This window comes from Quercus suber, unplaced genomic scaffold (assembly GCF_002906115.3).
Source record: "Quercus suber isolate HL8 unplaced genomic scaffold, Cork oak 2.0 scaffold_497, whole genome shotgun sequence".
Classification (NCBI taxonomy): domain Eukaryota; kingdom Viridiplantae; phylum Streptophyta; class Magnoliopsida; order Fagales; family Fagaceae; genus Quercus; species Quercus suber.
Window position 1 is genome coordinate 509,273 of NW_027069946.1, and position 71,915 is coordinate 581,187.

Sequence of the window (71,915 nt, forward strand, 5' to 3'; positions counted from 1 at the left end):
CCTAATTATAAAAGCGGCTTTTATATCCTACTTACAGGGTTATAATGGGCTAGGCCAAAAATAAACTAGGCTCCACAAAGCCCAACATTATTAATCATGCACGCTTACAACTTATTGGTCCAAGTCAACCAATCCTGACTCCCCATCATCATAGGATTGGTTCATGCAAGCTGCATAATTGAGCCATTAAGGATCAAGAGGGTTTAGAATTTGTAGTCTTCGATCATTTTGGAAAACTAGTCCTTTGTGGCAGGAAAATTCCTTAACGAAGACAACCAAGTTAAGGGGTTGCCAATAGAATTCAAACATGACGATGCTTCTAAAGATGCCTTAATTTTAAGCCTAAGAACCATTTTTGGGACTGGTTAGCATAATTCTAATATTGTTTCAAAAGACATTATTGTTGAGTACATATACATATGTGAGTGAAGTCCTACATTAATTAATAATGATAAAAATGAGTGGTTAAAATAATATAATTAGATCCAAACTCTTAACTTTAAGCTTTTAGGTTAAGTAGCGTCTCCATATATTACATTAACCACTCAACAAAGTAGTCTTCCCAAGATGTTCTCTCTCTACCAAGTGGTGTTAGAGCTGAGGGTAGTACGCAGCAAGGTGACAAGGTTAGCAGGGCGACAAGGTTAGCAGGGCCCCTTTCATAGTTGGGGACAAGGTGTGTATACTTGGAATACACACAAGTTAGCATCACATATGTGTGGCGTAAGGTTTCAATGCAAATAGACGTGTGGCCCAGTTCCATGGATAAGCATTTGGGGTTGACATGTGGTCAATTTCCATGAATAATGTGCTAGTGAAAGAAAATCTCATAAAGAAGAGGAGCTGGTAGGACTTATTCGTGACCCATCCATAAGGAGACAATGATTAAAATAACATAATTGGGCCCAAATTCATAAGTTTTAGCTTTGAGGTTAAGTGAAATCTTTATATATTATATTAATCTCTCAACAAAAGAGTTGTCTCAAGATGTTCTCTCCCCAACATTCATCATTATCTTAATTTTTAAATAGCTCAAAGATAGAGTGTTGTGGTAGTAGAAGTTTTGATATTAGTTTGTTGTGCAAAAGGACATCTAGAAGTTCTCCCACATAAGATAATGATTATAGATCTATGAAGGAAATAATAATGATAAAAATGAGTGGTTAAAATAATATAGTTGAATCCAAACTCTTAAATTTAAGCTTTTAAGTTAAGTGATGTTCCTATATATATCATAAACCTCTCAACAAAGAAGTCTCCCCATGATGTTCTCTCTCTAGCAAGTGGTGTAAGAGCTGAGGGCAGTGCACAGCAAGGTGACAAGGTTAACAAGGGCCCCTTTTATAGTTGAAGACAAGGTGCGTAGAAGCTTACATAAAAAACTAAGATTCATAACACAGAAGCCAATTTTTTTTGCATGCGCACCTCAGTATTAATAATATGCATGTTGTGCTTTATTTATTTTCCTTTGCCTTCTGTTAGTTTTAACTCTTAATACATTTCTCATGTTCAATGTTGGATATATGTGGGTTTTGGCCAATAGTTTTTGGTGTTGTACGTGACATTGTTTTGGTAAAAGGCTTCCAACTTGCACATGAGTCAATGATCATCAATAAATGAATAAATAAATAAAATTGTTAGTCAAATTTACACAAGAAATGGTGTCATATATGTACTTAATGGAGGCAGTAGTTAACAGAAGGATTGTACTGATCACATTTGTAAACATGGGGAACAAATTGATAATATTGAAATTTTAAATAACAAATTAAATTAGCCACTAGGGAAAATTTTGAAGGACAAAATAGTATTTTAACAAAAAAAGAATGTGGGACATTAATTAATTACTTCATCTGACTTAGAAATAGATTGAGACCTGTGGAATTTTCATTCACAACCAAAAAAAAATGATGTGATGTCTTGATGTTAGCGTATCATCAGGGTTGGAATGATGGAATGGTTAAGATTCTCCATGGAAATGACTCTATAATGCTTCACATGGGCGTGATAGTGAACCTAGAGGAAGAAGCCAGAGCACTTATTGCTTGACCAAGAAGACCTGTCCTTGTTACACCAAGTCTTTCTTTGTCGGCCACTGATTTACAAGAAATGTCTTGATTGCATGACACACCACATCAGTGACTTTCACGAGCTCTAGCTTTCTAGGAGCTATTAATCATGCACACTTACAACTTACTGGTCCAAGTCAACCAATCCTGACTCCCCATCATCGTAGGATTGGTTCGTGCAAGCTGCATAATTGAGCCATTAAGGGTCAAGATGATTTAGAATTTCTAGTCTTCGATCATTTTGGAAAACCAGTACATCCTTTGTGGCAGGAAAATTCCTTAATGAAGACAACCAAGTTAAGGGGTTGCCAATAGAATTCAAACATGACGATGCTTCTGGAGGTGCCTTAATTTTATGCCTAAGAACCCTTTTTGGGACTGGTTAGCATTTTTCTAATATTGTTTCAAAAGACATTATTGTTGAGTAGACATATGTGAGTAAAGTCCTACATTAATTAATAATAATAAAAATGAGTGGTTAAAATAATATAATTAGATCCAAGCTCTTAACTTTAAGCCTTTAAGTTAAGTAGCGTCTTCATATATAAATTAACGTACCTCTCAACAAAGTAGTCTCCCCAAGATGCTCTCTCTGTAGCAAGTGGTGTTAGAGCTGAGGGTAGTGCGCAGCAAAGTGACAAGATTAACAGGGGCCCCTTTCATAGTTGGGGACAAGGTGCGTATACTTGGAACACACACAAGTGAGCATCACACAAGCGTGGCGTAAGGTTTCAATGGTAATAAACGTGTGGGCTAGTTCTATGGATGAGCCTTTGGGGTTGACATGTGATTAATTTCCATGGATACTAAGCTAGTGGAAGAAAATCTCATAAAGAAGAGGAGCTAGTAAGACTTGTTCATAGCCCCATAAGGGACAATGGTTAAAATAACATAATTAAGCCCAAATTCATAAGTTTTAGCTCTGACGTTGAGTAGAATCTTTATATATTATATTAATTTCTCAACAAAAGATTTTTCTCAAAATGTTCTCTCCCCAACATGCATCATTATCTTAATTTTTAAATAGCACAAAGATAGAGTGTTGTGGTAGTAGAAGTTTTTATATTAGGTTGTTGTGCAAAAGGACATCTAGAAGTTCTCCCACATAAAATAATTATTATAGATCTGAGAAGGAAATAATAATGATAAGAATGAGTGGTTAAAATAATATAGTTGAATCCAAACTCTTAAATTTAAGCTTTTAAGCTAAGTGATGTTCCTATATATCATTTATCTCTCAACAAAGAAGTCTCCCCATGATGTTCTCTCTCTAGCAAGTGGTGTTAGAGCTGAGGGCAGTGCACAGCAAGGTGACACGGTTAACAATGGCCCCTTTTATAGTTGAGGACAAGGTGCGTATAAGCTTACATAAAAAACTAAGATTCATAACACAAAAGCCAATTTTTTTGCATGTACACCTCAGTATTAATAATATGCATGTTGTGCTCTATTTATTTTCCTTTGCCTTCTGTTAGTTTTAACTTGACAGGCCAAAACGGGTGGGTGGGGTCGGGTCAGGTTAAGTCGTTTTTTTTACATGAATTTATATATATATTCATAAGTTGTTCATAAGAAAATCAAGTCCAAAATCTCATATATTCATAAGAAAATCTCATAAAGAAGAAGAGCTAGTAGGACTTGTTCGTGACCCATACATAAGAAAACAATGGTTAAAATAACATAATCAAGTCCAAAATCATAAGTTTTAGCTCTGGAGTTAAATGGAATTTTTATATATTATATTAATCTCTCAACAAAAGAGTCTTTCCAAGGCGTTCTCTCCCCAACATGCATCATTATCTTAATTTTTGAATAGCACAAAGATAGAGTGTTGTGGTAGCAGAAGTTTTGATATTAGTTCGTTGTGCAAAAGGACATCTAGAAGTTCTTCTCCCACCTAAGATTGATTTTGAAAATTATTATAGATCTAAGAAGGAACTCACAAACAAATAATAGGAACGAGTAAAAGTTAACAAATAATAGAAATGAATATGGAATGAATAAAAGTTGAACATAAAAGAGACACAATAACTCATAGGAGAATTAAGAACTTACATGGTTCGACAACAGACTACATCCACAGGCAAGTGAACTTAATATATCAAAGTAAAATTACGAATTTTTTTATACATTTAAAAAACACTCATAGATTATATATATATATATAGAGAGAGAGAGAGGGCCCAACCAAAAAACAAAATGCATATTATCTCAAGCTACCTCCAAATATACCAAGAATCTACAAATACACTTGAAGAAGTTGCTAACTCATATTAGCTCATCCAGACGATCAAAGTGTATATTGTGCAAAGTTACCTCCAAAAGCGCCAATAGGCACCAAATGCACCTGAACTCTCAAGTAGTGTTGGCCTTCATAATTAATCATCGGTCTTGTGCACCTATGGGCTATGGAGAGGAAAGATAAATTTTTAATTGGAATAATAAGCTTCAAAATTCATTTTTAACTATGCAATGAGTGAGGTTATTTCTACTGTAACAAGAATTTAAAAGACGTTCTTTGACTCATTAATTATCTATAATTTAGTTATTTAAGAATTTGTTTAGATAACGCTTATTTTATTGAAACCGAAAATTTATTAATAAAAGTACTATAAATAAAAATAAAAACTAATTGAAATAATACAATAAACCCTATAAATAATATCAAAAAATTCAATATAATAATATAGAAAGAGCTAATACAGTGGGCCCATGTAGTTAAAGCCTAAAACATCATAGGCCATGGTGGCTTGGTGGTAGTACCAATTGTGGGCCGTGGTTTTGTCTCTCCGACCACTGTGATGTCAAAATCACTAGACATGGACGTGTCACTCAAGTCACATTCAGCAATTCCATCATGTTCAGTATGCCAACTAATATAGACAATATTATATAATTGCATTCATGATCTGGAAGATTCTTTATCTTTGATTTTTTTTTTTTTTTTTCAAAATGGATAGGTTTTAAATTGATTGATTAATCAATCTTAGCTAACACACCGACCGGTCCATTGAAACTGAAGGTCCAAAAAAAAAAAAAACTATTCTGATCCTTGAATTGCAATTTAAAATTAAATCTCTAAAGTCAATGTCGGCCTTGCTCTGGAGCTTTTTTTTTTTTTGTCAAAAGTGGATCCACCTCGGCAGAGCATAATGATCCCATTTGTCAAATAGTAAAGAATAATGTGATAATCAAGTAAAGTAAAATTGAATGGGTCCGGTTAATGTGTGCTCTTAGGACACACATTAAACTTTTTATTTTTAAAAATATTTTTTCGAAAATTGAAAAAACTGTCATTACTTTTTTAATTATTGAGAAAAATTTTTTCAAAAATAGAAATTAATGTGTACCTTAAAGACACACATTAGTAAAATCCAAATTGAATTTTGTGACAATCAAGTAAAGTAAAATCCAATAGGAAACAACTTGTTCATCAAAAAAAAAAAAAAATAGGAAACAACTTTAGCCTGTTCACATACATACTTACAAACAATTTCATCAAAAATATAAATAATAATAAATAAATAAAATATTAGGGCACCAAGCAAATATTATGATTTATGAGTCTCATACTCTCATTAAGTTATCTCCTTTACATACTACCCCAGGGGAAAAAAATGGTATGTTTATAAGATTTAAAGTGTATAGAACGAGTCCAAATCTTCTGTCTCACTTTTCTTACTCCACTCTATACTCCACCAATAAATATTTCTCACATGTTAACCTAATTAATTAAATATTACTATTAATTAATAATAGTAGTATTAATAAGTCAATAATGATAATATTTAATTAATTAGATGAACACATTGCAAGTATTTATTGGTGGAGTATAGAGTGGAGTAGAAAAAGTGGGACAGAAGATTTGGACTTGTATAGAACACCCATAAATTATTATTAACGGTGTAATTAAAATCCAAACATATTATAACATAGCTTCAATAATTAGTTTGTTATGAAATTATATATATATATATATAAACACTAAACACTATTGGAAGTACTTGCCAAATTCGTTGGAGATAAAACACTAAACACTATAGGAAACAATAAACACTATAGGAAACAATTTTAGCCTGTTCACATACATACTTACAAACAATTTCATCAAAAATATAAATAATAATAAATAAATAAAAAGATTAGGGCACCAAGCAAATATTATGATTTATGAGTCTCATACTCTCATTAAGTTATCTCCTTTACATACTACACCAGGAAAAAAAAAATGGTATGTTTATAAGATTTAACGTGTATAGAACACCCATAAATTATTATTAACGGTGTAATTAAAATCCGAACATATTATAACATAGCTTCAATAATTAGTTTGTTATGAAATTATAATATATATCTATATATATATAAACACTAAACACTATTGGAAGTAGTTGCCAAATTCGTTGGAGATGCCGATTAAAAGAAGCATCACACATCGCATATACTTTTAAATCTTTCACACCAAAAATATAATCACCAGATTGTTCTTAACCTAAATCCTGAATATGTAGTAACCAATTTTGCCTTAGTAATTACAGGGTTTCGATGAGAAAACTACCACCATTAATAGTTGAATGCAACAAGAAATCGTAAGTGGTGCTCTTTGCCAAGCAAGACTAGACTATATACGTTGTTTCCTTCAACTACTAAGCTAGAACAAAGTTTTGAGAAGAGAAGATGGGCTGCATAGGAAAGATGAAAATATGAGGACCCTCACCAAACTTCGGTTGTGTGAGAATGGATTATTGAAAGAGAAACATTGATAAGTAAAGAAAAGAATCTGTTTTCTAGTGAGAGAAAGGGTGACATTAAAGAGGCCGAAGTAGATATAGAAGAAAAAATGGGTTAACCCGTGTGACCTGCATGTAAACTTGATCCACAGTTTCAGTGGGTAGTACAAGTTAACTCGTCTTTTCATAGGTTCAAAAAACTCTATCCCCGTCCAATCAAAAAAAAAAAAACTCTATCCCCTTCACATTTATATCCTCTGAGTTAGGCAAGATATTGGGTTCGAGCCCAATTTTTCCAGGTCTAGGATAAAGCTTGTGTTTAACAATAACAAAATATTAGGTTATAACACTCTTAAATCCAATTTTAATTAAATTCAAACAACTTTATAATTATGATTCAAAATAAAACTTGAAAATAGCCTAACATAATAATGATCTTCAAAATCCAAAGGGCACATTTTCTTACCAAAATGCAAAAATATCCAATATATATAGTCCATCATAATCGTGACCGGTAACATTTGAATCTCCCACCCCCCACTTAAGGTGTATCAAAGCATATAAAATAATAAAATTATATCCAACGTCAATATGAATCAAAGGCATGGGAAAGAGACAGAACCTCTCTAATATCTACTTAATAGTGGCAGTAGTTAACAAAAGGATCAAATATACACGTGTGAGTAAAGTCTCACATTGAATAAAGATGAGTAAAATGAGTTGTTAATATAAAATAATTGATCATATACCCATTGAGTTTAGGCTTTTTGGATTAAAGTGAGTCTCTATATATTATATTAATCATTCAAGAAATCTCCCTAAAGTGTTTATCTCCCCCAACATATCACATTTGTAAACATGAAAGAATAAATTAAATTACCAAATTGAAAGCTCCAAAATGTGTCGAAAACACACGAGCAGTTTAGACCCCCAAATTAAAGTTACGGCTTAGTTAATTTTACACTAACTTAATACAAGTGCGAAATAGTGTAAACACAAGCGTATAAGCAAGACAACTACTCTAATCCATATTTAAAGCAACACAGCAGTAAAAATGAAATGAACAAGAGTAGGAAAGAGAGATGCAAACACAAATAACACCGAGACGTGTTATCGAAGAGGAAACCAAAGAACTCGGCGAAAAACCTCTTCGCCGCCCTCCAAGTGGAAATCGATCCACTAGACAATCTGTTGGGATATATGGGTTAGCAAAAGACCCTCCAAGCCTAATCTACCCAATGTACCTAAGCCCTCTAAACTCCTACCCCAACAAGGCTTCTCGGAACCATGTCTTGTCTTAGTTCTCCGGATCCCGCAACAAGCTCCATGTTACATCTGCCATCATCGGCTTCTTCCAATGCTTCCCAGTAGCACCAAAACGTCACTTCACACTCTGAAAGGGTATGGTAAGTGTTTGGGCTATCAACCTCTCAATGGTATGAAAATGGAGAGGTAGGAAATGAGGAAATTCCCAAAACAAATGTGTAAAGGATTGTGGGTATAGCAATCTCTAACTTTCAAGGTGTTTGGCTAGGGTTTTCTCTCAGAGGCTTTCATCTCAATTTGTGGGTAATATGGGTATAAATAGTGTGGGTACAGAAAGTGTGACTCAAACTGGACAGGCTGGCAAAACAGAATGCCTCGCAGGTGTCTCGCGGGAAGGCCTTACCCGCGAGATACTTGCGAGACACAGCTGTCTCCACCTGGCCTGACTCTTCGCATTCCAGCATGTGCAGAGCACATGTATCACTTCACGGGAAGCTAAGTCGCAAGATACCCGCGAGAAATCTTCAGTCTTCAAATGCTTGAGTCTTCACACTCTCTCTCTCTCTAACACACAACCCTTACAAAGAAATCCCACAACAAATACAGGGTACAACAGATTAAATATAATTACAATCAAATTTGGCACGGAATATAAACCAACAAAACATATAGTTGTAAATAATAACTTTACACAAATTAACCACTCAGGAAAATTTTACCCGTGGAATTTTCATTCACAACCAAAATATATGTGGTGTCTTGATGTTAGAGTATTATCAGGGTTGGAATTATGGAATGGTCAAGATTCCCTGTGGAAATATGAGTCCAGAGGACTTATTGCGTATGACCAAGAAGACCTGTCCTTGTTACACAAAAGTCTATAAATTTAGAGGAAAAAGCCGGTGGACTTATGTATGCATAACAGACCATGTTTAATGCCCAACCAAAATATATGTAGTGTCTTGATGTTAGAGTATTATCAGGGTTGGAATCATGGAATGGTTAAGATTTCCCATGGAAATATGAGTCCATAGGACTTATTGCGTATGACCAAGAAGACCTGTCCTTGTTACACCAAAGTCTTTAAATTTATAGGAAAAAGCAAGTGGACTTATGTATGCATGAGAGACCATGCTTAATGCCCAAATTATACAGCGAAAATGGCGTACTACTACTATTTAGCATAAAAATTAGCAATTTATTACTGTTTTAGAAATATGTAGGAATTTACTACTTTTTGGGCACTCGAGTTTGGGAAAATCAAGTTTTTCATAGTACTCGAGTTCAATTTTAAAAAATTTTTGTAGTACTCGAATTTCACGGTAAACTCAATTTTCACAAACTCGAGTTTCTAAAAAGTGATAGATCTCTCTATATATTTCCAAAACAATGGTAAATTGCTTTTTTTTTTTTTTTTTTTTAACTAAAGAGTGGTAGTAAGCCACTTTCGCCCAAATTATACACTTACAACTTCCTGGTCCGAGTCAACCAATCCTGACTCCCATGCAACATAATTAGATTAGTTCATGCCAGCTACATGTAGGGCCAATAGGAAAAAAGAGAGAGGACCACCAAGACCAAGTTTACACGGAAAACTTCAACCATTTCTGATTCATTTAGATGAACTTTTAAGAATAATTAGTTGTGTTGAGAATAAGCCCAAAGAGGGAGCAAGAGATTTGTGATAAACTGTATATATACAACTTATAATTTTACTGTACAACTTAATGCATGTTAAAGCATTCTCATCAGCAATTTTATAAAAATGTCATTTTGACACACCAAAAGCCTATTTTATTATTTTACCACAGCATTTTACAATATTCCCTTCATCACATGTTTTATTCTTCAATTCTATGAATTAAAATAATATTTACAACATATTAAGATAATATATTAACTCCTCCTCATCATCAACAACAACAACAACGGCACAACCACCACTGCCGCAACAATGGCCACCAACAACAACCACTACCGCAACAACAACACCAACAGCCACCACCGGCACAAACCCACATCCAACCACCTTTAAAAAAAAAAAAAAAAAAAAAAATTCCACAACAACCCAAAAAACAACCACCATAACCACCCAATAATCACCACCACAACCACAATACCACTGCCACAACTAACCCACAACCCACCACATTCACAAACCTCAAAACCCATCCTAAATCAAACAAACCCAACCTCCAATCCCTCTAGATAAACGTGAACCTCACAACCTATTGGCAACAACAAAAAAAAGCTAGCACCACAACCCATGAAAATCAACCAATAGCCACAACAATAAAACCCACAAAAAAAAAAAAAAAAAAACCCTCCACCACCACCATTGGAAAACAAAAGAAAAGAAATGTCTCACACGATGAGAGATCGGCAATGTGGGGGGTGGATGGCACAGCAAGCTCGGCAGCATGGTGGATGGCATGGCAAGCTTAGCGGCGTGGTGTGGCGTGGCGTGGTGGATGGTAGGCAAGCTTGGCGGCGCAGCGTGGCACAACGTGGTGGATGGCAGGAAGCTCGGCAGCACGGCGTGGTGGTCACTATGGTGAGATCGGCAGGGCTGTGAAAGAGCAACAAAGAGGGCTAGACAGAGATAAGAGTTGAGAGAGAAAACCAGACGAAGAGAGAGATATGTGTTGGGCGGAGAGAGAAAAAGTAAATAAAATAAGAATAAAAATTTTGGCATTTTTGTCCGTACCATCTCATATTTAAGAGTATACTGTAGCTACATGCCAAAAACTTTGAGATTTGAAATATCTGATGAAGGTTGGTTTTTTGTGTTTAGTGTGTCAAATGCCAAATATTTGGCATTTGACACACCTGATGGTAATGCTCTTAGAACCTCAATATTTAAGTCTAAATATTTCACCTAAGGGGGACAAGGTGTCCAGGGAGGGAGGGAGACTTGAACAAGGGGGGCAATGGCCCCCTAAATTTTTTTTTTTTTTAAAATATTAATATGTACGTAGGTATCAATTTTAGCAATTTTGTTTTATAAAATTACATTTTGTCCCTCTTAACAATATCATTGATTCTTTTAAGACTACTACTATAACCACAAACTTTTCTATAGCATTTTTACAAACTGTCGAGGTAGTAAATTTTTATTGGTTTGCATATGGATCCATCACTTACATTATATTTTTACTTACTAATAACCACTCATCACATTAACAATTTGTAAAAAAAATTGTAACTTTAGCATTTACCTCATTTTAAAATCTAAAACAAAATAAACAAGCCCAAAAAAATTACCCAACAACAAAAATTACCAATAGTAAGGCTAAAACAATTAAGCCCAATTAACCAATTTTACCCAAACAAACAACCTAGCCTTTTAAAAAAATTTAAACAAAATAATTTTATTCATACCTAAATGCAAACAAAAAAAACACTAATAAATAAATAAATAAATACTAACCATTAGCTGTTAAACAACAAAGCCATAGGCTAGATTTACGGCACACAACCAACGGCAAAATTACCCCTAACTTCAAGTTCTGGCTCCATCCGTTAAGGTGTCCTTGATTTTTGTTTCAATCAAGGGTTTGTTTGTTTAGGCATCTGTGCAACCTAAACCCACGTTTTAAAATCAATTTATATTTTTAAAGACGTTTAAAATGTCATTTCAAACACACAGGAGAGTTAACCTTTTTTTACAAATGCCCATTTTGAAGGTTTTCGCAACAGCTTAAACAAACAGCCTCATGATAAGGCTAGAATCAATCTCTAGAACCATGATCTAAAATCTGCTATTTCCAAGAGAATGGTGGTTGTGCCGTGTCAGGATCTCCATAGAACCCAGTTAGGTCCCACAAAATGACTTTAGTGTTAACCAAAATTGTGGCATCAATGTGAACGTTAGCAACTCTTGAATTTTACCCCCAGATAATTCTGGCAATTTTGGAGTGGGTCCGAACATCACATTGCTCTGATTTTCTCCTTTCTCTGCTATAAATTTGCTTTCTGAAGTGCTAAATAGCCATATTAGCCCTCTTCCTCTCTGGACAACACACAGATGTACCGTTTCAACACATAGCCAATTACCAACATTTTAGCTAAACAAAGTTCCTTGAACCATATTCCATGGGACTTTCCCCTCCCTCATCTTTTTACATGCATGCTTTTATTCTTCTTTGGTGCTTTTGCCTGTTTCTCACCTCTGTAACTAGCGGGAATAATGTGACAGACCAGTTGGCATTGCTTGAGTTCAAAGCCAAGATAACTCATGACCCTTTTGGGATTATGAGCTCTTGGAATGATAGCATTCACTTTTGTCAATGGCAAGGGGTTACTTGTGGTCACCGTCATCAAAGAGTCACCGTACTGAACCTGCAATCACAAAAACTGGTAGGCCCTATATCACCATTTGTTGGAAATTTAAGTTTTCTGAGGAATCTAACCCTTCAAAATAACAGTTTTCATAGCGTAATCCCTCCAGAAATTGGCCGTTTGCGAAAACTGCAAGTCTTGCGATTGGACAACAACACCATCAGTGGCATAATTCATAGCAATCTATCTAGTTGCACCAACCTCATCGAGTTCAATGTTGGTTTTAACTATTTGGTAGGTGAAATACCTGCAGAGTTTGCTACCTTGTCTAAGCTCCAAATATTTGCTATTCCCAAGAATAATCTTACAGGAAGTATTCCACCCTCTTTTGGAAACCTATCATTTCTGAAAGAGTTTTCTGCAACTTATAATCACTTGGGTGGGATTATTCCTTATTCTTTTGGCCAATTAACCAAACTCACACTTTTTGGTGTAGGCTCAAATAGGTTGTTTGGTACAATTCCTCCCTCAATCTACAATCTCTCTTCATTAACAAAGTTTGATATAGGAGACAACCAAATCCAAGGACGTCTTCCATCAAACATAGGCATCACTCTACCAAAAATTGAATTTTTTTCCATTAGCCGAAACCAATTTACAGGATTTATCCCTGTTTCAATATCCAATGCCTCAAATCTAAATACAATTTATTTGGGTATAAATAAACTAACCGGAAAAGTTCCTTCTTTGGAGAAGCTAATTAAAATGAGGCGTTTCCTCATTACCCTCAATTTTCTTGGAAATGAGGAAGCAAATGACTTGAGCTTTCTCTGTTCCTTGACAAATGCAACCAATCTATGGAGGTTGGCTATAAATGGCAACAATTTCGGGGGCAAGTTGCCTGAATGCATTAGCAACTTCTCAACTGATCTTACTGAATTATACCTAGATAATAACCAAATATTTGGATACATTCCTGTTGGGATAGGAAATTTGATCAATTTGGAGAGACTCGAAATGTGGAACAATAAATTATCTGGCAATATCCCTTTTGAAATTGGAAATCCTCATAAGCTACAATTTTTGGATTTATCTCAAAACAATTTCTCTGGGAACATTCCATCCTCCCTTGGAAATTTCACAAATTTGTTAGAATTATATTTACAAGAGAATAATCTTCAGGGAAATATCCCTTCAAGTCTTGGTCAATGTCGAAATCTGATTTATTTGTCTCTAGATCATAACAATCTCAGTGGTTCCATATCTCCACAAGTCATTGGTCTCTCGTTCTCACCAGTCAGTTTAGACATTTCTGCCAACCAATTTACCGGTGCTCTTCCAATGGAAGTAGGAAATTTCAAAAATCTAGGATATTTGGATATTTCTGAAAACATGATGTCCGGTAAAATTCCAATGAGTCTGGGAAGCTGTGTAAAGCTAGAATTTCTAGCCATGAGAAGAAACTTCTTCCAAGGGACCATCCCTTCATCTTTTGAATTGTTAAGAGGTCTTAAACAACTTGATCTTTCCAACAATAATTTTTCAGGTGAGATTCCAAAATTCTTGGAGCTTTTTGACTTGCAATTACTAAATCTATCTAACAACCATTTTGAGGGTGTGGTACCAACAAAGGGAATTTTCAAGAATACGAGTGCAACTTCACTTAACGGAAATGGTGAGCTCTGCGGCGGCATACCGAAGTTTCAGCTTCCTAAGTGCAAATACAACAAATCAAAAAAGAAGAAGTTGACTCTTACTGTGAAATTAATAATCTCTATACTTTCTGGGCTTTTTGGAGTAACTTTGATTCTATCGCTTCTACTTCTTTGCTCTTTAAGAAAAAAAAGGAAGAAAAATACCTCAACTGATTCAATAAATTTCCTTTTGAATGTATCTTACCAAAGTCTCCTAAATGCTACCAATGGATTCTCTTCTGCTAATTTAATTGGTAAGGGTAGCTTTGGGTCCGTGTATAAAGGAATTCTTGATCAAGGCAGACATATGGTTGCTGTTAAGGTGCTTAACCTCTCACATCGAGGAGCTTCCAAAAGTTTCATGGCCGAGTGTGAGGCTCTAAGAAACATCAGACATCGAAATCTTGTAAAGGTACTCACAGCATGTTCAGGTATTGACTATCAAGGTCATGATTTTAAAGCTTTGGTATATGAGTTCTTGAGAAACGGTAATCTAGATGAGTGGTTGCATCCAACTCCAAGAACAAATGAGGCTATTGAGGAGCCAAGGAAGTTAAGTATTCTTCAAAGATTGAATATCGCCATTGATGTTGCTAGTGCATTGGATTATCTTCATCATCGTTGTGAAACACCAATTGTTCATTGTGACCTTAAGCCAAGTAATGTTCTTCTCGATGATGACCTGATTGGACATGTAGGCGACTTCGGCTTAGCAAGATTCCTTCATGATGTTTCCCAAGATTGTTCTGCTAATCAATCAAGCTCCATTGGGGTTAGAGGAACAGTTGGTTATACTCCTCCAGGTAAATATATTTTACATTTCTTAAATTTAATTTTCTTTCTTTTTCCCATTGTTTCCTACTATTAATTCAAGCATGAAATGATAGATTCAATATGGATGTATTGTATCTAGAGATAAAATTAGGGCCAACGAAATACAATTTGATGCCTAAGGCAATAATTTTAAGTGAGATTTTTAAAATAGTTAAATATCGATCAAATAATATCTATTTAACTTTTTTTTTTTAGATCAAAGTTTTTGGTTTTTTGAGATGCAAATTACTAATTCAGCTACGTCTCTTGTACAACTAATATTAATTAATTAACTTAATCAACACTCTCATATAAATTTTATTTTTGCAAAACTGTTAAGGGTTTCAATTGAATTGGATTTCTATTACCTCTATTTTAGCGGTCTTCTTGGAGGTGTGAGAAAAAAAAAATACAAAACCCACCTTTTTCCTCTTTTTTAATATAACCTTTTGGAGCTTTTTTTTTTTATGTGGTCCTTGGGACTCTTTTATGAAATTTTATGCATACAGAACCTTAGGCCTAGGCTTAAAGCTGACCCTAGATAAAATGTGTCTTAACAAATTTTCACTTCTCTTTATTTTTTTTTTTTCTTATTACATGCCATTGAAAATAAACCTTTATTACTTGTGAGATTTTTTTTTTTTCTTTTCCTTCTTTTTTTAGTACAAATATTTGCCTATCTTACAACATATGTTACATGCAATTGCAGAGTATGGTATGGGAAATGAAGTGTCACTATATGGTGACACCTATAGTTACGGCATACTATTGTTAGAGATGTTCACAGGAAAGAGACCTACTGATAGCATTTTCCAAGATAATTCAAACCTTCATGACTTTGTCAAAGCAGCTTTGTCAGAACGAAAAATTGACATTATAGATCCTAATCTTCTTTGGGAAAGGCAAGAGGAAGAGACGAGGAGGATAAACAACACTCAAAATGAGGATCAAAATGGAAGTTCCAAAATTCAAGAATGCTTGATTTTGATACTTGGAATTGGAGTTGCTTGTTCCACAGAATTTCCAAGAGAAAGGATGAACATCAGTACTGTTGTAGTTGAGCTTCATAAAATTCGAGAAAGCATTCTTAAAACTAGTATACAAAGACAAGGAGTTCGCGCTACAGGTAAATTTTGTTTTTTCATTGATATATATATTTATATATAGAATTTGGTAATGTACCCACCCACACCACTTGATCTAACTAACTTAATAAAGCCATCCCAAATGTTTAAGGGAATCATATGGCAATTAGAAAGCCACTGTCCATCTTGCAAAACTAAAAAGATTGGAGCCACTTGAAATTTTATTAGTTCATTCTACTATACATAGGATTGGGAATGAATCCAGTTACTCTTCCTCTTCTTCTTTTTTGTGAGTGTGTGTGAGAGAGATATTTGGGTGATTTCCATTATTAAAGGGACATCACAAAAAATTGGCTTACGTCCCCTATTAATCTAGACAGAGATCCCTATAAAAGACATAAGCTTAAATTATCGGCACATGCAGGTACTAAATTGCTGTGATAGACAAGTAAATGCTACAAATTTTAACTAATTAATTTATTGGAGAAATCTTGCTTGTTTAAAATTCCAAATTAGTATGTAATCTCTCATATATATATATATATGATATTTTAAAATAAACATAATTAGATGCATATAACATTCTTAACTAAGTCTAAAAAACTTTCTCAAATAAACATATAGTTTATGGGGTAAAGTGTGCATTCACACAGTTTAAGGAGGTAAATGTTTATCCTCATAGTTTAGAGGTGAAAGTGTAAAAGAAGATATAATTTAGTGGGTAAAGTGTAATTTCTCCAAAATGTCTTGCAAGGATGTTACTTGGTAAGAGTATGCAAATAGTTAATTCTTGGTTGATTCATTAAATTAATTTTTGTTATTGTGATGCAATAAATTTATTTCACATTTACATTTTTCGATTAAAGATATTAAAAAAAAATTTAAGAACATGGTAAAAAAAATTTCATTGAAATTTACATTTGACCTAATATTTAGTTTTTGTAAGAAAAACTAGATTGTATTTGTATATAGAACTATATATTTTAGTATTAGATATTTATTACCACCGCGCACCCTTGGTACAATGGTCACTCCACAAGTATAAATGCTTGTGAGGTGTGAAGGGGCAAGGGCTGGAGTTCAAGCCTCCAGGAAGGAGCTTCACACACATATACACTTAAATTAGGTTAGAGTAAAAATTCTATTTTGTATAATAAAAAAAGTATTAGGTATTTATTATGATAGATATGTATGATATCTTCTAAGTAAATGGATTGCTAATTCAATAAGTATTAAAGGGTAAATTACACTACCATCCATTGACATTTATCGTAACAACACTCCTCACTTGAGATTTATATAAATGCAACAACTAAGTCCATGCCTCCCAAACTATGATTTCACTAATAGAATATTTCATTTTAAAAATATATTCTTATTCAAACTTGGAAAAAATGACACTCCCCTCCCTTGAGATATGTATTAGCTATTACATTTATATAAACCTCAAGGAATGAGTGTCATACTGTCATTTCATAAAACTTAAGAAGGGGAGTGTCATTTCATAAAATTTAAGGTAGCTAGGGGGCTGTAATTTAGTAAATATAAATGAGTTTGGATTTCATAATTCTACAAATTAAATTTCTTGCATTTTAAATTTTCTTAAAGGTGTAAAACAAAAAAACAAAACAAAAATTTGATACTTAATTTACCATTGTAGCCTTGTTGGTAATAGTTTAATGATTATCTTTTAAATTGTAGGGTAACAGCTCAGTCACAAGTCACTACAACGTCATTTTTAGAAATTCAAAGCTTTCTATTATTCTAATTCATTGAAATTTATCTTCCTTTACCACAGGTGCACAAGGTTGATGACTTATTATGAAGGTAGCTAGCATAGTTTGTCAAGTTTATGATATATTATATTGGAGCAAATAATTTGTGTAATTCAGCTAGCAATCATGTCTTTTAATGTACTATTTTCGTTAATTCAGCAATCATATTTCTGGCTTGGCTCAAAAATCTGATGTATTTTCTCTCTGTGGTTTCAATAAAAATGCTTAGTCTTTAGACGCCTAAGAAATTTAAATCTGCCTCTATTTGAAGATTTTCATTTTATGAATTAATTGGCTTTATCGAAAATATGTTCCACCACAATTTGTTTTTATACTTCAGACTGATTTAGTCAGTTTTTCCTAATCTATTGGTCTATGTTTTCCCCCTCAGAAAAAAAAAAAAATATATATATATATATATTACTGTTATTTGTCAATAATTATAAATAAAAATTTAATTAAAAATAATCAATTAAAGATCTTTGTCGCAAAAAACTCTACAAAGTAAGCGTGTGTGTGTTTAATTTTTTTTATTTGAATATAGTCTGGGCTTCAGAAATTGGTTTTCCTTTTCCATTATTTCACTTTGTCCATCTAGAAAGGCCCATTCTTTCCATGTGAAGGATTGTGAATTAGCGTGAAGTGTGAACCCATTTCGTCCTAAGCCTTTTATCAGCCCAAATGGACTTCGTATCCTCCGTATAGGGCTTGCGGTTTTAAGCCCATTTCCAGTTGGCCCCAAAAAAAAAGACTCTTTTAATAATAATTAATACCAGTAAAATTTCTAAGGCATTCATATATTTTGAAAAGAATTTGGTATTTTTATATAACCAAAATAATTGTTATAATAACCATTTTCCCTCTCCCTTATGCGTGTGTTTGTTTCTCAAAAAAAAAAAAAAAGAATTGTTATAATAAGTATTTCAACTTTATTATGATTATTTTTATTATTATCATTTTTGGTGTATTATATGATTATTTTTTATCTACTTTTATTAATCCCTTGTTCATTTGTGAGATTTTCATTAGAATGTGTTATTATAATTTGATCCAGGGGCGGAAAAGGATAATTGCTATTTGCTAGTTGAGAGATTTTAAGGATAAAATAAGAGAAAAGTGTTTTTGGCTAGTTAAGTGAATAAATTTAATAAGAGATCTTATTTGAGATCCAATTAATCATCTCTCTCTAATAATATGATAAGATTAAAATAAATTTAAAGTTCCAGAGATATAGAATTTAATTTACCAAACGCACTATCGCAACTTCAATCAACAATAGAATTATCCAACAACCTCAAGTACTAGTCCACCCTTTGAATCATTTGCTCACTGATGGTTGAATGCAAGAGTCCTCATCTATGTACTGTGATTAATGATTTTTTTTCAGGGATTCTCATGTTTAATGTTTCATGTGGGTTTCCGCCAATAGCTTTTGGTGTTTTGACATGGTTTGGTAAAAGGCATCACTACAAAAAAAAAAAATGTCCTGTAGCCGCATTTATAGCTCGTAAAAACGTGGTTATAGGACAATTCGGCCTATAGCTGCGTTTTTTTAAGCCGTCTTTTCAGTCGTGGCCTAAAACCCGTAACTATAGGCCAGGACCAATGGCCACAGTTTTCAAACAGAGCTATAGGGACAGCTATAGCCGTATTTTTAAAACGCAGCTATAATTCGGGTTAGAAACTATATATCTTATATAACTTCTAAACAATCAAACTAACATTAAAAAAAAAAAAAAAATCAATTGACAATCGGTAACAATTCTCTAAATTGGATTAAATTTAAGGAAATGAACTTAAACAAATACACAAAATATGTTCAATTTGATGGGAAAAAAAGAAGAGTAAACAAATACATAATTGTAAGGTTGTAGGTAGAAAAAGAGAATAATAGATCTTGTAGGTAAAAAAAGAGAAGTATAACGCAAAAGAACCGTATGATGAGTATCAATTATGAATTATTTGATATATATATATATACACACACACATACTCCATGTTGCAACCTTAGACAAAATAAACTAAAGAAGAGAACAAATAAAACACAACATTGCTGTATTTTTATCCATTTAGAAATACTTATATATCCACATTGAAGAATTTTATATGAACAAAAAGTCTAAAGCTAATATTAATTGAATAGAATTTTTTAAACAAAAATTCTAAACACTACATTGCAACCTTAGACAAAATAAACTAAAGTAAAGAACAAATTAAACACTACGTTGTTGTATTTTTATCCACTTAGAAATACAACAAGTGTAATTCAACTTTAATCAAATTAAGATTTTTATTCACTTAGAAATTATAGTTGAAGAAAATTTATATATATTTTTTCTTAAAATCTAAAAATCTAAGAAAATTTCTACAATTTAGTACCGCCATTTNGCCTATAGGTCCTCCTTTAAATAAATATATATATATATATATATATATTTGGCTAGACCTATAGCCATATTTATGAACATGGCTATAGACTTAACCTATAATTGTGTTTTTGCAAACGCGGCTATAAGCCCGCATGTTTTGTAGTGCATCTAACTTGCACATAACCAATTACAGTTGGGTTCCAATTAGCTTAATTACTAAAAAAAATTGTTCTCAAACAAGATATCTAGGATTTGATTCTCACTTACACAAAAAACTAATTTGTGTCTTAGTTTAATGATAATGCGTGCTCATTAAAAGTGGACGACATAGGTTGAAATTATGGATGAAGCTAGATATGGACTTGGGGGGCAATGGTGCCCCCCTAAATATTTTTTTATAAAAATGTTAGTATATTAATAGATACTAGTTTTAGCAACTTTGTTCAATAAAATTACACTTTGACCCCTTAAAGTGTCATCGATTTTTTTAAGAGTAATGTTATAGCCGTAAACTTTTTTACAACATTTTTACAAACTATTAAGGTAGCAAATTCTTATTGGTTCACACACTTACATCAATTTTTATTTACCAATAATCACTCACCACATTACTAATTTGTAAAAAATTTGTAGTTTTACCATTTTTCACCTTTAAAAGGCCATAAAAAATTAATAAATTAAATTTAAAATAAAATATGTAAGTCCTAAAAAACTAGCTCAGCAAGAAAAATGACCAATAGTAAAGTTTTTAAAATAAAATAAAATAAAAACTTTTAAGCCCAATCAACTAATTCTACCCAAAACAAACAACCTGGCCCTCTAAAAAGTTGTAAACAAAATTATTTTTTCCTTATCCAGCTGCACGCATGCAACAAAGACACCAAAAAAAAAAAAAATCTCAATGGTTAAGCTATAGAGTAAGAGGCCAAAGCCGCCGCACCAACAAGCCACAAAGTCGCTCCCCTAACTCCAAATTCTAGCTTCATCCCTAGTTGAAACTATCTCTAAAAAAGACTTGGACATGACTATCAATAAAAATAAATAAATAAAATTGTTAGTAAATTTTACACAAAAATGGTGGCATTATATGTACTTAAGGGCCGCACTAGGTAAGAGCATTCTTATCAAGGATTGCAAAAAATTTAGCATTTACTATCTCAAATCCCAATTTTATAACATATAACACCCCACTTTACAACATCTCTTCTATCAAAACTTCTATTTTTTTTAACATTTCAATTAAATATTCTTTCTTTATCATTTTTTTATTTTTCCTTCTCTCTCCTTTGTCTCTCTCTTTCTCAATTGAATAAAAAAAGTGGGCCCCAATTGAATAAAAAAATAATATACATTTTACCATTTGGTGAACAGTGTGGTTTCAAATATGAAACCGAACTGTTCATCAATGCCAAAATTTTTGGCATTTGAAACTCTTAATGGAGCAAATTTTTGGGTCAAAAATGCTAAAAAATACATCTTTTAGCATTTAAAACCCTTAATAAGAATGCTCTAACATAATGATTGTATTATTTTTGTGTGTTTTATGTAGTAAATTTTACACAAAAATGGTGGCATTATGTGTTTTTTTTTTTTTTTCCCTACCACTCTCACTAATTAATGGATCAAATAAGCCCATAGGCCCCATTTTGCAAACCTACTCTTATCTGGCCTGGCCCAAAATCCAATTAGAAATTCAGCACACAAAAAAATAAAAAATAAAAAACCAATCCTAGAACCAACTCCGAATCCGAATGGATAAAGAAGACCAAGCCGAATCCAAAACCCATCAAAAGTATAAATACAAAAGCCGAAGCCAAAATCCGCAACAGCATAATTCTCTCTCTCAAGACCTGCGACTATCCACTGCTCAATTCTCGATATTGCTGAGGTAATATTGGATTCTTAACTTTGATTTCTTTTCTGGTACTAGACTCAGTACTTATGCTCATGACATACCTGGCCGTGACGTATCCATTATGTTATGTTATAATTTTTCAGAAATTACTTATGATATTTGTGTCATCCTTGTACCTATAAGGTGTCCGTGTCCGTGCTTCCTAGATCTCAATTGATTTTTTGTCTTTTTGCCTTAGTTGCACGATATACATTGATGATGATATGGTTAATCTGTAAAGTTTTTGTTTTTGCTTTGAAAATTGTAGTGAGAAGTTTGCAATTTTATTGGCCAAAAAAGGAAGGAATAATGTTTCTTCTCATTTTTTTATAGGCTCAGGCTTTATGAACATGTCAATACCATATCATTTGGGCTCTCTTCTCTTGGAGCTATGTTTTTCGTCTAATGAATGCATTTGATTCTATTCCTGCTACACTATCTATAATAGTCTTGCTCGAGCATTCTGTGTCATGAAGTATGCATTTTTTTTTTTTTGTTTTGAACACAGTTTACCACATTATATCCTGCCGTTCTGATTCTGTGGCAATTTGTTTTTCAACCTTTCCATCTTAACCTTTACATTGTACACACATGACCAAGATAGTTTCTGTTGGGTATCAATTGGTAATCAATCTTACCAACTCCTTCATTTATATTCTTAGTTCTTCATAATTACAATCAGGAATTCCAATCTAGTTTTATATTCTACAATGTAGCACAATACTCAACACTATTTTTTATTTATTTAAATAGCCTCATTAGTGCATGTGACTTTTTTTTACTTCAAACTTTATTTGTGTGAAAAATGGTATCCCTTTGAACAACTTTTTCTTTTTTTGGTGTGTATATTGAGTTGTAAATTTGAACAGGTTTTGTCAATTTAATGCCTACAAGGGCCATTCTTGAGTGACTCATTCCTCTGAATCCTATTGACAGGTCTTTCTCATCAAACTAAACTGTAGAACCAAATTTGGAATGATCTAAGTTTTAGTGGTTAAAGAATTGCTAGCAATGGAAGAAGTAAACATCCCTTTCTTTCATGTTGATATTGCATCTGAAGTTTTGTCACGATTGTCTGTGAAGGATCTTTCTTCAAGTAAGTGTGTCTCTAAAGGATGGAATTCGTTTATTAGTAGTCCTTCATTCTTGCGTATACTTTCTAAACGGGTAGAACGAGAAGGACCTTCTGGGCTTTTCTTTCAAATGTTCAAGGATAATGTCGATTGTGTTTCTAGACCTATCACATACATTCCTATTCACAAGAACAGATCGTTCATCCAAAATAACATATTGAATTTTCTTCCAGAGGAAGTTGTTATCATGTCTTCGTGTAATGGGCTTCTCTGTTGCCGGAGTTGCATCCATCCTATTGATGATTATTATAGAAGAGTGCGAAATAGGGAGGCAAAGGAACTAGTGATATACATTTGCAACCCAATGACTAAAGAATGGATTGCATTGAAGCCAGAAGGGTGTGTTGTTGGTGATAGCATTGGATTAGCTTTCTATCCATTCGGTTATTCATTAAACACTCGCCCTATTTTCAAGTTGGTAAGCATTCAACAATCAAAAGTGGATCCACATTTGTATTCATTTGCAATGTACTCCTCACAGACAGGTAGTTGGACAACTTCTAAAGAGGTTTGCCATTGCAGATATCAAATTTACAAAAACAATAAAGTTTTCGTTGGCAAGATGTTCAATTGGCTAACTCAGAACCACCATATTTTGAGTTTTGATGTCGAAAGAGAGCTTTCTAAGGTGATTAAATTACCTGGTGAAGCTTCAAGTTCACTCATTCTTGGATGTTCAGAAGGATATCTTCATTATGTGTGTGTGCATGGTGAAGATTTTAGTGTGTGGATGTTGAAAGATTATTCCTCATCTGAGTGGGTGCTCAAGTATCAGGTGACATTGGTTGATATATGTCAAGAAAGTTATACAGATTTGACTCACTGTAATGTAAAAAGGCGCTTGCTTTTGGCTTTCCATGAAGATTTGTTGTTTATGCCAATGGATAGGTGTTTGTTCTCGTACAATTTTAGAAGTAGGAAACTGCAGCAGCTTTGCTATATATCTATGCTACAAGATTTAATTTTGTCGAATCCAACTGTGATCCCATATTCCATTAGCTTGACAGCTGCAGGGGTTTTCAAGGAAGATCAAAGTGATGAGAACAAGTCAAGTGAAGATCCAAGGGATGTTTCATCCTTGAAAATTTCAAAAAGAAAAAGGACATGTTAGAATCCAACTTTGCTCCCATATTCTGTTAGCTCAGCAGCTGCAGATGCTTTCAAAGAAGATTGAAGTGATGGGGTACCCAAGTGATGTTTCATTCCAAGGAAGACCAAAAAGAAAAGAAAAACAACACCATAGAAGATTCCTCATTGTTAACTAGGATTTTGTTCCCTCTATTTTCAGGTAGTGGTGTTGGACACCGATTGAAGAGTGTGAAAAGGAATTTTAATCTTTTTGAAAGGGCATTAGATTAGATAGTTAATTTTCCAATTTCTTAGAAAATATTATATTTGAATATAATGACCATATTTAATTTCATAAAAACATTAGAATAAAATTTTCAAAAAATTTAAATTTTCAATTTTTTAGCATAATTATTTTTAAAATATATATTTTTTAAATTGTGTGAATATTATTTGATGAAATTAGGCTAAATCATTTAGTGTGATTTTTTTATGCAAATAGTGCTTAATGATTCTAAATAAAAATTGCAGGAACAATAATTTTAGGAATTTTGGAGATTTACTCCTAGATGTATTAAGAGTGAAGAGATTCATTACATTTAATGAAGAAGATAATTATATTTCAAAATATGAACGGAAAAATTAATTAAAACTAGAAAGAAAATATATGTGTATATATATATATATATATTAATATTATAAAGTCTGTTGTTCTTGACCTCTTTCGAAGTCTGTCATTTTGATTGAAATTTGCAAGTTGAAAGTTTTGATATTGATTTTTATTCAAAAGAAATATGTGATTTTTCGTGGTCTTTTAGTCAACTTCTATGCAAAATTTGATAGTAGTGCCAGAATTATCATCGTTATGAGTGTACTATATTGAGGCCTTTGTTAACATGACATAGAAATTGATGTAGGGCATGAAATTTTCCATGTGATAGAGTAAAAAAAAATTTAGATTCATAGTTTGAAATCTTAAAATTTGAGTCATTACCTAAGGGGTTTAACTATTCACAAATATGTGCAAGTAACATTGTTGAAACTCTTAGTTTTGGGATTGTTGTGATACATATAAGTGGTTATCTTTTTGTGGTGAATTGTGGGATTGAATGAGAGGCCTCTAGCTTTGGCGTGCTCTTTTGGCAAAGGAATGAAACAATTAGAGTGATCATTTTGTATTGTATGCTAATCATATTTCTTGTATTTACTATTTCGTACCAGGTTTAGGCTAATGCTTGGGATAGGGTATATGATATAATGAACATATGTAACACCCCTTCATATAGAATGGGTTACACATTAAGGGAGTCAATACCGTACTGGTGGCTATACCGGTTTGGCTAGCGGTACAATATATTTCGGATATCGGTCAATACCGGTGTACCGTTTCGGGTTTACTGCTATTTTTTATATTTATAAATAAATAAATATATATATATATATGTGTGTGTGTGTGTGTGTGTATGTGTGTGTGTATTATAATAAATATAAAAGTTTACCATCAAATATTTCCTCAATTCAGAACTAATTATTCATAGTTTTAAACTTTAGTATCAAAAAAAAAAAAAAAAACACAATATGAAAAAAAGAAAGCTTAAAAGTTACCATTGCATACTAAGAAAACAAATAATACTAATGAGTTAATGCAAATAAGATACTATTCTTTCCTAACAAAAATTCAAAAATTACAAAACTTTAAAAAAAAAAAAAAAAAAAAACTTTTTTTTGTACCGGCCGGTATTGCCCAAAATTGGCCAGTATGGCCGGTACATGGCCGATATTTAAACCGGTATGAAACATTGATATTTCGATACTGATATGCAACCAGTACGATATTGACTACCTTGTTACACACTTGTGGGGTTTGGAAGAGAAGGATGGGTGGTAGATTTGAGGGGCAAAGTTAATGAAATCATTGGGTCCAAAGAGGGGCAACCACCCAACCATACAGACTCTAAACCCTCTTTCTAAAACCGTTAAAGAGTGTGAGGAAGAAGGAGAAGCAAAGCCCTCACACTTGTGGGGTTCACCCCATATAAGAGAGACTTACTAACTTCTTTTTTTGGAAGTGTTATGTAACCTAGACACTTAATTCTTGTTTAATCTAATTCCCTCTTTCAACCAAAAGGAAAATTGTCTTCTAATAAATGCTTAAGCATTCCATAATTATATTATGGTAGAGATAATTCACGCTACACAAAACTATAATTGAACAGTTTAAACAGCGCAATGCTGAACTCGGCCAAAATTTTTTCCAAATTATAAAAGCAACTAATTTACATCCTTTGCAACATTATAATACTGGGATGAAACGCACAAAGATATAATGCAAATTGTAGAAGCCTTTTGGAAGACTAAGCAAATTGAAGAAAACAATAAAATGATTACTACAACAAAACAAAACTCCGCAAAACTAATCCACAGGCTGCCAGGACAGACAATGCCAGTGGGATGATCTTAGCTTTTGATCCCTTTTTTTCTTTTTTTTGATGAAAGCTTTTGATCCATTGCATATGGCCTAATGTAGATTAAAAATTTGTACAGGCCACTTGCATTTCCTACCATCAGAACCAATCCCAACGGTCTCTAGGGAAATGTCAATGCTTCGATGTTCAACAGCACGTGCAATGCTAACACGCAATTGAATCTTCATGGCAGGACAGGCCTCAGTGCCAATTGCGGCCAATCTATCACCACTTGGCTTTCCTGATGCCATGGCAATTGGCTCACGGAAGGTAAGAATTGTTTGCGACCAATGTGTTTTCGGAGTGTATGGGGATGTGGACAACACAACTGGCATTTCTTTGCAGAACCTGCTGGTAAAACCAGTCTCAAACCACAAGACAACCCCATAACACGATCTTGTTTGACATTCCAAATCATTCGACATGCCTGTAGAACCACCAGAATATGGTTCCAGCTCAGCGCTTGCAGTGAAATCCACGTCATCATGATTCATTGTTGCCAAGTCAAAGGTCTGAAATAAACAAAAAAAGAAATGCATTTAATATAAAATACTCAAGCAAGATATATAACTAAACAAAATTAGGTAGGGATTAGTGCAGCATATTAGTAGATTCAGGCAATATAGTTGATATTTACAATTAGAAGTTAGAGCCAAAAAGTTAAGCAAGGTTTACCCTTAATCTAGGAATTAGAGTTGTTTCCAGAATATACAAACCCATGGTCCATAGTGCCAAAATCAATTTTTTCATAAAGAATAGCGAGAGAAGTTTATGGAATCTACTTAAAAGAAATATTTTTTGGGCGCAAAAACTGGGCTACATAACAGGGGTAGTCCTTCTGATACACATAAACCACCCGGCCTGGACAAAAGAGAGTTTTGATCCAAGGATGCTGATACAAAGTCCAAAAACTATACCAATTAAATTAGCAAGCAAAGTCATGGAAAACTTTCCAACCTCTTTTATGTCATTCTATAAAAGTTGTTAAATGTCTTAGAATTGTTTTGAACCCTGCAGAGCATAAACCCCCCCCCCCCCCCCCCCCCACACAAAGCAGCTAGTGTGAAGGCATAATTTGATCAAAGAGCTCTAGAACAAAGCTAAAAGAAGATTTTACAAGTTCACATTTTTAACTTAAAGATAACTTTGCCAACCTTTTCCAATATCATTCCATAAAAGCTCTGTTATCTGTCTTAATGATCATGCTAGAAAACTTGGATACCCTTAAGAAGTTTCATAAAGGGGTACAGGGTAATGGAGAAAGAAACCCATAAAAATAGTAAGTCTAAAGAAAGTAACTATTATTTCCCTATTTCTAAAAGTTTGACAAGTCATGAAGTGTGTTTAAGAATGCAGGTGAGCAAAAACTTAGGAAATTTATAATCAAGAACTTAAAATTGCGGTTTATGGAGAAATTTAAGAGAATCAAGATTCATTACAAAAGTCAAATTAAAAATGGCTGAAACCACCATCCACCCACCCCCATCCCCCCTTAAAAAAAAAAGGAATTGCAACTTTTGACTATCTAATAATATATTTAAACGTATGGAAAAAGAAAAGAATATCAGGCCAACTGTGGAAAAATTGGATAAATAAAATAAATTTAGGCCAACTGTGGAATTGTTGACAATAAATAAATAAATAGTCCCTAATTCGCCTCTTCACCAAATTTGAGGCAACAAAGTTGAACTAAAAACTTATTTAAATTTTGGGATTAGGTTGCCTTAATCTTAAAAGCAAATTGAGATCCCAAATCCTCTCTATCCTCCCCTTATCCTCCTCCTCTCCCCTCCTTTCTCCCCAAATCCTAAACATGGTGATGACTTAACCATCATAAACCATTAAAAGGTTATCTATCCGTAGCCAAGTCATGATATAGCCTCAAAAGCAAATTGAGATCCCAATTAATGGTATATATACTTCAAAAGTCAATAAATGGGGTAATACTAACCTGAAGAACCGTAGAATTGGTCACTATGTCATGATTATCCACAATGTCAACAATTGGAATTTTAGCAGCATCGCCAACAAGTTCCTTGCCAATACAAGACATGTTGAAACCATATACATTTTCCCAAAATGGAACACTGGTACCACCTTTACCAAATCCTGCAACAAACTGCAAAAAAAATTGGAAGAGAAAAATATTAGCTCTCTAGAACTTGAAAAGAGATTGTGACAAGTGAGAGGAACTGTGTAAATGACTCACAATAGTTGCTGTGTCAGGTAGGATTGCACCCCCAGGCTTCAACCATCGGTCCCGTGCAAAAAGCACTGAGCTAAGCATTGACTCGTAAAGAAGGCAATACCCCATCCATTCACTCAATAATACATCAACACTGTGAGGTTGAATTTGTGAAGATTTATCAAGCTCTTCAACCATACCTTGAACCACTTCTATTACCCGAGAGGAGTGTTTATTACCTTCATTTTGGCTTTTACTCTGCCAAAGGCCATTGTCCATTGCAATCTGCAACCAAAACCAACAAAAGGCACGCAAAACTCTATGAGTGGAAATACAGAGGTACATTTAACAACTATAAAACTAGGAAAATTTTTTACCTGGGTGGCAACTGCAGCCATCTTCTCACTGGCTTCAACTGCAATTACCCTGGAAGCCCCAGCTTGAGCTGCAAATAGGCTAGTGAAAGGAATTGAAGTGAAAAAAAAAAAAGGTTAGATAAATTATTCTAGTAAGCAGAGAGGCATATTACAGAAAATTGACCTTATATATTGTACCAATATGTGAAATTTTTTTTCTTTCCAATAAGTGTTAATATAAGGAACTTGGCTAACAGCATCAGTTGCTGAACCCAACAATCTAATATAACATCTAAAACTAAAAATCCAAGTTTTTTCCACATTCTTCCATGAGAAGACTCATGACATACATGAGAAGATTAAGAAAGAGCAACCAAAAAAAAAAAAAAGTTCAAAATGATGAAGTCGTTTTCATTATATAATTGAGATCCACAAGAGTCCCAGTCTCAACTGCAAGAGCCACAATCATATGATCGTGTGCAATTTCAGGCAATAGCATTTTACGTTTGACCATAAACTATCCTAATTCAAAAATTATGTTGATCCAAAATGTTCAAATAACAGGAAAATCTCAAAATAAATGTATGCAAAACAAAGCATGGAGCCACAGGGTCAAAGCATATTATCCTTTGTCACTTTGATCAAAAGTTTGAACTGCATAAGCACTAGGCAATGAACTATTGGACTATGATGAAAAAGATCAAACAGCTACAACTCAGCTAATCATAAACACAGTAAGACAGAAAATCATATTTGTCATCTCACCTTAGGATTCCAGTCCCACAACCTACATCCATCACAACAGCATTATTCAAAAGAGAAGGGTTTTTCAAGATAGCTTGTCTATAAGCATCTGTTCTCACCTGCAATAACCAGAATATATGAGATAGCATTAACAAACAAGTTGCAATTTTTTTTCAATCCAATCTTTTGACAAGAGTAAAATTCACTTCCCCAGGAAACCAAGAGGTAAAGTACAAACCTTATCACTTATCATCTCTCTGTGAATGCCATATGAACTGTAAGCCCCAAAATAATTCTCATTCACATTCTTGATATCCTTTGAAAGAAGAGTTGGAAAAGAACCTCTTAAATGTTTATCCTTTGAGGCCTTCTCAGAGGAACCTGCTTCATCTAAATGGCCATTGGAAGCAGAAGCAACCCCTTTTCTTCCATTTTTGTCAGAATTATCAGCATTATATACAATCGTGTCCCCTGTATTCTCATCATCGATGCAAATCTCTTCATATTTCTTCAAATCCCTCATCAGTTCATCTTTATCAATCGATGCACTGTAGTCATCTTCTCCTTCTCCCTCTTCATCATCACCAAAAGTGTATAAGAGTGAGTCATCTTCCATGAAAGGTTTTAGATATCTATCGTCATCCCAGAGTGGCTTGATGTCTTCAATGCTGAATGTTTCATGTTTATGATTCTGCAGACCTTGGCTGGACTCGCAGGTAACACCGCAAATCCAGCATCTTCTTTCTGCCACCTGGTTCACAAAATAAACAATGTGTTATATTGACATATAACACCATGAGCTTTCAACAAGTAAATAACTTATTAACTTAGCAAATTGAAAAGAATGCAATCAAAACTCTTTCACTCACAAAAATGACTATTAATCTGAGACAACTCTAACAATAGAGCACATAAATCCCAATTTTATTTGGTTAAAATATTATTTTCATCCCTATAACTTTGCATGAATTTCGTTTTTTTTATCCCTAAACTTGAAATTCTTCATTTTTCCTCTCTAAATTATTGAAAATTTTACACTTATCAATTTTCAATTCAAAAAGTTTGTTTTTCATCCCTAAACTATTGGGAAAAAAATCTCTTTAAAAGGTATAGGGGTCAAAACAATATTTTAGCCTTTTTCTTTATTCTCCTTCATTTTCCCAGCAACCAAACAGAGAGTGTAAAGCAAACAAAAAACTCTCTTTCTCAATGCTGAGAAAATGTGCTCAATGACACAACAAAGTAGCTAATTTTCAGCGTGAGTTTACAAATACCCAACTTTTCATGCACATTCTTTCATTTTTCATTCAAATTCTCAGCAACCAAACAAAAGTTCAAATCAAATAGCAAACCGACCTGAGACCGGACGTAATTGATGAGCTTAAACCCACCGTAGAAATCCAAACCCAGCTTCGTCCGAACCCCGCGAAAGTGGAAATGGTGCGACGCAATGCAATGGTCGAATAGCGCATCGCAGGAACCGTACCTGGAGTCGCAGAACAAGCAAAGGAGATTGGAATCAGAGCCTTCTTCTTCATCTCCTTCTTCTCCGGCTTCGTCTTCAGCTTCCCAATCGTCCCAGCCTTCGAGCTCTTCGTCTTCGTTTTCTTCTTCTTCTTCTTCTTCTTCTTCTTCATCGTCGAATTCGTGGTTTTTTGGTTCTTCTTCGCTTTGTGGGTGATTAGAAATAGTGGCCATTGGTGCTGTGTGTAATTTGGAGGAATTGGAATATTGGTATGGCTCAGTTTCAAGTGTCTGGCGGTTTAACGTTGTAAGCGTTCACTTTAAACCCCGAGGATAAACCCTAGTTTTTTTTTTTTTTTTTTATCTAAACTCTCTCTCTTTAACACTTTTTACCTTGTACTTGGTTAACTTTGTTAGGAATTGTGTTTGATGAGTGAAATTGTTCTATTCTAATCTTTTTTGTTTTGTTTGTTTTGTTTTTTTTTTTTTTTTTTTTACAATCACTTTTACCTAGTACTTGGTTAACTTTATTAAAAATTGTGTTTGATATTATGTGGACATTTTTCCTAAAACCTTTTGTTTTTTAAAAAATAAAAAGAATGAAATTGGCTTTGGTTTCTTTGATTAAAAGTTGGAATAAATTGGCTTTGGTTATATGATTGGGAAATGTATCTTGAAATTTAAATAATACTTTTAATTATTTTGTTTCTGATTTTCTTTAATAACAATCCTAACACCAATATTGATCTTATTATTATTTTTAATCAAATAAGTCTATATAAACAAAAAAATGATAAAAAAAAAAAAAAAAAAAAAATCTATTCTAACCTTTTTTGTTTTGTTTCTTTTCTTTTTTTTTTTTTTTTTTTTTACAAACACCTTTACCTAGTACTTGGTTAACTTTATTAAAAATTGTGTTTGATATTATGTGGACATTTTTCCTAAAACCTTTTGTTTTTTAAAAAAGAAAAAGAATGAAATTGGCTTTGGTTTCTTTGATTAAAAGTTGGAATAAATTGGCTTTGGTTATATGATTGGGAAATGTATCTTGAAATTTAAATAATACTTTTAATTATTTTGTTTCTGGTTTTCTTTAATAACAATCCTAACACTAATATTGATCTTATTATTATTTTTAATCAAATAATTCTATATAAACAAAAAAACGATTAAAAAAAAACATACACTAACGATTTCCCCAATTTCTATACCAAAAAATTGACAAGTTACTTAGAATCATCCACGGTTTCTACAATTTCTAAATCTATGCACAAATAAATTTATTTTTAAACAAAATAATAATCGACCTTCTAAAATGACTTGTTGACCACTCTATTGCATTGAAGGCACCAAAAATTCTCATTGTTAAATAACAACAACAAATTCTCATAACAATAGAAAATATATATGGTTTGAGTTCCAATCACAATCTTATTAAGCCTCGACTGCAACCCCACCCCAATTGTAATTGCAACCCAAGCCCTAATCATCATCCCAAACTTCTGCACCTTCCTAGGCATCAAACTAACCCACTCTACCACAACCTCTTTGCCTTTGGTTCAAGAATGTCAATCACTCTACTTTTCCTTCATTAAGCCTAAACTCTCAATTAACACTAGTTGAGCTTGTTGACAACACTGCATTCTCCATGCTCATTGATTGATGAGAAGAAACGAATAGATAAAGAGAATTGCTATTTTTATAGAGGATATGAATTACATAAAAATTAAATTTGTGAATAATTAGTCTTGGGGGTTTTCATTTTGAATCTAGGAAATGAAAATTGCAAAATGTGTTACCCTAACAATGCATTTCATGGAACTAAAAAAAAGTGTTCCAAACATCTCAATTTTTTTGCAAATTGCATCTCATTTCCTACTTCCTAATAAGCTGTGAAATGAATTTTGAGTAGAAATGTCAAAACACGAATTATTAGACATTAAATGAGACGAGAAATTGTATATTTGATGTGGTCTTAAATATAGTTATACTCCTTACATGTCAAGTGCCATATGTATTATATTAGGATTATTCCTTTTTTTTTCTCCCTCTCTTCTTAAACTTTGCACGTGTATCCAAAGCTCATCCCTTATAGTATGTTTGAAAGTTTGGGGATACTAGAATGTGTGAGGAGAACAAAATGAAAGAGAGGGGAGAGAAATGGTAATCTCTTTCCATTATTTGGATGTTTTAAAATTTAAGTAGGATAAGAGGAATAGGTATCCCTTCAATTAGTTTGGTTGTTTTAGAAAATTAAATGGGAATGAAAGAAAATGGTAAGACATCATATAAGTTGACAATTATAAATTTGTGTTCAATTTAAATAAATATATAAATTGACATCATAAGGACAAGATTGACAATTTATTATTATTATTAACATATGTAGAAGCCCTTTCCTCCCCTTTCCTCCAAATTATTCCAAGTTGGGATAATTAAAATTAAAAATGAGGGGTTTTGGAGAGATATCTTCAAACCCCTCTCCCTCTCTTTTTTTTTTTTTTTTTATAAAAAAAACATAAAAAAAAAATTAAAAAAAAAACTCCCAAGGTCAATTAGTTAAATTAAAAAAAAAATTAATAGTACATTCAAATTAAATTCAGTATCAATTTTTATCACAATATTTTCACAATACTTTCACAATAAATCTTAAGTGGTAGGTTATTATTAGCTAATATTGGTGAGAAAAAATAATTTTTTTAGAAAGAGAAAAATTGATTTAAGTATGATGAAGTAGTTGATTTAAGTATGAAACAAACTCTTTTATATTTATATTGTTCTTTTTGGTAATTTATCACTCAAACCACCGTTTTATAAGTATTAGCCAAACACTCATTTTTTTCAAAAAAACTTTTTAATAGCTTTTATCAAACACTTAGCTTTAAAAAAAAAAAAAAACTTTTTCATTATGTACTTTTTTAAAACTCCACTTTTTAGAAAAAACCCACTTTTAAAATGCTGAACCAAACTCACCCTAGCCCTCCTCCTCCCCAAATCCAAACACATTAATGTCTATCCTAGTTTTAAAGGAAGAATATTCTATTTTTAAAGGAAGAGTAGGTACATTATGCAAAAACTTAGTAGTAATCATTTCCTTTTTGGATGTCAGCAGTGACTATTTCTTAAAGTATAATTTAGTAACATTTCATTGATAATAGTTTATTATTACCAACAATTGACTAACAGTTAGTTAATGGAGAATGATAAGAATATGGAATAATAATACTTTAAAAAGAAATAAGACTATTTTTAAAAGGGTTATGCTAACGAGTGCGGGAATTGGTTAAGAATCCAATTAAAGAAAGTTTTTATGGGAAAAAAAAAACAATTAATATTTTGACAGCTTTTTTCATTTTTCATAAAAGTGATGTCAACACTTTTTTTAATTGGATTCTTAACTAGTGCCCTTAGGGCACTCGTTAGCATTTTCCTTTCTAAAATATACCGCGCAAAGTATATTTTAACACAACTTCAACAAGGGTTTTAATTTTTATAGCTAGTGAGTAATGTATTAGGGATTTAAGTTATAAATTTTCATAATTACTTATGATATGTTGTGATAGGAACAATAACTTTCAATTTAGTTTATAATAAACACTTCTTTTATTATGCACTATATATATTTTTTTTTTTGAGAAAGTTATTATGCACTAATTACAACATACTATATCAAATTTGTAAAAAAATGGTTGTGAAAAACATTGTATTATTAGATTTTATCATTGTGAACACAACCGCCAAGGTCATGTCAATAATTATAAACAATTATTGTTTCTTAGTAGGAAAGTATAATTTTATGATTGCCTTACTTACATAATAATAATAATAATAATAATAATAATAATAATAATCATAATCTCAAAGTGGGAGGGATTGGTCTTAAATCTTAATATTGCTCTCCGAAGAAGACACTTTTAATATCAATCTACTTGGCTAAAAACCTTATAGAATAGCTTGCAGCTTAATGTTTTGAATGAAAAAAATTAAATATTCCAAAAGTCAAGAAGAAAAATCAAACATAAATAGCATAATTGTCAAAAAAAAAAAAGTTGTATTTAAAGTAATTAAAAATAGTAAAAGTATTATTCATAAGCTGTTTTTTTTTTTTTAATTTGTTTTAAAAATAATTTGATGGTAAGAAAATTGTGGAGTGAGATTAGATCCTAGTTTTCCTTATAAAAGGGAAATATAAAATACAATTGCTAAAGGTTCTTGGATTTATTGAGATAATTATAAGCAATTTTTTTTATTAACACCAACAAAATCTCCCAACAAAAAAGAAGAAGAAGAAAGATTCTACTGTACCCGTCACAATTTAAAAAAAGAATATCGAAAAAATGTTGTGAAATTTTATTAGATCCAAAAACTTTCTCAAATTTAAAACTAGGTTGTCCAGTCTTCTAAGTTTCATCTGGTCTTTACTTCTTCAATATCAGAATCAAGTATATATTTTAATTATAATTCAACTACTATGGTCTGATTCGTTTTTGTAAAAATATTATACTATTAAATATTTTATTTAATTTAAATTAGTTTATATTAAAAAAAATTAAATTGATAGTAAGCTTTAGGTGAGAAAGCAGTGCATTTTGACAAAAATATCCAACAAAGCGGCGCAAAGCAAACAGTCAACTCGTGACAATAATTAAATGATTATATTCCCTTTAATATTTAGCAGTAGTAAATAAAAAAAAAAAAAAAAAAAAAAAAAAAAAAATCAATACAATATCCCTTCAACTTGAATTAGCTCATCTCTCTCTCTCTGCGTGTCAACAACTGGTTACCGGAACATTCAGAACCCAAAAACTCCACACCAGCCTTCCTAACTGACCCTTTCAAATTTCAATCTTCGCGTCATTTTCCAACCTGACTCTCTCTCTCTCTCTCTCTCTAAAAAAAACGTTTCACATTTTGACTGCCATTCTCTTCACTTCTCCAATCAAAGCAACCAAGCACCACCACTTCCCGTGAGTTTTTCCGTTCACTTTCAAATCTCTCTCTCTTTTTTTAAAACTAATAATGCTGCGGTTTTTTTTTTTGCATTTTGGAGATCTCTCGGTTTGAGGTTCGTAGGCTCTGTTTGGTTGCCAAGAAAACTGTGCAACGGATCTCGTGTTAATAGACTAAGAAAAAAAAAAGAATTTTTTATTTATTTATTTTTTTTTTTTCAGTTCAAGTTGCTTGATTTGCGTGAATATGCTATATCTGAAATTGTTGTAGTAGTAGAGTAGAGTAGAGTATTAGCTGATTAATTGAGATCTAACTGAATTTGAAGCACGCAATATGATAAATTAATTTTGTGTTTTTTTATTAATTAAATTCAATTATTGCTTAGTGGATCAGATTGTGACATTTTTAAAATGAATTTTTGCTCAGGTTGTAGAACTAGCATTCTTGCGGAGCTGAAGTTAGTGTTCGATTTTTTGACATGGATGAGTATGTATCCATCTCTTATGAATCTACTTTTTTTTCAATCTCTATATATGTGTGTGCGCGTGCGCGCGAATGAGTGAATGTGTGTGTATATATATATATATGTTTATGAATGGTGGAATGTATAAAAAAATATAGGGAAAGTGCTGTTGAGCTACTGCAAAGATACAGGCGGGACAGGCGGGTACTTCTTGATTTTTTACTTTCCGGTAGCCTAATAAAGAAAGTTGTGATGCCACCCGGGGCAGTTACACTAGATGATGTGGATCTGGATCAAGTTAGCGTCGATTATGTTCTCAATTGTGCTAAAAAAGGTGGCTGGCCGTTGTTCTTCTTTCGCGTGTTTTTTGAATTGTAATGTTTGTTAGGAGTTTTTTTCATGCTTGTTGATTATTTTGAAATGTAGGTGGAATGCTTGAATTATCTGAAGCTATTAGAGATTATCATGATCACACGGGGTTACCCCAGATGGTAAGCTCATGAGTTGCTGTGTACAGTTCATGATGTTTTTTATTGGCTATTTATTCGTTTTATCAATAATGTAAGTGCATGCTCATGTAAAAATACACTAAGGCTGGTTATATTTGTTACATATGCACGCCCACCACACTTTCACTTTGACTGATATAGTTAGAAGTTATCCTCAGCGGGTGTTTAAGTTATTTCCGACTTCTAACATTTTATATTTGATTGTTATTTCGCACGATTTGGTTGTGATTTATACCTTCTTGCCAGTGTGTGTTAATTAGTTCATGTAGTGTTTTTGTTTATCTTGTTCTTGCGGATCAGTTTTGAACTTTAATTCTTTTTCCTCAACCAGGGAAACACAGGTTATGCCGGGGAATTTTATTTGGTTACAAGTCCTGAATATTCAGGATCACCTCCAAAACGGGCGCCACCACCTGTTCCTGCTTTCACACCACCTCCTGTTTACACACCATCTCCTGTTTCCACACCAGCTCCCATTACAACGCCACCTCCTGTTTATGCAGCATCACCAATTGTGTCAAGTGTGTCAAGATCGGAATCTTTTAACTCCCAAGCTCAAGAACTAACTGTAGATGACATTGAAGATTTTGAAGACGATGATGATGTTGAAGAGATTAATAGTCTCAGAGTTTCAAGAAGGAATACAAATGATGCTTCTGAACTTGCGCTTAAATTGCCTTCTTTTGCAACAGGTAAAAATGATTGAGATCTAGAATCATATAGCGGGAGGGTAGATATAACTTGGAAAAACAGATAAATTATGCAATAATGGTAAATATCAGAAAAATGTTATTTATTTTAGATTCTTTGCAAGTATCTTTTTAGGCTTGCTCTTGTTCTTGGGGTGATTTTTATAGTGTGGAAGGCAAAGCCAACATGCATGAGATGTTTTTCATCAAGCTTTGTACTTTACTGCTTTCAGGAATCACTGATGATGACCTCCGTGAAACTGCATATGAAGTCCTCTTGGCATGTGCTGGGGCTACAGGGTATGCCCCTATCATCTTGTTTGGGTTGCATATTTATTTTTCAATGAGGGCTTGCCATTTAAGTCTGGCGCCTACTTTGTTTATGTTTCTTACCTTCTGCACCCTGTACATTTTTTTATTCTTCTTTTTGATCTATTAATACATATCAGAGGTCTCATCATACCATCAAAGGAGAAAAAGAAAGATAAAAAGTCTAGGTTGATGAGGAAGCTTGGACGTAGTAAAAGTGAAAATGTTGTGACGCAGTCTCAGCGTGCACCTGGATTGGTTGGTTTGTTGGAGACCATGCGTGTCCAGATGGAGGTAATTGTCTTTTCTGATGTGGATTTTCAGAACTCTACTTTTATTTGTTGTATTAAGAAACATGGTACATTAAATTTTCAGATATCATTATAAGAGTGATATTCTATGTGTTATCAAGGTCACATGGTATTGAGGTCCAGAATACCATGAAAAAAAAATGCTAAAACAATTGCTAATAGCATAGTCTATATAGAATTATTTATGGGAATCAAGGCATAGTCTATATAGAATTATTTTTGGCTTACATAAGAACAACTAAAGTACTAATCACATATTATGCCTTGCATCCCATAAATAATTCTATATAGACTATGCTATTAGCAATTGTTTTAGCATTATTTTTTCATGGTATTCTGGACCTCAATACCATGTGACCTTGATAACATATAGAATATCACTCTTATAATGATATCTGAAAATTTAATGTACCATGTTTCTGTAGAAGAAATTTTATTGATGGATAGTAAAAATTCATAGAATGGACTGAGGCATATCGTGTTTTGACTATATGAAGTTGTTGTCTAGTCTGCTGCAAATAACTTTTTTGAAGCATAAAGTGTTAAAGAAATTTGTTGGAAATCATTTTATTTTTTTATACATCCTGTGGACTTTACCTTAAGGAATCCTCTTCCAAGTCATAAATGATGTCATATTTACTAAAAAATGGAAGAAGCAATCTTGAAAACCACTCAGGTCCTGTCTTGGCGTTCATGTTCCATTGTTTTCCTCAATGAACAAATATTTATAGGTACTTATATACATACATAAAATTTATAGATAGAATACTAAAATTTCATATAGCATGAGAGTGGGATCATGACTGACATGTTAATGATAGGAAGGCAAAGATTTAATGTAATACATTTGGAAGACTGAGCATTGACATAAGCTTCATAACAGTTATATGGATTAGATTGTTGATTATCACCTGATCATACTGCTTTTAGGACTGTGATCTTTTAGATCTCTGCTCGGCTATGTCTTCTATTTACCTTGAAATGGAAAAAGTATCATATGAGACGGTCTTATGAGACCTGCCTCTCACAACGTGTGTGGATCCCACATGTCATGAGAGGGTGGTCTCATGGGACCATCTCATGAGATGCTATATGCTTGAAATGAGCCACTCAGGCACTTACCCTTCTATGTTTGAGGATGATTTCTCTCCTTTATGTTCTCTTGAAACTTTTTTCTTAACAAGAATGAAAAATAGTGTCTTTTTGTAACTTATGTTTGCTTTGCCTGCAATAAAACTGTTTGCAGTTAGCTCTTAAAAGAACATGGTAAATTCATCCAGTTTTTCTCCATGAATTTGTCTCTACCACTCCTATAAAAAAATGAATTTGTCTCTGCCACTTATCCACACACAGACAGACACATGCACACAAAAAGAAAAAGAAAAAAAAGAATAAGAAGAATAAAACGAAAAAAGAATAAAGGAAGAAGAAAAAGAATAGAAAAATTGATGTTATAATAAAGCTCATAAATAGAGGCGTTATAGTCCAATTTTTTGATTTTGTAACTAATACTTCATATCTTAATCCCTATGGGTAGCACAATTGGTTGGAGACCATGCCTCATGAAAAGGAGGTTACTAGTTAAAATCTCCCCTTCCCTCTCCTTGGGGCCAAATTTTACCTATATTTTTCTGCCCCATGAATGGCCATTTTACACGAGTTATTAATTTTCAGCCAGGATAGATGTTGTTAGTCCGAGGGATTTCATATTCCATTCTGGTTCTTTTGTTTAATTCTATCAAATTAGTTGTCTTTGGGATTGTGAGTGGTGATAATTTCTCTTTCATTCTTATGTATATATACAGATAACTGAGGCAATGGATATAAGAACAAGACAGGGGCTGCTTAATGCTCTTGTGGGAAAAGTTGGAAAAAGAATGGATACCCTTTTGATTCCTCTGGAATTGTTATGTTGTGTTTCGCGCACAGAATTTTCTGACAAGAAGGCATTCATTCGCTGGCAGAAAAGGCAGGTAAGTTCTGCCCCTTTTTCAATCATTCTGTTTTTGGACTGTATAGGTTCTCTTCAAGGTAATTTGGAATGGTGGTTATACATATCCCTAACATCCATGGTAAAAAATTTCAATTGTTTGTTGGTTCAGTTAAATATTTTGGAGGAGGGGCTTATTAATTACCCTGTTGTTGGATTTGGCGAATCTGGGCGCAAATCGAATGAGTTGAGAAATCTTTTGGCAAAGATTGAGGAAGCTGAGGTATGTGTTTCATTGATTAACATTTTTGACTGTTGCATGCTATATTAACATCAAACCATGCTAAAATGTAGGTTACCTATGTAGTCCTTCCATGATTGACTGTTATAACTATCCTCTTGTAATATGTTTAGTTTTGATTTTTCATTTTTATGCTCTTTTACATACAGAATTTATATGTTGAACGCATCTATTGATATGTGCTGTAAAAACTGGAAGGGTCAATGTAGTTAGTTTGTTGTTGGATATCCTTGGGAGTCTTAAGTTCACAAGCCAATTTCTTGGCTGAAAGAGGAACTTTGGCTTTAAAGAATTTATAAGGCTTATATTTCCATCTTGAAGAGGTTTATTTAATTTAATTTAATTTTTTTGGAATTGTTTCTTGTTGGATCAGATTGGACCTTGTTTATTATCTCTGATTTTATCTTATTAATGGAGGTCTACTTGGGCTTCTTTAATCAAGCCAAGCCTAACTGAGTATTGAATGTTTGAACTCGGTTTGGCAAGATTAACAGGGTGTTAAAAAGCTTGGCTTGAGCTTGTCTTGTGCTCACTTATAATGTTCAAGCTTGTGTTTGTTAAAATAAAATTTCAAGTAACTTGAGCTTGGCTAGTTTCATTGAAGTCAAGAAGCCTCAAATCAAGATCAAGCTTAATCTTGCAAACAAGCTTTGTTAATGTTTTAAAAAATTCAAGTTAAAAAAAAAGTGAGAAATAAAGTGCATCTAAGAACACAAAATATAGGAGGAATAATTTCCACATAAATATAGGGTTGAAAGTGAGCCGAGCCGTATGCTTGGATATTTAGTGTTTAATTTGTTTTCTATTTTTTCCTCCAAGCCCAAAATAAGCCTCATTACAAGCTTAAGTCGAGTGTAGGCTTGGCTGGTTTATCCTTGTGTTTATACTTGTGAGGTTGTTCATGAAAAATCAATTTGCTTGGGAACAACTCGTTTACTAAACAAGCGTCAAAATTAGGCTCAAGCTTGGCTTTTTTATAAGCCAGTGAACATAAAAAAAGAAAAAAAAGAAAAAAGAAGAAGAAGCTTTTTACAAGTTGAGACTGAGTGGTTAGTTTACTTGGGTCATGCCCAAGGATGTAGTGGAGCTTCTAGCTAGCTGACCAAGCAAGCTTAGTAAAGATAGAAATTGGGTGATTTGGATTTTGGTCCCTCATTGTCTGATGTGGGATATTTGGAGGGAGAGGAATGCATGGACATTGGAAGGAACCGAGAGGTCAATTCAAGACTTAAAGATGTCTTTCCTCCAAACCTTGTTTGGGTGGACAAATGCTCCTGGAAATTTTCTCTTTTATTCTGCCTGATTTGCTTGATAGAGCTAGTCTTTATATTTCTTAGTTCTGTTTTTGTTCTCCTGCTAGATCTACTTGTCTTCACATGGAATTTATGCGATTGGTCTTGGGCTTGTGGACTCACATTTAGTGATTCTCTCCCAATGTTTATAGATTCCCTTCATTCTTATACATAGCTTTGACTTTGAGTCTTCACTGTACTTCCTTGTCTAACTCATGTTCTTTTCCATGTAGTAGTCTTTTTTAATGAAATTTTATCTTATATATCAAAAAAATTATATGATGTCTTTTTGTTGATAGATTAGGCATTATCTTTGGGCTACAAGTTCATCTTTTCCTTGTTTGACATCTATTTATTTCAACTGTTTTGTTCTTTTTATGGTTGTATTTGTCACTATGCAGTTGTTGATGAAAACTAATATTTTCCTTGTATCTGTCTTAAAAGTTTGAATTTATATTCTGGTAACTTTACCTATAAAAAAAATTCTGGTAACTTTTGTCACCTCTGCATTGCATTTAATATTTGTAGTAAAATATTTTTACATTTTAAGGTGCTCCACTTTTGGCTTAATCGTTTTTCCTATGGCATTTGGAATGATAGAAGAGGATTTAGACCCACTTTGGAATCAGAAGTATTAGTGGGGCTCTCTCTTCCTCTAATCATCCTTCTATTTTTTTATAATTCAATAGTACAATTGATAGGGGGGATTTGAACCCTGGTTCTCCTATTCATCCATCTATTCTTACTAGATACAATTTTTTTGTCCGTATTTCCTTTCTTAAATGTCTTGTTTACTTTGTAGAGTCCATATAAAATATTTTCAAATTCTCCAAAAGAACTCCTAGATTTAATAAGGAAGTTTTCTGATTTTGTATTGATAAAGGGGGTTTAAGTAACAATGACATGTGAATGCAGTAAAAGAATGCAGCTGTTAAATATGGATTGTTAATGTGCCCCCATAGTACATCCCCAATGTACTCAGGTTGGCTTTCGTTAATAATATATTTCGTTACCTATCAAAAAAAAATTTGGATTGTTAATGTTGGAAAAACAAAATGGCACATTGGGATTTTTTTTAATAATTATTATTTTACTTCCTCCTCGGCATCTGTTTGAATAGTTTTCTCTCCTTTTTCTCAAATTTCTTTTTACTCATAATTTCAAGTCTATCGGCGATTGTTCTTGTTCATGCCTTTGCAATTATGATGCTCAAGTTTTGTTCCAAAACTATCTATGTAGGTCTATAAACAATCTTGCTCGTGTATCTCCTTAAATTCTTTGCTGTATTCTGAAACATCTGGAAGGTTTTCTTAAATGGCTATTTATCTTTATCTTTTTAGATTTTATAAAACTGCTGAAATCATTCTGCATTTTCTGAAAATTCTGGGCTGTTTCTATAAGAAACAAACATATGAATTGCCTTTTCTGTTTCTTTTCTAATTATGCAGTAATTAAGATGGTAATGTATTGCTCCATACTTTGGTGACTTTATCAAATCTTTTTGAAGCATAAATTGGTTTACATTTGTTATCTGCTAGTGATTTTGATAGCCTTTTCTTTTCTGATTTTAGTCTCTTCCATCTTCCACGGGTGAACTCCAACGAACAGAATGCTTGAGATCTCTCAGAGAGATTGCCATTCCACTTGCTGAGAGGCCAGCTCGCGGTGACTTAACTGGTGAAGTATGTCACTGGGCTGATGGTTATCACCTAAATGTTAGACTATATGAGAAACTGCTTCTCAGTGTCTTTGACATGTTAGATGAAGGAAAGCTGACAGAGGTTAGTAGTTTTTATTTTTTCAGGTGATGACAGCACCAAGATGGAAGCATTCAGATCTTTGTGAAATTTCAGATTTTGTTCATACTTTTGAGTTAGTTTATGGCTTCATATTTGAGTTACAGCTTTATGGAGTTAGGTTTTGGTTTTGAGTTCTGTTGGAATTTGCTTATAAAATTTTCTTTTTATTAAAAAAATGATAGTTGTATTTATAACAAACTCATTTTCATTTAGGGATGTTAATCAGATTCAAAAGATGATCCAAGGAATTGTTGTAAATTTAATATGATGATTCATTATAGATGAACTTTTCACAATTTGCTTGACTGGACCATCTATTTCTATCCACTTTTTCAGGAAGTGGAAGAAATTCTCGAACTCTTAAAGTCAACCTGGCGTGTTTTAGGAATCACGGAGACCATCCATTGCACCTGCTATGCATGGGTATTATTTCGTCAGGTATGATAGTCATAAGCATAACACTTGTAATTGCCAAATTAAGCAGCCATTCAATCACTTTTCATATTTTTCTACAAAAGAAAATGCTTTATTGTCTCACAAGATTTTTAAAATTGTTGATGAGATGTGCTTTGTCTCATTTCCTTATACACATGCTGCAACTGTTTTATTCCATCAATGCTTACAGGAAGTTTTGGACTTAATGAACATAAAGGACTCTCTCTCTCTCTCTCTCTCTCTCTCTCTCTCTCTCTCTTTATAGATATATATATATTATAATGTGTGTGTGTGTGTGTGTGTGTGTGTGTGTGTACGTATATATGTATGTATGTATGTATATGTGCCATGACAGTTGGTATGTTAGTTTGTTTTGTCATTGTTAAACAGAACTTAATTATTGTTATTACCATTTTTTATATTAGTTTTTGTCATGTGATCTCAGTATGTTATGACAAGTGAGCAAGGAATCTTGCAACATGCAATGGAGCAGCTGACAAAAATACCATTGAAGGAACAACGGGGTCCACAAGAGAGGTCACACTTGAATAGTTTGCATTCCAAATTTGAGCAAGGGGGCTTTCGGGATTTGTCTTTCTTACAATCCTTTTTATCACCCATCCAGAGATGGGCTGATAAGCAACTAGGAGACTACCACCTGCACTTTGCTGAGGTGTGATTTACTATTGGTAGCAATATATGTGGCTATCTAGTTTTATATGTCATGTGGCTGGTCCTAGTTTGTGTTACATAATAGTTTTGATCTGTATTATAAATAGCATTTGTTTTCCCTGTACTATTGTTTTTGCTCATACATTAATAATTTACAGTTTGTGGTTTTATTGTAGCTTCTCTTATTGTTGCATCTGAGTATTGTTTTGCGTCTATGTTCATATCCTATATTTTTTGTTGGGTTGTGGTGCTACAAGACATCATTCAGTGCATTTATTATGTTAAATGATGTGTTTATCACTATGTTCTGGTATCTGCATCTCATCTTATTGCAGAAATACAGGGAATGATCCAACACATGATCTATGTGTATGATGCACAAAATCATGCATGCAAAGTATGTCCTTTTTAGGGACAATCAAATGTAAATCAGTTTAGAGCTTTCTACTAATAACTTGGGAAGATATCTTTTGCTTCGGTTGCCTTCTTTACTGAAAAAGATTCTTTGTTGTGCTTAATATCTAAAGCTAAGTGTGGGATAAATCTGTATATACAGCCTGTGTCCTTTTGGCATAATTTTTTCCCTGTAATAACAACAGAGTTACTTGTGTTTTAAAAAATGCTGCTTTATATGCCTTCTAACTAGAAAGAAGCTTAGTTGTTGTTAAGTTCATTTAATTCTGAAACTTTTGTAAGCTCGGAAAATTTGTTTCTTCAATATATCTTGGTTATAGTGTCTTGGACTTCGTTTTTCTTTTCTCTTTTTTGGTGAATTGTATTGCACTTCAGTTGCTTTTATTGTCTCATCTTCCTAGTTTTGCAACTCAGTTTCTTGTACTTCTCATGTTCCTTGCAGAGACCAGCGATGATGGGGAATATAGTTACAGTTGCAATGGTTGCTCGGAGGCTTCTTTTAGAAGAACCTGCAGTTGTACGTATATCCTTTTCTTTTCTTCTTTTTTTTTTTTTTTAAATAATGAATTTGGTTGAGAGCAAGTAATAGAGTCATGCAAGTATATAGGGTGTATACAACTGGGGACCATTCAATCATGCTTGCAAATTACAAAGATCTATCACATCACAAATCAAACATAGAGAATAACTATGCACTGTTGACATCCAATCCAACAAGGTTTTAAGGAAAAAAAATTTAAGGTTCGGCAAAGTTCTCTCAGAATCCTCAAAATTCCGGTTATTCCATTCCTTCCAAATGAACCAAATCAAACAATGCAGGGCAGCTATCTCAATAAAACCATTCCAATGACCGCCTAATCTCCTTTGCTAACCATCTTCGCCGTCGCCCAATAGACTCCAAACAAACTAAATACCATAGTCCACAGCTCAGTGGCAATGAGGCATTGGAGTAAAAGTTGGTCTACTGTTTCCCCATTACATGTGCACATATAACACCAATCCAAAATCTAAACACTCCTCCATAAGATGTCAATCATCAAGATTTTTCCAAGGCTGTAGTCCATACAAAGAAAGCAACTCTAGAAGGGATCTTTGTCTTCCATATGCTTTTCCAAGTAAAAGACTGATCTCTAATAGGAGTCAAGATCTGGTATGGCCACTAAGCTCAAAACCCTTTCTCTTAGCTGGTTTCTAGCACATCTTCTCCTCCCCACCTCCCCTCACAGGAATGCCATAAATATATCCTTAAAGTTCGACAATGACTCTAAAACCCAATCTTGTACAGTTCTAATGAAGCTCAAATCCCAAAGAACCCATTGTTGAATTGCATATGATCTGTCACACAAGCATCCTTATCTCGACTGATCAGGAATAACTCTGGAAAACATATCTGAAGATGCCTCTCCCACACCATAAATCCTGCCAAAACTTCACTTTAGACCCATCCTCAACCTCATACTGAATGTGGCAAGAAAAATTGGGCCAGCCTCATCTTATAGTCATCCACAAGCTCACTCCATAGGGATCGGATACTGAATTGGTACACCATTCCCCCACTCACAGACATACTATAGTCTTTCTTCTCAAGGATTTTTATTTATTTATTTATTTTTATTTGAAGTAAAATTTTCTTGATGATGGACAAAACTATCTGTCCACTGACTGGAGCTAATGTTTAATTTGCTTCTCAGCGCTTTATGTAGTGCAAAAGTTTGAAAGTTTAATTTCTCATTTTCTTGTAGGCAATGCAATCTATGTCCATCACAGATCGAGATCAGATAGAATCATATATATCGTCATCCATTAAGAATGCTTTTTCCAGGGTATGTGTTCAACTTGTTTGTAGTAAATTATCTAGATGTTGCTGTTTGGAGATTCAAATATTATTATTACTTTGCATTTGTCAAGGAACTGGGCTTTTTTAAAGGGAATTTTTGACTGCTGGAGGCTTCTTGAATTTTATAAGCTATGCCCTATCTCACTCTCTATAGAAGTATTTTGGAAAATTACGATTTACCTCCTTGTGGTTTGGCCCTATCACAATTTGTCCATACACTTTCAATCATTACAGTTGACCCACTAAGATTTGGAATAAAATGAAAGTATTAGGGTTCTGTCCAAAGTACCCCTAATGAATTCATTTTAATCCAAACCTTAGGGGTCAAAATTTAACAATTGAAAAAATCTTGTGGGACTAATTTGTGATTGGGTCAAGCCACATGGGGGCAATTTGTTTGTGCAAAAAAAGCAAAATCTATTACTTTGGACGGAACCCTAACAATTTCATTTTATTCTAAACTTTAGGGGGTAAAATGTAACATTTGAAAGTTTGTGGACTAAATTTTCATAGGGCCAACAACGAGGGAGTAAATTATAATTTACTCAAAAGACTTTTCCAACACACGTCAAACTTTTTGTTTCTGTTTTATACTTTGGAGTGTAAATGGGTTCAAATGAGTAGTTGGCTATTTTGGCTACCTTCAGTAGCTGTGTAAGTTAAACGTTTTTGCTTGCTTGTTGAAACTTGAGATCAACTCTAATTGATGCAAATCATATATGCTTAGTGTAATTATTATAAATTTGAGCTATGCTTGGCTTGCTTAGAAACTAGTTTAACAGATGGGTTTTAACCTTGCATGAAAGATTTATGGTTTCTGCCTTTCTGTTGCATTCATTTACATTAAGTATTGTATTTACTTGACACTCATTTTACCAAAAAAAATATATATCATATTTAATAAGTAATTAACTTGATGATAATTCTAATAAAAGTTGAGATTGTGCAAAAGCAATTATAAAGCTTTACAAATATCCAAACCATGTTTTCTCACTTTCTGTGGCTGTCATGTTTGGCAGTCAAACTTGGAACCCAAGTCTAGCTCTACTAGTTTAGGCTAATTTAAAGTCTTAAAAATATTTTAATGACCTTAGCTTCACCAATTAGTTTGGTCTGCGTGATCACAGACACACTCTTACATACTCAGTTGATTTTCTTGCACATCACTACATCTCTTATTACATCCATTGGGTCAATGGTTCACCCAGCCTTGTGTCACTTTCAGCTGCATTTTTATTTTAATATTTTAATTAAGGATCCCTGACGTGATTGCTGTGACTATTAATAGTGGATTGCAAATTTGAGATACAACATTTATTATTTACTTTGTGAGCAATAGAGAAGGTAATTTGGGTAGTGGTTGCCAACAATGTCCTTGTTATAAGTTTCATTCCTTAGGATTTTGAAAAAATTTTCTTTGTTCCTAAGTTTGTCTCCTACTAGGAAATTGAGCAATAATTTTTTATGTTAGTGTTGTATTTTTAATGCCTTCCTAGCTCTCTCTTTTGTGAATTAATTAGTGAAAGAGAATTATTTGAGATATCTACGTCCCTTAGCAACCATCCTACCAGTCTCACAGATTTGCAAGGAGGCTCATGAGAGCCAAACAGCCAGTTTCAATGTGAGATCCAGCTAGGCAGTCACTCCATAATCTGGCTCTCATGATAAATAATTCTATGTATATACATATCATTACCTCTTTGTAGTCCATTCTCTAATATGCGAGTTTCCCCCTGCAGTCTCTGTTGAAGGTTCATTTTTCATTTTCAAATATTTTTCTGTTCTTGGTGCAGTTACTGCATGCTGTTGAAAAAGCAGACCCAATGCATGGACATCCTTTGGCATTGCTTGCGGATGAAATCAAGAAANTTTATTTACAAACCAATCTGTGCACAAGACAATAAACTCCACAACACAAACGTTGCACTTTCTCCTAAATAATAAAATATCATTGTAAGTGTCATAATGTCATAAAATGACCTTTTACTCTTATGAATAAATAAAAGAATTTATCATAATGTTCACAATGAGAAGAAGATTAAAATAGAATATCTAAAACTTATCTTTTATTATGTGAACATTTAAAAGAGTTCTTTCACTAGGTTCCTCCATGATAGTTCCTTAAAAAAGATGTTGCAGTAGTTCCTCCACCAGTGGTTCCAAGACATGGGTTCGTGGTTCCTAGAACCATGGAGCCTTTAATCTAGGAACCCGAAATGCTAGTTCCTTGGCCACGAGATCTTTCTCCATGCTTACTATGCAGTGGATTTTGTCATTTCTCTTTACTTATGTAAGTTCTACATAAGAGCAACTATACAATACAAATATCCTCAAATAATTGTTAGTTCCTTAGGTTAGGATATATATTCTAAAACATATACATATATGTAAATAAACTTCATAAAAATGAGTTAGTCACAAGAATCTTGGCCCCAATTCTCACAAATTTAGTGCTTTTGCACAAGACTTGTGAGATTTGGAACTTAAGTCCAAGTAGTTTTGCTTGGACATTTTCTTCCAAGACAATCAGGTGAGGAGGATTTTGTGAGAGAGGGTGATATTAGATGTGTGCATGTTTTTACATATGTTTCTTTAGAGGCTAAGTGATATTTTGAATGATCTCAAGATATGGGACGAAGTCCTCCTCCTTAGCTCTCTTGTTTTGTTCTTTTTCTCTTTCCACTCCCTTACTGAACTCTTAAAACTCTAAGAATTATCATTTTAAACCTCTAGAACCCCCCTCTTTTGCTATGCTTTGGTGTTCCTTTTATAGTGGACATGGTTTGGGACCCCTAAGCGAGGACGTCCTTAGTCTACTTGATAAAACCATGTCCTTTAACAGGAATCTGAAGGAGTTCCTTAGGCAGAGTTTTAGCTTAGTTTGGAAAGGTTTAAGCTACAAATGGGAGATGCCTTCTTGGAAAGTCAAAGGAATAGGTAGGATATTCAATTTAATCGATGATAGCTTTGATTGATAAGGATAACTAAGAGGAAGTTGTGGGGAGATGCCATGCACATGGAGGAACTGAGTTAGGCCTCTAGTTCATGCATTCCAAGCATATACATTAACCAAGGGAAAACTTCAAGATCTTCCTTTCACCTGAAATCATTCCCCTACTGACCAAATCACTTCCCTTTACTACCAATTCGAGATCTCATGGGCTTGGACCATGGTTACAAAGATGATACCTGGTTTGTTAGGTACTTAATGGCTTTTGTAGGGAATCTGAACATACACCTTGGCTTTCTCATGTGTCAGCCAAGGTCCTCTTCTCAAGTTTTAAAAGGACACATCAAGTTCTTGGGGCCTTAATGTTGACTCTTTTTGGTTTGGCATTTTTCCAGAAATGGCATAAATTCCTCCTTGCAATGGGTGAGCTTGGAAATCCTTTAACCATCCTCCCCTTTGCTGCATGTCCTCTGCCCTGACCTAGATCCCTCAGTTCCTAGTCAGGTACTAGACCCAAGGACACCACTTATCCCTTTCACTTCTCTCTGCCTCTTGATTTCGACAAGACATTTAAGAATCTTTCATTCTTTCAAGAATACATGTGTGTGGCTTGTTCCTAGACTATCTTCTGGCATTTATCTTATCTTTATCACTTTCCAAAATAGAAAGGTTAGAAAATATATATTTTTAAATTTTTTTAATAATGTTATAGAAAATAATTTCACAACATTTAGTTGGCAATTTTTTTTATTAGTTTTCATTTAGGCTCGGCATTAACATCATTTATCATGTACCATTAATAATGTGTCGTCTTGATAATTGACAATTGTGAAATATTTTGATAACATTTTTTGGCTCCAGACTTATTACAACTTCGTTTTTTTCCCCATTGTTAATATATTCTATTGTGATTAGAACAATATTACTTTCACCTTGGTCCAATACTGACGTCATTTTTTTTATTTTGTACAAATTACAACAGGTCATTTGTTGTGTCCATGCACTTATTGTTTCAAGAATTTTGTAATTTATTACTTTTATAATTATAATTCTAAAGTTATTAAAAAAAAATTGGAAGAGTCTTATAATTCAATTAACACTTTATATACATACATACATACATACATACATACATATATATATATATATATATATAAAATCTCTTTGTCTAAAGTCCTCCTTAAATTTGGTAGCCTTATATACACCCCAAAACTTAGATGGTGAGAATGAATTTGACATCCAGAAAGCCCCATTGAATATCATATTAGAAAACAACCCATCATTGAAATCCTCATAATCAAAATTTAAAATAAATAAAAAGGCAAATAAGGTCTTACATTCTAACTACCATACTAATTGTCCATGGAGTTTTAGAAATATCTCATGGGCAAGAAGTGGAATAGTTTGATCAAAAGTTAATACTACTTCACAACTTTTTATATCAAGAAAAGAGAGAATACTTGAAATCTTTTGGTCCAAACTTGTCCAAAATTAAGAGATCATAATGTGACGAAGTAAAGAGACACAATCATATTCGTGGTTTCTACAAGCAAGTGGTATGCACTAAAGTTCATGTTCTTGTATTTCATAAACAGTAATATGTTTGATTGGAGTGAGAAGGGAAAGGATGGAAAAATGGGTGGGGAGGGGGGATATAATCTCCCCAAAATAGAGAGAGGAGAAAGGGAAATTGGATGTGAATTAAAGATGAGTAATATGCCTTTTATCTAAGTTATTGTAGATTATTATTATTTTCTTTTACTACAAATTATCATTCTTATATAGTACAAGTATAAATAGTAATTCTCTTAGAAAGTATAATTTATTTCCTTTCACTTTTCTTTCAACTAAACAAAGTAGAGCTATATTCATTTTTTATCATTCTACTTTTCTATCCGTACAACCAAACACACATCAAGAAAAATACAAATATTTTCTTTCCAATAACATGATTACAACAAGTTGTTCAAATACACATGAATACAAATGATAACATGATTACAACAGGGTTTTTTATTTTTTATTTTTAGTACAACAAGTTGTTAAAATACACATGAAACAAATATGAAAATTTCCAAGTTCAGCAATAAGTTATAATCTTTCAGATTATTATTTATTAGTTACAAAATATAAATTGCTCCACATTGAATGATTGTTGTACTAAACCCACAACTTATATTTCTTACCTACAACACAAAGAAATAATTTATTAGTATCTTATTTATAAAAAATAATAATTTCAAACATAATTCAAAATCCACAATAACTTAGCTTCTCATAAAAATTAATTGCATATTTTATCACTATCAAACATGTCCAACATTATTAATAGCATAATTCATTACTATCAAACAAGATATATGATATTTAACTCAAGACATAACTAAGTATATTTATTAATGTAAAATAAATTTATTTTTGTAAGACATAATTTTCCATCCTTCATTTATTAAGCAAGCATATTTATTGCAAAAAATTTAATACTTGGACATATATATTGTAAGGCAAATTTATTACAAGATATTCATTATTAACAATTTTAATGAAATACTAATTATCCACTATACTAATAATAAGATACTAAAAATATGGTCACTTCTCTATAACCCCTTCCAATTGAACAATCATTTAGATGAGAAGTGGCCCAAAGTCAAACTAATCATATAGTGCATTACCTACAATAATGAATCATTAGTGTTGGTAAAAGCGAGGAGCGCACTTAAACGCAAAGACCTCTTGGAACCTAGGCGTAAAGTGCAGATGCATGCTAGATTAAAGTGAAACAAACATTTTCAAAGAATAATTCGTAATGAGAAATGCAACAATCAAATGATCAAATTATCATATAAATTGAAAAAAAAAATTCATATAACACAAAAATTGCAATCAAGTCTTTTTTTTTTTTTTTTTTTTATCAGCTAGATATGAATACTTCACTTCCATGTAATATCCTTTCTCAAATCTCTGATACCCATAATTTCCTATGACTAATGAATAATATTAGTTAACAATTTAATCACTTAATGACTATAAGTCTATAAGAATTAGTCTATTACGTTCAACGTCAACCACTGAAGTAACTAAGCAATTACCACAAATATATTATATCATACTTTCTTTCTTTTTTTGCATGAATGAGGTAAGAATATGAGGACGTAGCAATATGGTAATTGGTACTGAGCAAATATCCAAAAGGGGGGGAAAAAAAGAATTAGAAGAAGAAGCTAGGCAGGTTTCTGCTTCAAGGAGAAAAAATTAAGGAAAAAAAAAATAACAGTAGAGAAGAACGAGGTTGTGGGTTTCAAGACAAGTTACACTCAAAAAAAAAAAATTTGATAAGTTACACTAAAAATATGCCAAATTAATGGTTTATATCAATAATGTCAAGATCCTATAGTTTTACTCCAATTTTTGCTTATTTTTTTGAAAAATATAAATAAATAAACACCGAAAAGTGCCTAAAGTGCGCTTCTTTGAATGAGCCTAGCTTTTGAGGCAAAAAAACAGAGGAGCCTTAGAACTTCGCGCTTTGAGTTTAAGCATGCTTTTACCAACATTGTGAACAATGTCATTATCCTTCAAAAATTCCTTCTATAATTCTTGACCTCATAATGTTTTCCAAATGGCAAAAGGCAGCTAAATTTTTTTTACAGAAATACTAAACTCCCTCTAAAAAATTTCAGTAGCGAATGAACTTCAAAATGAAGGATGTTAATTCTCCACTTGCCGCCACAGTATAATGAACTAGTGAATTTAATTAACAATCCCACACATAATCAGTGTCCCAACAAAATGCCAAGTAGAAAATTTGAACATAATCCGTAATCCACTACAAAAGTAGTACTCAATATAAGAATAGAAAATGAAACTTAGAGCTCCTAAGCAAGACAACAAACCAATCAAAGAAACTTTTGAATACACTAGATTGTAGCAAAGGGAAAAAACTGAGAGAGAAAAAGAAAAGCATACCCTTCTCCCTTTCTTTTTCTATACCTGTTTAACTTTTATAGTTTCCTTCCATCACCCATCTCATACCTATACTGAGCACCATTCGTGGCCCCAAAGATAATTCTCCAAGCATATGAACTAGCTCCATTCATATTCGCCTCCATAAATTTGCTTGTTAGAGAATATCTAGCTTTATTTACTCTATAAAGAAGTGAATGGTTATCATTCATTAAAACTGCCACCCTATTTGCCAGTAAAGCTAATTTAAACTCACGAAGTACTTTAAATCCAATTCCTGCTTGTGACTTGGGTACCCACATTTTGCCCCATCTAAACTAGTTTATTTTCCTTTCTTTGTCCATATGACTCCACTGGAATTTTCACATCTTAGAAATCAAGTCTTGCATAATTCCTTTGTGAGCCTAAAACTGAAACTACTCATAGGGTATGGAAAATTACAAAGGCCACTACCTTGATTAGTATCTCTTTCTTGGCTTGAAAGAGTAGCTTCTCTTTCCACTTTCAAAGCTTCTTCCACATCCTTTCTTTTATTTCAACAAATGCTTTTTTACTTCTTATATTTTTATCTTCAAATTCAATGAGGGTAGTAAGAGGTATTTTTCATATTGATCCAGTGCTCTCAAACACCTAGCAAGGTTATGATTACATCGTGACTCTCAACAAATATATTTCCACTTAAAAATATATATTTTCTTCTCACAGATTACCATATCTAACCAGAGGCCTCTTTATATTGTCTGAAGATATTTTAGATAACAAAATAAAGTAGCAATAGAGACACATTCCTTTACAATTGATATCCATTATTCATGAAAAAAACCCAATCTTCTTATCAATTTTTCAAGAAACACATCACCTTTCAAGAAACCCATCTAAAATAATATCCTCTCATAGTACATAATTTACTAAATTCATTGAAAACTACTTTTTTTTTTCTTCTTCTAAACATATAAAACAATACCTTTCATATCAATCACAAATTTTACGAGTGTCAAATCAAGACCATAATTTCCCAGTAACAACAAAATATGAAGAGGATCTTTGTTGTACTTGTGTTGAACTTTGATCTCCAGCACCACTAGACATGTCCCCAGCCTAAAAAATAAGATAAAGAACTCCAATCAAAATTATAATAGAACTCTAGTTACTGCATAAAGTAATGCATTTACATTAAAAAAAAAGCAATATATTTATAACAAAAGCACAACGATGTAATAACCTGGCCCCTGAATTGTTGAATCAAAAATACCACTTTTGATTTTATGGTGTCCATTCTCTCCAATTGTGATTTTAAAGAGGTCATTTTCTCCATCTTCTGTTGTAGTATTGTCTCTTCTTCAGCCTATAATATATGATAAATAACTCCAATTAACAATATAACTCAACTCTATATACTGCATAAAGTAATACATTTACATTAAAAAATATATAATATATTTATAACAAAAGCTCACCGAAGTAATAACATGGCCCCTTAATTGTTGAATTATATAGACCCATTCTGATTTTACAGTATCCATTTTCTCCACTTTTGATATTAAAAAGGCTATTTCATCCATCCGCTGCTGCAGTAATGTCTCTTGTTGACATAGCAATGCCTCTTGTGGCTGACATTCTCTCTCATCGTGCATCATTGCCTCTTGTAGAGTCATAATTAGTATTGTCTCTAGTTGATGTAGTATTGCTTCCTGTTGATGTAGTATTGGCTGTAGTAGCTGGCATAAACTCTCTTCTTCTTGTATTGTTTCTTGTAGCTGGTGTCTTGCCTTTTGTAGCAGGCGTACTCTCTGCTCTTCATTTGAAGTCAACCTGGAAATTTGGTAGCAATAGATACACTAAAAGGCTTGGATGGTTGAAATACAAAAAATGATTTGAACAATTAGTAAAATCAACAAATATCATATTAGAAAGCAACCCATTATAGAAAATCCACACAATCAATCATTTAAACAAGAGAAAAAGGAAGTTATGAAGATGTCTACATTTTCAAATTTCTTGCATATTAAGCTGCAAAATTACAAACATATGAAGCGATGAGGTGGATAACTTTACCTATTCCAAATGTTTTGGGCATGAAGAAGAATTAAATTTAAGCATGAATGACCTCTATCTAAAAAAAGTGAAGTCAGAGAGAGAATCCTCTAAATCCTTGGGGCATGAAGAGTCATCAAATAGAAGCTTTATTTAAGAAAAAAGAAATACAAGACCCTGCTAGAAAATAACTAGAACCCCGATCCCAAACACAAACACAAACACACATATGTCTCTATCAACTTAATAAATCTCAAAAACCCGATGAAACCAAGTCAAAGTAATTGATAAAAGAGGAAAGAAAACCTGGGAAAAATAGGTACCTGAAAAGCATATAAAAATTTGGAAAATCAAAATAATGTCAATAAACAATGTTAGAAATAAAGCCACGTGAAATCGAATTTAAAAAAGAAAAGAAAAATGTGGATTAGAGAGTGGTGGATTGGCTTTTGTACCTTTCGTTTTGGGGACCAAAATTTAAAGAAAAGCACCAAAAAGTAGTGCAAAAATTTTTTTAATCCTTTTTTCTTTTTTAAAATCAAGGAACCTCTTGAAGCAACCCCTCTTGAGTAAACCCCAGACACATGACCTTGCTCGTAAGAACTGTGTATCGGGTAATCTCAAGCCTAGATCTATAGTTTGGGGGGGAGGGGGAAGGAGGTGAGGTTTGAACCAAATATATCAGGCACCACAAAGAATGGCACTACCACTATGCTATCACTTAAACCCTGTGAAATGCAACTATTAAGAGAAAGAATAGTAACATGAAAAGTTTGGCTACCAAAGATTGTGGCCAGAGACTAAGTGTTAGAGAACAGTGAAACAAAAAAAGAAAATTATTATTGAAGAGGCTTGAGTGGGTTTTGTAGAAATGGAGCTCTATAATGACTACAAGTTTGAGAAATCTTTAATGTTTATGTCACTTAAATTCCAAAAGTGAACAATAGGTGTCTTGTGTTAGATCCAAATGCTTTCATTAAAGGTTGGAAAATCCCTTATTTGATGTTTATTTCCAATAAATGTCTTTGAAAGCAAACTTGATGGCAGTGTTTTTAGAGTAATTTGTAAAGTGTACACTGAAATGATATGTGATTATTTTTACTAAGGCAATTTCATATATCTGTTAGATAGACTCAATTTTGGTGAAGGAGGAAGTGGGTTTGGTTTTCTATTTGGGCAATTCGGTTGTCAACCATGGTAAATAGAACCACAATTTTCTTTTCCAATAGTTCAAGAGGACCGAGACAATGAAACCCTTTCTCCATGCTTCTTTTAATTTTGGTTTTGGAAGTATATAATAGGATGCTACACAATGCTGTGAAGGGTGGGTACTTAGCTGCATTTCAAGTTGAGGGAGGAAGTGAAGGGGTTATGGACAGCTCTCCCCTTTTGTTTGCTCATGACACAATGCTATTTGTGACGTAAATTCTGATCAACTTGGCTCTATATGATGCTTTCCTTCTCTGTTTTAGCAGTCTCATAATTAAGGGTTAATCTAAGTAAAACAGAGCTTTACCAACAGGAGAAGTGGAGTGTGTAACAGCTCTAACCACTCTTTATAGCAAGTCGATAACAAATTAACATCCTAAAGCAGTACAGTATCTAGTATATGCAAAGAATAAGATACAACTGAGGAAAGCAAATGCTGAAATTTTGAGTTGAATCAAGCTTATACCTGCATTTCCTCTTTCTGCTCGCTCCCCTTTTGGAAACCACATCATTTGGTTTGTCAAGTAAGACTAGATTCTCCATATAATTATCAACACAAAAATAGTATGGCCTCCCACCAATTCCCAAATTCTTAACTTGTTCGCTCTTAGGTTCATACGAAGTGATGCCCCAATAATGTGGTAGTTTTGCCTCCACTAATATATTGCCATTCTTCTTGAGACCTAATACCCTTAAAAGTCCTCCGTTGAGATTAACAGTGAACGCCATACTCTTTCATCACCCAAATGGAGCAGCATTTGTTGACCGTGTTTTTATGAGTATCATGACATAATAGAGGGATTCCAAAGAACAAAGCGATCTTGTTCAAAAAGGCTGAACAAGCCACTCGCGGAACCGATTTACAGGAAATGGTTTATACGACGACTCGTGCTCTACAAGGGGACTATCAACGCAGTGCCTAACAATTAATTTGTTGGAGGAGAGTGAAAGTGATCGAGTTAGGTGGGATTTGATGAAGGCAGAGGTTGTGATTAGAGAGTTCCATGATTTGGAAACGCACCTGAATAGAATTAGGGATTTGACGGGAAGTCTGTGCAGAATTTCCAGCACCACTTCCTCTGGGAGATAGTCTGACATTCCTATCCCTAACCCAATTTCAATTTCAGTCTTTGGTTCGACTGTCTCTGCTTTGTTATAATCAAACAAAATTAGCGCCAAGATTTTTAACTTGAATCACAAAAATTAGGGGCAAAATTCCCGCCAGTGAAAGTATAAAACCCTCTCAGTACACTACAAGGGGACTATCAACGCAGTGCCTAACAATTAATTTGTTGGAGGAGAGTGAAAGTGATCGAGTTAGGTGGGATTTGATGAAGGCAGAGGTTGTGATTAGAGAGTTCCATGATTTGGAAACGCACCTGAATAGAATTAGGGATTTGACGGGAAGTCTGTGCAGAATTTCCAGCACCACTTCCTCTGGGAGATAGTCTGACATTCCTATCCCTAACCCAATTTCAATTTCAGTCTTTGGTTCGACTGTCTCTGCTTTGTTATAATCAAACAAAATTAGCGCCAAGATTTTTAACTTGAATCACAAAAATTAGGGGCAAAATTCCCGCCAGTGAAAGTATAAAACCCTCTCAGTACACATTTTTTTTTTTATACGGTATTTATTTATTTTTATATCGCCATCTATACATCATTTGTTTTTTACTAGCCTTCTTAGGAAAAAGTTAATAACATGAATCTATTATAATTTAAGATTATTATATTTTTTAATTATCAAAATTCTTAAAAGTGCGATGAGATTTATGTGTGTGTGATTGAAATAAAATTTTCATGTTACATCTCATCGCTCTTCTAGGATTTTGGTGGTTAGAAAATGCAACAATCCTAAATTAGTATACTTAAAAAGGTTTTATCCTTTAAAAAAAATAAACGAGCCACTAAGGCTGAGTGTGCAACAAAGATGTGTAGATGCTAGTTTTTCTAATAACAAAAAATGTGTGATTAGTGTTATTTTTTAGACTATCAAAAATTAAATTATAAAAATTTACATCAAATTGAAAATGTATAATATGATTTGAGGCTTACACATTTTTCCATGATAATATGCATCTAGATCTACTAAAACAATCGAAATAAAATTGAAATTATTTGTAATCACTTGCAATTCCATGGCGTTGATATACATTGTTAAATAGCTGGAGTACAATGCGCCCACTAGTGCAATTGAGTTGTGCTGAACCCTATCTAAAAAAAAAAAAAAAAAAAAGAGTTGTGTTGAACCCATAGATGTAGACGCCTATTTTCCTATGCTTCACAAATACCAGGCTTTTGACCTTTTGTAGTAGCCCAAGTTTTTACTTCCTAATTTTGTAAAAAAAAAGAAAAAAAAGAAAAAAAAAAGTTATAGTCGCATTTTTAACACGCGGCTATAGCCAAATTCAAAAAACAAAAAATCAAAAGGGCTATAGCCCCATTTTAAACGCGGCTAGAGTATGTCCCCTATAGCCGCTTCTTATAAATGTGGCTAGAGTATGTTCTATAGCCGCGTTTCTAAAAACGCAACCATTGGTCCTGACCTATAGTCGCGTTTGCAAAAACACGGCCATTAGTCTTGGCCTATAACCGCATTTACAAAAATGTGGCCATAGATCCCTCAAATCAATTGGGCATGTCAATTAGCTGTATGCACATAGCATACTTAACAAAAAGACACACCAAACAAAGTTAAAAACAAAAGAAACACTCTACATAGTACACACAAAAGAAATAGAGAGGTCTGGTTTTCGCAAAAAGAAGAAGAAGAAGAAGATAAAGAGAAGTAGTCATAGAGAGAGAAACTTGAGGTAGAGAAGAAACAAAGAAATAGAAGATTGAGGAGCACACAAAACAAAGGAGGAGTTTTAATGTTGATCGAATGGAGAGCTGAGAAAAGGAGATGGAGTTGCTTTCAATGAGATAGTTGAAGAAGAAGAAGGAGATGGAGTGCATTAGAAAGAGAGTTTTTGATTGGGGGTTTTGTTTTAGGGGGACTTGGGCTGAGTAAAGGCAGAGTCGGGTTTTAGAAAAGTTCAATTACTTTTTTTTTTTTTTTTTAATATTGTGCCGACGTGGAAAATTGTGGGAGCTTCAGAAGTTTTGGTTTTATATAATAATAATAATAATAATAACAATAATAATGATGATGATGATAATAATAATAGATTTAGAAGGACAATGTTCACTTATATCCCTGGTTTGAAGGAAGTTCCTCCAAACCGCTAGATGTTAGCCAATTAAGTTGTCTCTAAATTTTGTAGCTATATATGAACCCAAAAGCGTTTGAAGATGGTGTGTGTGTGTCTATATATATATATATATATATAAAGTTGAGAATGAATTGGATAGCCAAGAAGCCCCACAAATATTTGCAACTAAGCAAAGCACGATGAATTTTGATTGACTGACAAGGAATCATTCAGAGAAACAAGAAGCATGGCATGAGATCGCATCTTGATTGACTGACACTAGGAATCAACCAAGATAAACAAGAAGCATGGCATGAGATGAGATATGTGGTGGAAAATTTTTCAATAGTGAATTACTCACTTGACCTATTTTCTTTTAATATGCCACTTTTTAGAATTAGTTCAAGATAACCGTGACCAAGAATGTATATATATTTTTTGATGTTGACAATTTCAAAATGTAGTTCAGGATAACCGTGACCGAGAGTGTATATATATTTTAAATGTTATTATACGAACCAAGAACACCAAACCAGCCTTGAATTATAGGTCCACTTATTGGATAGTCTTGGCCCATTTGAGTGGATAGTCTCGGCCCATCTTAGCCTACTAGTTGAACTAAGTGGAATTGGCCAAGCACATGAGTCAAGTATCCCAAGACATGCCATGATCAAGAGATGGTGCACTGGGGGAATCCACCCGCTGGGAAACTAGCGTCAAGCACGACTTACTAGAAGGTCATATCAACAACAGAAAGTGAGTCCCCTCTGACCAATGATATGATACGAAGGGACCCACTGAATATTCTCTCATCATGATAAATCCACTAAGAGAGGGGTATAAATAGAGGAGGAAATGTAAGAAAAAAGGAGTTGGAAAATTTGGGAAGAGAGAGACACGAAAGTAGTGAGGAAAAACACATTTCGAGGAGAAGGAAATCCTGCTTGGATTTCAAGGTAAAAGCTCAGCTGCCTAGTAGCCACCTCGACTGAGCTAAAAACCAGAGAGTTAGGTGCAAAAGTAACGTTAAATCTCCATCAGCTACCTGAAGAAACAATTCTTGGACCTCCCATTGTGAGATAAGCCCAACCCAAAGTACAAATAGATTGGGAGTTTAGGCCCAAAAACCCAAGGTTGTTGGAAACAGACAACCATAATTGTCATTTTGAAATGTTCACTTCAACCATTGTTTCACTCACCTCCCAAAAAGCAAAGTTGGCTTAACTAGGAGGAGTTGAGATTTCAGGCTTGTAGAAGGAATCAATGAAGCAAATTGAGGGTACATTACTTTGAGGAGAAATCACTTGCTAAATGAATGTGCTTTTGATTAGTGAACGTAGAAACTATTGTGAATGCTTTCCTACCAGACATGCAAATCGGTTGAAACAGGAGGTTATTGCGGTTACCAAGCTATGACTACTACATGTGTTGCTAAGGCCACTTTGGATATTCCTTTAACTTTTTGTTTGTTTCACAATTCAAATGGACAGGGGCTGGTAAAATGCGGTGAGATTGATTGTTAAGTGCTTTTACTTCATCCCACACGAGGCTATATTCAAGTAGGTGATTCGCTACCAATGTGAAGAAAATGCTAGATCAAGAAAAGGGGGTACTACAAGCCCTCTACCCCACGCTATATAAAAAGGAGGTGGATGACTTTAGTTAGAGGAAATTTAGAGAGAATTTGTATCTGTCATAAAAATTTTGATCTATTATAGGAGGAAATTTCGATCCAGTGCACTAACTGTCCATTATTGAGAGATTATAATGTAACAGTAGAGAACCACAACCATTTTGGTAGTTTCTACAAGCAAGTGGAATATTGCACTAAAGTTCATGTTCTCTCATATTTCCTGCACCATCATATTTTATGCTATGTTTGGTTGAGGTGAAAAGGGAAAGAATTGAAAAGAGGAAAAATGGGTGGGAAAGAAGAATGTTTTTCATTTTTTGGTAGAGGAGAGAAAATGGAGGGGAATTGGGGAAAGAAAATGGGGTGGGTGATTTTTCACCAAGCTCACAATATATATCACCCCCACCCCACCCCCACCCCCACAATGGAAAGAAAAGAGAGGAAAAAAGTAGGTGTGAATTTAAAATGACTTATATGCCCTAATCTAAGTCATTGTCAACCATTTTTCCCCCAATACAAGTTATCATTTCTTATATAATGGGAGTATAACAATAATTACTACAAATTATCAAAAAATTATCTATCATTTTTCATCTCAAGCAAAACAAATGCATATTCATTTTCTACAATTCCACTTTCCCACCCCTTCAACTTCAACCAAACACACAACAAAGAAAACACAAATCATTCTTTTCTCTTACTTTTCTATCCTCCTATTTTTCAATAAAATAATTACAAGTTGTTAGTTGTTAAGATACATATAATACAAATATAAAAGTTGCGTTACAGAATATAAGGGCCCGTTTGGTAAGAGATTTCTAGTAATATTGTTTGTATTTTTTGAAAATACATGTGGGTGAAAAAGTGTGTGAAAATATATGTAATGTTGTTTAAACACTAAAAACTGTTGTTTAAACAACGATAAGAAACGGGCCTTAAATTGCTCCACACTAAGTGATTGTAAATTTGAATTGCTCCACATTGAGCGATTGTTGTACCAAACCCGCAACTTATTAGTATTTTATCTATGAAAATGATAATTCCAAACATAATTCAAACACCACAAAAATAAGAAAGCTTCTCATATAAATTAATTGCAAATTTTTAACACTATAAAACAAGTCCGACATTATTAATTGATAATTCATTACTATCAAACAAGTCCAACATTTTCCAAGTACAATGACATATTACCCCGAGGTGGTAATTCATGGCACGTAGAAGAAGATTTTTGTCCAAGTTAGGGTGAACCCACATCTCCAACACCACTAGACATCTTTTCAACCTAAAATGACCAATAAATAAATAACTCAATTACTTAACATTATGAATAAATGTGAGAATAATGGTTGATATATAAAAAATGTAAAAGCATAATGTAGTCACAAGTCATAACCTGGTTACTCGATCATTGAACCGATAACGCCTATGATTTTATTTATTTATTTTTTTTTAGGGAAAAGGCCTGTGATTTTAAAGTAGCCATTTCTGATTTTAAAGTAGCCATCTCTATTTTTAGAGAGTCCATTTCTTCCTGTTGTTGTGCCATTGCCGCTTGTTGATGTACAATTGCCCTTTTAAGCTCGCAGATTGTTTCTTTATCTGTAGCTCTCTCTTCCTCTGACTCCACTCTATGCCAAGACAAATGTTTTGTAAGATATATGATAATTAACTCAAGACATTCCCATAAAAAATATAAAAACATCATTAAAAAAAATCAAGACATTTGATAACTAAAGCCTATTTATTAATGTAAAATAAATTTATTATTGTCAGGAATAATTATTCAATCTTAATTTATTACACAAGCATATTTATTGTAAAAAATTTAATAACTGAACATATTTATTGAAAGACAAATTTTTTAGATATTCATTATTACCAATTTTAATGAAATACTAATTATCCATGCTAATGATGCTATACTAATTGCAAGACCTTACTTCTCTATAGAAACAATATCCAATAAGGATTTTGTTTTTATTTTTTATTTTTTTTATACATAAGGAAATTTATAATTTATATTATGCAAAACCCATGAAACTACCATATCTATTGATAAAACCAAACATGCAATCAAAGACCATATCCAAAAGCTCAATTTTGAAACTTGTTACACTAATAGATCATCTAAATTCACCCAAAATTGCAATTGAAGAACCAAATGTATTCAAAACAACAGGCTAGAATCAAATTATAAATTTACCAATATCTGAACAATGGATTCAAACTCAAAGAAAAATATTAATAAACAGATTCATATAAGTTAAACAGACCAAATAATGATGTAGATAACCAAATATTGGCCCACATTGCTCAAAAATTTACAATCAAACCCACCAAAACCAAAATTCAAAGTCCAAAATTGCAAACAAAACCACAATTATACCCCAGAATAATCTCTGATAACACAGAACATCAAAAACCATTTCACCCAATTTTAGGGTTTTACTAATGTGTGCCCTTAAGGCATACATTAATAAACCATTTTAGAAATTTTTTTATGGAAAAACAAAAAAGTTACCAACTTTTTTTTACAGCCTTTTCAATTCCTCATAAAATGTTTCCAAAAATAGATGGCTTAATGTGTGCCCTAACCGGACCCTTCCTAAAATACCCCAAATTGACTAAGATAAATTACCTGTCAATGTCATCTGCCAGGGGAAGCTCTTTGACCACACCTTGAAGACCCACAACACCGATTTGAATTGATTGAGGGAATGGTGACCTTGAGAAAAGGAACAAAGAAAAAAAAAACATTAGGACTAAGTACAGATCAGACATTAAAAAGAAAAAGAAAAAAAAAAAAGGAAAAAAAGAGAGTGAGAGAGCTATGATCAAGAGATAGAAAGGTTGTGAAAGACTACTAGGAATTTAAATAATCTTCCCTTCATAGGTTTACATTTTTGTGATTATACAAACTACTAAACCTTAAATCTAATTGACATAGGAAACCCTAACTCTAATTGACTAACAAAGCCTAATTCTAAATGACTGGTGAAATCCCAATTATTGAATTACAAAAATACCATTAACTCTAGTAAAAGCAAATAATAATTCTAAAAAAATCTAAGTAACTATTAACACCTAAAATAAAATACAATCGACTCCAAATCAAATACGACTATATTAAAATAAATCTTCCATTGTGCTTCCCGCATCATCCTCGGCTGGTTTGAGAAAACTTCACCTCGAGACTTGACATGTGAAAGGAAAAGAATTCTAGGATGGAAAACTTGCTTCAACCCTTGAATCAACTTTATTAGCACTGATATGAGATAAACATTGCATTCCACCACATCATTGAGTTCAGGAAGAACCACTGTATCTAACTTTCCCACTTCAACAAGCTTTTTATATTCATGCATCATGGAGGGTTGATCCGTAGCACATGCATCAAACTCATTCACAATATGTGCACCCTCTCATGTTTTGCTTTACTGAGGAACTCTCTCTTCAGCAAGTATAGCAGAAATGCAGAATCTTCCTTATCAACTGTAGGCAATATATCTGATTCATCGACAAGTTGAAATAAATCTACTACACAAGGTGCAGATATTTCACCTTGTGGCTTACACTCTACAATATGTTCTCCTTGTTGGCATGAACATTGAAGCGACATCTGTTGGCACATAACTCTATTTCAACTCTGGGTTTTGGTGGCTTAACATGATTGTACCCTATCTTTGAAGCATTATCTTGAGGTTATTGGGCATTCTTTTGAAGAAAGCCTCCAGAAAACTGTGGAGAGCATTTAAATCATTCATCACAGTTTGAAACTTCCCAAGCCTTTCAGAGAGGTCTTGGATAGCTTTCCATAGATTCTCTAAGGTCTGTTCCATGGAATATTATGCTAAAGTCAGCTGAGATTAGAGACTGAGCAAACACTCATCCCGTTTTAAAATTGTGCAAGTTCAGTACCTTTGCCTAATGTTGTTGCTTCAATCTAGAAAATTGGCATGAGGAGATAGGGGTAGGTAATTCTGTTGATAAAACTATGGGAAATATATTATTCTAAAGTGGTCTTTCAATTTTCCCCAAGTAATTGAAGATCAATGCAGTCTAAACTAAAAGCTTGCACAATAGTTCAATTACTCTAAAGCTCTACCAGCAACTTTCGTTTCAGCAAACCCAACTTTTTTCTTTGTCATCTAATAAACCCAATTGCTGAATGAATTGGTCCATCTCAAATAACCAAACGTGGAAATTAGGTCTAAATCTTGATAACCATAAAAACAGAAGGCTAGAATATTACAATGGTTCACTAAAATATAGTCTCAGCAAATTATTGAAATAGAAACTTGGATTGCTAACTGGCTAATGTGCTCTAGAGTGATCATGGTGAGGGCCTTGTTGGGCATATGGCAAGAGCATATTTGAAGCTTAGGAATTTAATTGTGTGGGCTAATGGACTTGATGGGTAGAAAGCTCTTTTTTATTTTTTATTTTCCCTTTGGATTTTGACCAAAGGAGTCAGGCTAAAAGCTAACCATTTTTTATTTAAACGGAGCAAGTCTTGACATTAAGTGATCCAGGGCCTTCGTAGGAAATTTTGAAGCAGTGACTGAAGACCTTGGTGGCAACAACGCTTGCAGTGGCTTCTCAATGGACTTCTGGTTGTACGCAGTATTAAGGGACTCAGACAGTGAGCAGTGGCACAAAAGACCTTGAGACTTGGGCTTCCGGTGCTGCTATCAATGCAATTGCCAGTTCAACTTGGTATGATGCCGTTTCAAGGGCAAGTCTAAATCAAGGCTGCTGGACTAAGATGGGCTCGTCAGTCAGCATGGGTGAGTAGTCAAATTAGGTTCTAGAGTTGGGCCAATGATTGTGAGAGGGGCTATGGTGGCAAAGATGCGTACTTAGGAAACTGCATAGGTTTCATTGGTAATTTTATTTGGTGAACCATGGGATGCTTGACAATAACATATTGAAGTTTCCTCACATACTTGGCCTGTTTGGATGGAGGGGGAAGGAGGGGGAGTGAAGGGGAATAGAGTAGAGTTGGCTAAAAATAAACTAATTTTGTGCTAAATCTACTCTACTCTACTCTACTCCTCCTCCCTCTCCCTCAATCCAAACGGACCATAAAATTGATGCAGGACAAACCAAAGCAATGCAACGATAGATTTGAAGAAGGAAAATAAAAAATATGTAACCTAAGAGTTAGCAGCTAGGCTTGCTTTGAGTCAATTCCATGTTATGCTGGTAGGACAAATGTTTTCAAGCATAAAATAAGGGAAAACATTCTCCATTATTTTCTGACATTTTCAAATTTATGTTCCAAGATTGACCTAAGTTCCTACCATCAAATGAATAGAAAATATTCCAGAAATCCATTTTCTTTCCCTTGATTACACATAAAACAAATAGAGCCAAAGTGCAATAACAATCCATTAGTTCTAATATGAGAATTCCCTGTCTAAAAAAAATTAGAAAAAAATGAACATATATAAAATAATATTAGCTAGAGGAAGCACAAAAAGTTTCAAACCATGTTAACCAACGATATCATATTTTGTTGTACATAAATTTAAAATGAGTATGTTATGAATTTTAACTAACCAAAACTGCTTCTTTCAACATGTCCAAAGAACATAAGAGACCCACATAACTTGTTAAAAATTTCCATGAACTTTATCATTATACGCTGTTGGCAGCAACACTAAAGACTTGTAAAAGGCAGGGAGGGCTCGTGCCTACCAAAAATATGGGTTGAGGCCAAACATTTAAAAGTTTTTTTCACCACGTAACTGCAGGTAGTGTCATGACATTTTGTTACGGGTTTAGCATTGGAACTCGAGTCAATGATATAACTTAAATATAGTGTGCAATCAAAAGTTCCTCCAGGGGTAGCTTTCTTTTCATGGTCTGCCTCCTTAGGTAAGAGTTGGTTGATCACCCTCTTCTTCATTACCCCATAGCTTGTGAGTTGTGGTCATTGGCGTTCTGTTTGTTTGGAATTCACTGGGTTATGCCGCACAAGATTATTGAGTTGTTTGAGTCTTGGTAGGGTAAGTTTGGGCAACATTGCAACATAGACTTTTGGAGACTGTGCCACATTGTTTGATGTGGTGTATTTGGCGTGAAAGGAATGCTAGAAGTTTTGAGGGATGTGAACGTTCTACGCTAGAGATTAAGTCTTTTTTCTTGCAAACTCTCCTTGATTGAAGTGTGGCTTTGTCTCATTTTTCTTGTTCTTCCCCTCCAGTTTTACTTGTCGTTGTAATTTTGGTTCTTGATTTGTGCCCCATAGTACATCTCCAATGTACTCGGGTTGGCTTTATTTTTAATAATATTTTACGTTCCTATAAAAAAAATATAGTGTGCAGGGTCCTCTCTTAAACGACCATCAAGAATACTTCACATCATGTCATTTACTAATACATTGTTTTGTACTCGACATATTGTTTTGCATCAATGTAAATTAATATAACGAAAATGGTAACATATTTTTAGGCTGAATCTAAAACAATATGTCATGTACAAAACACAGTATCAGAAGGCAATGACAATATGTCAGAATGCAAGCCTCATGAAAAGGAACACATTTTCAGATTGAATATGGAGTAGATTCGACAAGGTCTACCTATAAAAAAAAAAAGTTGATAACATCATTCTTTCATTAATATTTATCGTTCCCTGCTAGCAAATGCCTAATCCCATCATCAACCACAACCACAAAATGGAATTTAACAATTCTGACTAATCCTATTAGCCATTCAATAGCAAATTAATTAACATCCAGATGCAATATATTTAGATTTGAAACTTAATGTTTACTTATAGCCACACAACAACATGTAATATATACCAAGAATAAGATAGAAATGTGGAAAGTTAATGACGAAATTTTGAGTTGAATCGAGCTTTTACCTGAATTTCCTCTTCCTGCTCACTACCCATTGGGAACGTACAGCATTTGGTTTGTCGAGTAAAACAAGGTTCTCCACATAGTTATTAGTACAAAAATGAACTGTCCACCCAGGAATGCCCAACTTCTTAACTTGTTGGCTCTCAGGGTCATATGAAGAGAGCTCTGTATCATCTCTTTCATCATTTCCTCGCCATTGTTCCTTAAATAATACATGGCCATTCTCCATGAAACCGAATACCCTGCTAATATATCCACTGAGATCAACAGTGAACAGTTCAGTCCAGGACTTAACAATGCCATATTCTTTCATCACCCAAATGGAATAACGACGCTTGTTGTCCACAAGCTCATTAAATACTAGAGAAAGTGATCCCCTGAATCCATAAATATGAAACTCATTTTTCGCTCTGACTTCAGCCTTTGGCAATGCTATCCTGTGAAAAACCTCCTCGCTAAAATCAAATGACAAATCAAATGGACAAACTTTTAATCCATCATTATAGCTCACCTAAAAATGGACAGCCCCATTTATAAAGGCCACTGCTTTGTGCCAACCACACTGAGTCTCAAACATAATCTCAGGCGAAAGCGAGGCACCAGCACTAGTTTTTCTCCAAGTGCCCTCCTTAACAGAGTAAACCTCAACCAGAGGTTGTCTGCCCTCTTTGAATTTATTAGTATTATTATATTTTTTTGATAAACATTTATTAGTATTATATGGAAATGCAATTCTCATCACCTTATAATCATTGGTCCGGGAATCAAACCCTAATCCAGAACGACATGTAAGGGGTCCGTAAGTCTTGTGAAGGATAATAAATTTTCTAATACAGGGATTCCAAAGAATAAAGCGCTCATCTTCAAAAAGGCAAAACAATCCATTTACCGAACCGATTAAGTTAAAAGAACTCGTTAGTGGGAACTCAACAGTCTGAAATTGATGGAATGAGGAGTCATTATTGTCATCGTGGATGAATTTGTAATGCCTACAATCGCTGTCGTCGATAACAATTAATTTGTTGGAGTTGGAGGAAAGTGAATGAGTGAGGTGGGAATCGATGAAGGCAGGGTTTGTGATTAGAGATTTCCATGATTTTGAGACGCCCCTTAATCGAATTAGAGATTTCACGGATAGTCTATGCAGGATTTCTATCAGCACTTCATCTGGGAGATAATCCGACATTCCTTTCGATTCTTCCTTCTCTTAACCCCAATTGAGAATTTGAGGGCTACTGTTACTGGTGAGAAAAACCGGTGAGAATGAGTGTGGAATTAGCTACGGCGTTCAAATAAATGAATAACTTAAAACTTATAAAATTCTCTAGGGTTACCAACGGATTTTTTAAAAAGATAACTATAAAACCCAAATAATATTATTAGTTATATAACGTTTTAAACTAATTTGGTTTTTAGACAAATCGAGTCCAGAGGACTTGATTTTGCTCACTGGAAATCGAATGTCTCATACTCGAGTTCCAAACTCGAGTGTGAGACACTCGACTTCCAGTGCAAACTTTGCACAGTGAAATCAAGTCCAAAGGACTCAATTTGTTAGAAACGAAATTAGTTTGAAACGTTGCCTAACTAATAATATAGTTTGAGTTTTATAGTTATTTTTTTTTTAAAAAATCCGTTATACTAACTTGCCTATACTAAAACTTAATTACTGAAAAAAAAAAAATTAAAAAAAAAACTTATAGCTCGGATGGTAGAGTTCACCATAAAAATATAAATGTGAAAAGAAGAAATACCACACCGCCATACTTCAATAATTTTTCAAAAAAAATTAATCGCTCCATTGGTTTTGAAATAAAATATTTTTTGAAATATGATTTTCAATTTTTAGGTATTTGTTTGCATATAAAATGTGGTCAAATTTGTAGAATATTTTTTGTTGAGTGTAAAATCCTTTATAAAAAGTTGTAGAAATGTTTTATCTTTAAAACTTTGATAAAATATTTTATAAAAACACATAGTGACTTTCCCAATCTGGTAGTTAGGTCATAGATCACGTGGGCTAGGTAGCTAGTGTCGATAGTTAGACAACTAATGTCGTTAGTCCAATCATTGAAGCCATAGTTCTAATGATCATGTTAGGGTCCAGTCACTAAAGTTGATGTTTCAACTATTAGTGATTGAAGACATAGTTCTGAAAACGGTGCCAGAGGTTTGATAATCGAAGAAGTTGTTCCAATTACAAATGTTGTCAACTTAGTCACCGAAGACACCGCTTCCAATGGTTGCCAGCAATTTGATGCCAGAGCCACCGTTTTGGCAACCAGTTCTAGTGATCCGATCACCTAACCTCTGGCATCAGTGGCTCCAATAGTTGAGCCACCAATTTTGATGGTTTGCTAGAAAAAGTTTATTTGTCATACTAAACACCTAAAAATATTTTACTTCAAAACAAATGGATTTGTATTAGCTTGTGGTTCCAAAAACCCACAATTTTTTATAAATAGGTAAAATTTAGAGCAAATTACAACTTACCTACCTATGGTTTGACCAAGATTTAAGTTACTTACCTGTGATTTGAAATTTGACACTTTACCCACTTGAGGTTAGCTCAGTTAGAGTTTCATAATCCATCTTTGTTAAAACATGGCCAAATTTATAATTTTGTTCCACTTTTATATCTCTTTCCTCCAAAAACACAAAAAAATATAAAAATATAGTATCAAATAAGACAAAAAAGAATCCAGCGAAACTCTTTCATTATGGGATTTCGAATTACAAATAGGCAACTTAAA

The 71,915-nt window shown here is 33.4% G+C and overlaps 7 protein-coding genes across 7 annotated transcripts; 3 read left to right on the plus strand and 4 right to left on the minus strand.

Moving 5' to 3' along the window:
• Window positions 1–12,024: 12,024 nt before the first annotated feature.
• LOC112021743 (probable LRR receptor-like serine/threonine-protein kinase At3g47570) lies at window positions 12,025–17,948 on the plus strand. Its single transcript, XM_024054311.2, has 3 exons — window positions 12,025–14,843; window positions 15,563–15,979; window positions 17,737–17,948. Exons 1-3 carry the CDS (start codon window positions 12,161–12,163, stop codon window positions 17,748–17,750), a joined length of 3,114 nt encoding a protein of 1,037 aa, XP_023910079.1. The 5' UTR covers window positions 12,025–12,160; the 3' UTR covers window positions 17,751–17,948.
• Window positions 17,949–21,870: 3,922 nt separating this feature from the next.
• LOC112021732 (F-box protein At5g49610) lies at window positions 21,871–24,486 on the plus strand. The gene is made up of 2 exons (XM_024054297.2): window positions 21,871–21,970; window positions 22,913–24,486. Exon 2 carries the CDS (start codon window positions 22,988–22,990, stop codon window positions 24,218–24,220), a length of 1,233 nt encoding a protein of 410 aa, XP_023910065.2. The 5' UTR covers window positions 21,871–21,970; window positions 22,913–22,987; the 3' UTR covers window positions 24,221–24,486.
• A 1,899-nt stretch (window positions 24,487–26,385) lies between these two features.
• Window positions 26,386–31,761, minus strand: LOC112021718 (probable protein arginine N-methyltransferase 3). Its single transcript, XM_024054286.2, has 7 exons — window positions 31,284–31,761; window positions 30,166–30,678; window positions 29,949–30,046; window positions 29,205–29,283; window positions 28,852–29,112; window positions 28,594–28,761; window positions 26,386–27,154 (listed from the first exon to the last, which is right to left on the minus strand). Exons 1-7 carry the CDS (start codon window positions 31,623–31,625, stop codon window positions 26,696–26,698), a joined length of 1,920 nt encoding a protein of 639 aa, XP_023910054.2. The 5' UTR covers window positions 31,626–31,761; the 3' UTR covers window positions 26,386–26,695.
• A 4,329-nt stretch (window positions 31,762–36,090) lies between these two features.
• Window positions 36,091–49,206, plus strand: LOC136063194 (protein unc-13 homolog). Its single transcript, XM_065763209.1, has 15 exons — window positions 36,091–36,358; window positions 36,768–36,827; window positions 36,963–37,138; window positions 37,231–37,295; window positions 37,645–38,005; window positions 38,236–38,302; window positions 38,452–38,605; window positions 40,428–40,595; window positions 40,725–40,835; window positions 43,717–43,926; window positions 44,281–44,382; window positions 44,825–45,052; window positions 45,908–45,982; window positions 47,208–47,288; window positions 49,096–49,206. The coding sequence occupies exons 2-15, from the start codon at window positions 36,820–36,822 to the stop codon at window positions 49,204–49,206; spliced, it is 1,917 nt and encodes a 638-aa protein (XP_065619281.1). The 5' UTR covers window positions 36,091–36,358; window positions 36,768–36,819.
• A 5,816-nt stretch (window positions 49,207–55,022) lies between these two features.
• LOC112013133 (uncharacterized) lies at window positions 55,023–58,674 on the minus strand. Its single transcript, XM_024045517.2, has 4 exons — window positions 57,928–58,674; window positions 55,676–56,030; window positions 55,441–55,563; window positions 55,023–55,316 (listed from the first exon to the last, which is right to left on the minus strand). The coding sequence occupies exons 1-4, from the start codon at window positions 58,188–58,190 to the stop codon at window positions 55,218–55,220; spliced, it is 840 nt and encodes a 279-aa protein (XP_023901285.1). The 5' UTR covers window positions 58,191–58,674; the 3' UTR covers window positions 55,023–55,217.
• A 5,052-nt stretch (window positions 58,675–63,726) lies between these two features.
• On the minus strand, window positions 63,727–70,468 carry LOC136061278 (uncharacterized). The gene is made up of 3 exons (XM_065763210.1): window positions 69,165–70,468; window positions 64,930–65,016; window positions 63,727–63,919 (listed from the first exon to the last, which is right to left on the minus strand). Exons 1-3 carry the CDS (start codon window positions 69,473–69,475, stop codon window positions 63,727–63,729), a joined length of 591 nt encoding a protein of 196 aa, XP_065619282.1. The 5' UTR covers window positions 69,476–70,468.
• Window positions 69,674–70,348, minus strand: LOC112021186 (putative F-box protein At1g47790). Its single transcript, XM_024053754.2, has one exon. The coding sequence runs from the start codon at window positions 70,346–70,348 to the stop codon at window positions 69,674–69,676; it is 675 nt and encodes a 224-aa protein (XP_023909522.2).
• Window positions 70,469–71,915: the final 1,447 nt, after the last annotated feature.

Excerpts from the sequence above, each read along its gene's own strand:
- LOC112021743 (XM_024054311.2), top strand. The coding sequence starts at position 12,161 with ATGGGACTTTCCCCTCCCTCATCTTTTTACATGCATGCTTTTATTCTT. Across the intron at positions 14,844-15,562 it reads AGTTGGTTATACTCCTCCAG|AGTATGGTATGGGAAATGAA; the intron begins GTAAATATATTT and ends ATGCAATTGCAG.
- LOC112021732 (XM_024054297.2), top strand. The coding sequence starts at position 22,988 with ATGGAAGAAGTAAACATCCCTTTCTTTCATGTTGATATTGCATCTGAA.
- LOC112021718 (XM_024054286.2), bottom strand. The coding sequence starts at position 31,625 with ATGGCCACTATTTCTAATCACCCACAAAGCGAAGAAGAACCAAAAAAC. Across the intron at positions 30,679-31,283 it reads TCAATTACGTCCGGTCTCAG|GTGGCAGAAAGAAGATGCTG; the intron begins GTCGGTTTGCTA and ends TTTGTGAACCAG. Across the intron at positions 27,155-28,593 it reads CCAATTCTACGGTTCTTCAG|ACCTTTGACTTGGCAACAAT; the intron begins GTTAGTATTACC and ends TGTTTATTTCAG.
- LOC112013133 (XM_024045517.2), bottom strand. The coding sequence starts at position 58,190 with ATGGCGTTCACTGTTAATCTCAACGGAGGACTTTTAAGGGTATTAGGT. Across the intron at positions 56,031-57,927 it reads AGCAGAAAGAGGAAATGCAG|GTTGACTTCAAATGAAGAGC; the intron begins GTATAAGCTTGA and ends CCAAATTTCCAG. Across the intron at positions 55,564-55,675 it reads GGGGCCATGTTATTACTTCG|GCTGAAGAAGAGACAATACT; the intron begins GTGAGCTTTTGT and ends CATATATTATAG.
- LOC136061278 (XM_065763210.1), bottom strand. The coding sequence starts at position 69,475 with ATGAAAGAATATGGCATTGTTAAGTCCTGGACTGAACTGTTCACTGTT. Across the intron at positions 65,017-69,164 it reads AGCAGGAAGAGGAAATTCAG|GTCACCATTCCCTCAATCAA; the intron begins GTAAAAGCTCGA and ends CCTTTTCTCAAG. Across the intron at positions 63,920-64,929 it reads CTGGCAGATGACATTGACAG|AGTGGAGTCAGAGGAAGAGA; the intron begins GTAATTTATCTT and ends GTCTTGGCATAG.
- LOC112021186 (XM_024053754.2), bottom strand. The coding sequence starts at position 70,348 with ATGTCGGATTATCTCCCAGATGAAGTGCTGATAGAAATCCTGCATAGA.